The sequence below is a fragment of the Sarcophilus harrisii genome, chromosome 4 (genome assembly GCF_902635505.1).
Source record: "Sarcophilus harrisii chromosome 4, mSarHar1.11, whole genome shotgun sequence".
Classification (NCBI taxonomy): Eukaryota; Metazoa; Chordata; class Mammalia; order Dasyuromorphia; family Dasyuridae; genus Sarcophilus; species Sarcophilus harrisii.
Window position 1 is genome coordinate 219026800 of NC_045429.1, and position 72089 is coordinate 219098888.

Genomic DNA, 72089 nt, shown 5'->3' on the forward strand with positions numbered 1-72089 from the left:
GGCAGGTAATCCAATATATGTTAAACATCCTATTTTTTTTCTAAGTAATGTTACAGATTATAGGAAGCTTTTTAGTCCCAGCAATGTTATGCTCCATTCTGCCTTTCCCTAGAGTATATCTAAGTATATTGTTACACTATCCAGCCAGGTTAAACATTTCTATTTAACCTTGGGATACCCCCCCCCACACACACACACACACAATTTACATCACATGAATAGGCTTATACCCAATTAACTTTATCCATGAACAAATTGAATATAACTTCATTATATATAAAGAAAAATCTTTCTGTACATAAAAGGAAAAAGGAATCAGAGATTAATATACAAAACTTGGCTAAGATGTTTTTCCCCTTATTTTCCTCTAAAAATAGCATATATAGCTAAGATGTATTTGGTGAAAAGGAAGTACTGGGAAGAGAGCATGAAAGAATGACTCCATCTTAACTCTTATATAAATAACATAGCCTACTTTACTGACATTGAATCAAATAGTGAAACATACCCCATCCTTTGTTCTGGCTATTCCTTTTAGACTATAGGTTCATCTTTGCTTTTGGCTCACTACAGAGCCCAGAATTATGCAACTTGATTGGGAAGGATTATGTTCAATGGTTGTCTTTAGTTCAAGGTTCCCTATGTTCTCTGAACTCTTTTCAGTAACAAAAATGGGTTGTGAACCCATAGGATAATTTAATAGACTATTTATAATATTCTTTATAATTGTTTACTGCTTAAGGAACCATAAGATCACTTTTATTGTGCCCCCCACCTTTGGATCACTAAAAGGAAATGACGGTGCAACTTTCGAATTTGACAGAAGAGGATATCAAGAGTTAAAAATGAAGTGACTTGCCCAACATTACCCAAATCTACTGATTCTCAGTTCAGTACCCTTTTTTTCTATATCAAAGGGGTCAAACACAAAAGGCTATAGGTCTCTGTTGCAGCTCACATTATTCCCAAATGTGAATAATAGTATTAAATATAATTGGAAAATACTTAAAATAAATAAAAATACAATGGAACATAATGTTAATATGTGGTTTTCTAAGTCAATATATGTTTACTTAGAATAAGGGATCCTTATTTGTGGTTTAATGACCTCCTATTTCTATTGGAGTTTGACACCATTTTTCCATGACATGCTAAGGAACCAGGAAAGTATCTAATTGTATGTACACAGGCAGACAGAAAGAACAATATAAGTAAATACCTTGCAACTTTCTTTTAACATTATTTCTATATTCTTTACTTAACCCTTTAGGTTTTATTTCTATCAAGGAAAAAGACCCAAATGCCTAGTCTTTAACTAAAGATGTCCAGTAGTTGGAAAAGTTAGCTTCCAAAGATTTTTCTTTGCATTTTTTTCTTTTAAGCTAATGAAATATGATGCCAAAAGTCTTGTTATACAGTAGCCAAGTTCCATTTTCAACAAGAACCAGTAAAACTGTCAAAGACAAACTGTTTTCCATCATAAAAATGACTAGATCTCACATAAATACAACAGCAGAGAGCTTCAAGCCTAAATAACCATGTAAATGGGCTCAGCATTTCTTGAGACAGATGGTGGATAACATACTGATGGCTTATGTATTTCAAAAAGACTGTCCTCCAAAAAATAACGAAAAAAGCGACTGTAGAAGTATATTTAAAATATTGCTAACATTGAAACCAAAATAGAAAAATTGAATCAATAAAAAAATGAAAAAGATGGAATGCAAGAACATTTAGATTAAATTTTAATGACTTTGGGAAGAAAATCCTCTCTAAGGTACTATTAACAGAAAGACATTGGCAGGAATTTCAACAAAAGGAACAGTATTAGTTGTATCATTCCATTCAAGTCCAAGATTTTGGAAAACTGAAACCTATTGTGTCAATGGACTGTCAACTGTGAAGTAGCAAAGTTTTTGTAAGAGAAATAGTACTTGCTCTGGAATCAAAAGACTGAGGTTTAAATCATGGCTTTGCTACTTACTTGCTATGTGACCTTTGGCAAGTTACAGCATCTCTGAACTTCAATTTCCCCCATTTGTAAAATAAGTGGTGTCAAATTCAAATAGCAATGAGGGCCACTAAGTCATATATAAGTATCCCTGTAAGTCAAATATTGACTTAGAAATCCACATGCATGGTTTTGTTGAATTTTTATTTACTTTGTTCAATATTTCCCAATTAAATTTGAATCTGATTTGTGCCAAACTAAGGAATCTTGTGGGTTGCATGAAGTTTACTGTCCCACTTCTGACATCCCTGGTTTAGAAAGTAGTTTTCAGATCTATAGCCCCTAAATCTATGACTGCCATTTCTTTTTATGTCATCCAGACACCAGATTAGTTTTATAAGAATATGAGTCTATTTCCTACATCATTAGCACCACAGAGAAAAAAAAAAAAACTCAATAGGTGTATACATATACACATATGGAATTTTTAGTTTTAATTATATGTTTTTTACATTTCTACTTTATATGCATTAACAATTATCTTTGCTATATAAGAGAAACAATAAATATAATTCTTGTAATAGTTCAGTGACCTCATTTGAGAATATAGGCAACGTTTTACATCTGTAAAACTCCCAACTCTATTTTAAAAATTAACTGAAATATATTTTTCTACCCCACCCCATACCTTTCTTCCTTCCTTATTCCAATTCTTAACCACTGGATGTATCACACTTAAATAATTTCTCACATGGATTATCATTGATCACAAGGAAATCTAGGCAGAGCTGGAATTGTGTAGTATAAACCTATTTACACTACTAAGGGAAAGGTATTTTATAGTAAGATGGATCAAAAACTCAACATTTTCTCTTCCTATAATATCCTCTCCACTTCTTTCACCAAACTTAATTATGCTTATTCTTTAAAGGCCAGCTCTAGTTCAGTCTCCCTCCATGATGCGTTCTTGGATTATCTTCAGTCTACCATGTTTTCTTTCCTCTAAACTGTCACACAGGGGTCAATCTTAGTAACTGCAGGTGTGGGGATTCATATTTACTTATTTTATTCATTGATATTGATAATCAGAATAGTATGGGAGGGTCCTTAGAGATCATCTAGTCTGATTCACTAATTCTACAGATTAGTGGGGGGAAAAACAAAAGTCCATAAAGGTTATGATTAGAAAAGATGATGCAAGTTTTTAAGTACTGTAATATATATATATATATATATATATATATATATATATATATATATACACAATAATATATATATATATAATATAATATTGTTAATTACTTTTGTGAATGTGTGTGTCTGTGTATGCCCTAACTCCTAAAAGGAAGCCTAAGTATTTTAAATGCAAGGATGAAAGAACAGATGCTTTCAATTGACATAAAGTGCTCTAATTTTATTTTGAAGTAAAAATCTTTATCCTACTATATCTATTTTCTTATGGATTAAAAAATACTGCATCTGTGCAGTGTGGCCTTTCAAGGATATTCTTGAATTCCATTCCTTCTAAGTACAGTCTGCCAGGTGCACAAGTTGCATTTGTTGATGGGCTGAAATTTGTTGCTTCATTAGGAAGGAAAGAAGGATGGAAGAAAGGAAGGAAGAAAGAAAGGATGGAAGAAAGGAAAGGAAGGAAGGAAAGAAAGGATGGAAAGGTGGAAGGAGAAAGGAAAAGGAGAAATGACGGGGAAAGGATGGGGATGGGAAGAGGAAGGAAGTAAGAGGAAAAGGCAAGGAAGGGAAAGAAGAGGGAGGGAAGAAAGAGGGGAGGAAGGAAAGAAAGAGAGAGGAAGAAGGAAGGAAAAGGAAGGGAAGAAGGGGAAGAAGGAAGGAGGGAAAAGAAGGAGGGAAGAAGGAAGGAGGAAGGAAGGAAGAAGGAAGGAAGAAGGAAAGAAGGAAGGAAAGGAAAGGAAGAAAGAGAAGGGGAAGGAAAAAAGGGGGAAAGAAAAAAAGAAAAGAAGGAAAAAAAAGGTGGTGTACTTGCCCAGTCGGGCCAAACATTTTGTTCAGGGGCAAAAGGTATTTGGAATCTGAAGTTTGTTGTTTTTTGACTCTCAAGCCAATACTTTATTTCCTATATCATGTTGAAACTCCTATTCTGAAACTCATTATGTAGCATTTTAAACTTTGGAATTGCTGTGTCAGGTATTCAATTAAGCATATATTAACTTAAGTAATTTTAAAATTTTGTAATTTATTGAATTACTTTACTGTTTTGTCAAAATCTTATTACTTTTGCAGAATTGGATATCTATATTTTTACTACCTAAAAAAACATTAAAACCTTATCCATAGAAAAGGTAATCTTCATTATTGATCACAAAATAGAAAATGTTGATTACATCAAATTAAAAAAGCCTTTGTACAAACAAAACTAATGCAAACAAAATTAGAAGGGAAGCAACAAACTGGGAAAACATTTTTTACAGTTAAAGGTTCTGATAAAGTCATTTCCAAAATATATAGATAACTGACTCTAATTTATAAGAAATCAAGCCATTCTCCAATTGATAAATGGTCAAAGGATATGAACAATTTTCAGATGATAAAATTGAAACTATTTCCACTCATATGAAAGAGTGTTCCAAATCACTATTGATCAGAGAAATGCAAATTAAGACAACTCTGAGATACCACTACACATGTGTCAGATTGGCTAAGATGACAGGAAAAAATAATGATGAATGTTGGAAGGGATAAGGGAAAACTGGGACACTGATACATTGTTGGTGGAGTTGCGAATGAATCCAACCATTCTGGAGAGCAATCTGGAATTATGCCCAAAAAGTTATCAAACTATGCATACCTTTTAATCCAGCAGTGTTACTACTGGGCTTATATCCCAAAGAAATACTAAATAAAGGAAAGGGACCTGTATGTGCCAAAATGTTTGAGTGGCTAGAAACTGAAAAATTAATGAATGCCCATAAATTAGAGAATGGTTGGGTAAATTGTGGTATATGAATGTTACGGAATATTATTGTTCTGTAAGAAATGACCAGCAGGATGAATATAGAGAGGTTCGGAGAGATTTATACGAAATGATGCTAAGTGAAATGAGCATCCTGGTTCTCCTGGTTCTCCAGATCATTATATACTTCAACAACGATACTGTATGAGGATGTATTCTGATGGAAGTGGATTATCTTCGACAAAGAGAAGATCTAACTCAGTTCCAATTGATCAATGATGGACAGAAGCAGCTACACCCAGAGAAGGAACACTGGGAAATGAGTGTAAACTCTTTGCATTTTTATTTTTCTTCCCAGGTTATTTTTACCTTCTGAATCCAATTCTCACTGTGCAGCATGAGAACTGTTCGGTTCTGCACACATGTATTGTATCTAGGATATACCATAACATTTAACATATATAAGACTGCTTGCCATCTAGGGCAGGGGGTGGAGGGAGGGAGAGAAGGGAAAAGTCAGAACAGAAGTGAGTGCAAGGGATAATGTTGTAAAAAATTACCCAGACATATGTTCTGTCAATAAAAAGTTATAATTTAAAAAATAAAATAAAGTATTTTAAAAGAAAAAAGAAAAGGTTATCTTGTACTCATGAGTATCCCTCCCATTTAGAAAACATTGACAAAACAAATCCAACAGAGAGACGAAAAGAAATCCATTTGGGAATATGCTTCATGGGATTGTAGGTCAGTTGCTCATAGATATCTGTCATTATCACAGAATCATAGAATCTGAGAGCTAAAAAGGACCTAAAATCCATGGGCTCCAGTACACACCTAAAAAAGAATTGCTTCCATGGAATTTCCCCAAAATGATCATCCAAAGTCTTGAAGACCCTTTATCAGCAAGAATCTACTAGTTGAAGAATCAGCCTATTCCAATTTAGGATAGCTCTGCCCCTAAGACTTCTTATTCTACGTGAATCTTCCTCATATTTTCCCCTAAGTCTATCACAAGGGAACTACTCAACCAGATAGAGGACTTCCTTAACTTTTACTAATATTTCATCACTTGTCCTTACCATATGATCCCCTGTTTTCATACATATCTCTGACAGTTTTTGTTCCTGTTCATCTTTGAAGTTCTTCATTGACAATATCTACATATTGCTCCTGTTTCCATACATATTTAGATCACTTAGTTTCTTTGATGAACTTTATAATATTTTCTTCTCACCATAAACTACCCAAGTTACTCTCAAATATATAATAGTACTATACATAATATTTATTCTAACCAATTATCATAGCAATTATTCTAATTCATCAATGTCATCCCTAAAAGAAAAAAAAAATTACCTAATGTGAAACATTTAAATTTCTAATCCAGACCATTGTTAGCAGTGATGAAGTATGTTATAGAAATGCTATTGTTTACAATGTCTTCTCAGATGTGGAAATATTTTTGTAAATCCTTCATATTAGCAGATAAATTTCATAGAAATGACCATAGAGTTGCTTTAGATGAATTTGAATAGGAATACAGTATATAAAATTCCCCTGATGACAAATCTTGTTTTGTTTCTGTATTGTTTTCTTTTAACCTTGCCATATTGTTTTATCTGTGCAGAGGACTCCAGGTGTGAGAACTTACTCATATTATGTTGATAATTTATTTCTATGTTCTATTTTGTATTTAGCATCTTTCATCTTTCCACTAAAAGGTGAGAGATATACTTCATAATTGCATAGAAAGTTACCTGGAGAACAGAGAACCTCAGTGACTTGTTCATGATTACATAGCTAATATAGAGCAGAGGCATAATTTAAAACCACTTCTTAATCCAAGACCACTCCACTATTGACTTTCCCAAGTTTTCTTCCTGCTAATAAGAAAATTTAACTAACAAAATGACAAAAATCCATTCTTTCTGAAGATATGCTGACACTACTTTTTTTCACTGCTCACAAGCCATCTCTTAATATGCTATAAAATTTTCCCAGGATTTCTAGTTTGAAGAGCTTATCCCATTCACTGTAAGAAAAAAAGTCAGGATATTTTTTCATGTCCAAATTTATGTCTTCTCACCCATTCTCCTCAATTTTTTCTTTTTTTAATAAAATTTTTATTTTTAACTTGATGTCTAGTTCAAAGATTTTTCATATAAAAAAAGACAGAAAAGTAGGATTAAATATGAAACCATGAAGCTACCACGTATAGTTTATTTTGAGTATTCATCAAATTTAACATGTTAGTACCTACACTGTCAATCTTGTCTTTGACCCTTTTTGACTTTCCTTCTGTTCTCTTCTGTATATTGTATTAAATGTTTCATCAATCTTAGTTCATTTTTTATTCTTAATTTTATTATTATTTCTCCTGACCACAACTCCAAGCACATCCTTATTTTTTTTAAATCAACTATTAAGTAAATATAGTCTAGTAAAAAATAAATTTGTTTGTCACTGATTGTGTCTGGAAATGTTAAATTTCTTAAAGTTCATTATTTTTGTTCCAAAAGAAAATATTAATATATCACTTCATAGACGTTGTTTTCCAGGGTGAAGGCTGTGGACACCAACTTGGAAGAATTGCTATTGCAAAGAATCTTGGTTTCAAGACCCTAGGTTCAAACCCATGAGGGTTTGAAGATATATGGTGGCAAAAGTGGCAATAATGGTTTGACTTGCTTGGCACAGACTGCTTTACAATTATTCCTCAGGATTCCTTGCTATTTCAGTTAACCTATGCCATTTGGGGCAGTTAATTGGCATTTTCTATGGATGGCTGTTCCCTTCTCTACACTAGCTATCTCCTTGGATATACTTATGAGTGACAATGTGGAAAAAGAATTATTGGTATGTAGAACACAACTATCCCCAAGAATTTCAGGTTTAGGGTTATAAACTATATGAGTGAGTGTCTGAGTAGAGATATTGGCTAAGGCATGGGTGGTGCCTCCTTGAATGATAATTTCTAAAATTATTGTATCACTTCATGGGTATATTAATAACCTATCATTGTGATTATACTCCTGAGCCCCTCTAATAATTGCAATTTTCCCTTTTTATCACAACAATCTGATGAGTATAAAGTGGAATCTCAGAGTTATTATGATTTGTTTTTCTTTTATTAGTGAGTTGGAGACTGTTTTCATACAGTTGTTCATAACTTGCATTTTTTTCTTTTGATAACTTCCTCTGTTCTTTGGCTATAGATCTTTTAGAGACTGGGTTTTTGTTCTTATACATTTGTGTTTCATATATGTATGTATACATATTATATATATTGTGTTATTAATCACTCTTACTAGAAAATTTTGCTACAGTTAACCAATTTTTTCTAATTCTAAAGTTTATTGTGGTATATATTGAAATGGTGGTGTAAGCCTAATTTCTCTTAGACTGCTTTTTAATTGTCCTAGACACTTCCATCAAAGAGTAAGTCCTTATCTTTTAGTTTGTGAACTTGACTTTATTAAACATTATGCTGATTCTGGATCTTGTGTACGTAATCTATTCCATCGATCAATTTTTCTTTTCCAGAATTTCTGTTATGATTAATGCTAGCTCATAATTTAGATAGATATTATTGACCGTATCAGGGAGATGTTAATTTTTTGTTTACTTAATTCTATAATCAAGTTCAGGTTCTCACATATTCTTTTTTATACACGATCCTCTAAAGTGAAAGGTTTTTCTTATTTGACTATTCCATCTTCAATTCTACCATCCATCTTCAATTACCCCTTAACCTTTTCCTCTCTTTTATCTCCTTTCCTGAAAATTTTATGCATCTCTCCACCATCTCTTCTACCTAATTCTCATGCCTTTAATATTTTTTGAATATAAGAACACTACTTAAACTGTCCATCTGATGTACTCTACTCTTACTCCTTGATCATCCTTCTTCCTATTCTGGTCTCATACCTTCGATAATGTCTTCTGAAATTTATTGCAGCCTAGTTTCACCCAATGTGAACTTTTCCACTGCTCTTTGGCTTATATGTCATTTTCATTCTTTCAGAATCATGGTGTTTCATTACTTATCACCAAGTAGCCTTAATAGGAAAATATTTTCAAACAATGGGTTCTGAGAGCAGGAAAAAGCTTAGAATCATTGAAAAGCTTGCATAATTTCATAAATGCAGTCCAGCATGTTTTCCTCATACTAATTTTTATGCCCAGATCATTATCTGTATGTAGCACTAATTAAAGGAATATTTACAGTGATATTGTATTACAAATAATTTGAGTATTAATCTAGTATTACATAAAAGGAATTTATAAAATATAATCTTTCAGATTTCAGTTGGCAGATTGTTCTATTTCAAATAAAGAGAATCCAATAGCATGGTAGATAGTGCTCTGGACCCAGAGTCAAAAAGATGGAGGTTCAAATTCCAGTAGCTTTGTTACCATAGTCAATTTATTTATCTTCTTCTTCTAGCTTATTTTAGCTACTTCAACAACATACTTTTTCATTCATATTTTGGGTCCAAAGTAGTACCTTAGTATCTTGTGGTTACCTAATGTTTTTTGTACTAACAGACATTAGATAAAATGTATTTACTAAACAAATGTATTTACTAAGAGAGCAAACTAAATATAGTAACTATAAAATATGTTCTCTCTTTAGTTGAACAAGGAGCACAATCCCTCCTCCTCCCACCTCCCAAAAAACTACACACACATACACACACACACACACACACACACACACACACACCATCTGGGAAAAGAGAGTACAAACGTAGATTATAATGGCAGTAAGACATTTACAGAGAAAACATTTGTTGAGACAATTCTTAACTACAAAACTGTAGAGCAATGAAGTTTTCTATTTTTTTCACACAGTCATCTCTGTGGTCTAATTTTAAGTCGCCAGACCCAGCTTTTTCTTTAATCCATAGCTCTCTTCTCTGCTTCCAAAGGTCATGCTACCTGAAGTTGCTTTCTCTCTCATGCTAGTATTTCTTTGTGCTCACATCTTTTTAGAGTGTATCTTTTCTTGACCTCAACATCACAAATTCTCCATGTGCTTGATAAATGCCTCCTTCTGGAAGAGTAAAGCCATTGATTGACTCTATGGGACTGGGAAGAGAGGAGAAAACAATCACTTCCTCCCAGATCCCTGCAAGGAACTCATTACTTTTAACTGCCTTTTATCCTCTAAGGCTTAGTTATTTAACCCCCAATGGGTATGACTAATTTGTTGAAGCCAATTATGATCTTTTCTTCTGGATCAGAAGATGCTTATACTTTATGAAGGTGCTATAGGAAAAACTCCTTAATACCTCCTTTATTCTCCCTTCATTCCTTGTTATGAAGTTGTAAGAAAAGCCATAAAACTCCCTAAAGTAGTAATCTTAATCTCTGTGTTTCCAAAATTTCCAACTGTTTCTACCATGACATTATTCACTACAGTACAAAAATGGATATAACCAGTGATATTTGTAATGTTGCAGGTACTGAAAGTAAGAGATAAACTATATGACATTGTGAATAGTTACCTTTGGAGTCATGAAGATCTGATTGAAATCCTGCACTAATGATAATTATTTCAACACCTCTTTCTAGTACCTTCAGCTACTATTGCTATCCCACTAAAGTTACCTTGTATGTTTTATTTGTAATATATATATATATACATGTATATTGTGTACATATACATATGTACATATTTCTCAGCAATTAGGCTGTAAGTTGCTTTAGGGAAGGGATTTTTCTTTTGTGTGTGTGTGTGTATTTGTATCTTCTACCACATGTGCTTGACACATGATAGGCATCTGATCTTTGAATGACTATTAACTGTAAAATTATTAACAAGTAACTTTGACTGAGTCTTAGACTATAAGTAGAGGTAGCAACCTTTCTATGTGTAATGAGTTCCCACACTTACAAAATAGCATATCATTGACATAAAATTCAGAGTAGGAATGCCATATTGGTAAGATTTTGCTTTTTCAAAATAATTACTTGGTGTTTTCTGCACCATTAAGCCATTTGTGATTCTGTTATAGGGATAGTTAGGTAGTACTTGGTCTCAAATCAGGAAAAACTGAATTTATATCCAGCTTCACACACTTATTAGCTATGTGATCTTGTGCAATTCATTTCATTTCTTTACATCTCATTTTCCCAAATGTAAAATAAGGACAACAGCAGCACCTACTTTGAAGGCTTGTTGTAATGATCAAATGAGATAATATATGTAAAGTGCTTAGAAGACTGCCTGGTACATAGTAGGAACTGTGTTTATAAATACTTATTCCTTCAAATTCCCTTCCTCCTCCTTCTGTATAACAAATTGAACATAAGGGAATGAAGACATGGAAGAATTTAATTCACAGCCCTATCTCCTAGCTTTATTTTCAGTGGCAAATAAATACAGACCGTCTAACTAAATGTCATAATCTGGGCAATGGTATTAATAAGACAGCTTTACAATTAAATGCTAATCACCTCCCTGCCAAGTTGTACTAAAGAAAGCCAAGCATTACCTTCATGCTACAAGAAACCACTTTTCCAAACATGTAAATATTTTAGTATATATTTTATTTATATAATAATGCATTTTACATACTATACTGCTTTTTTGTTTCTAATAGCTTATATGTCACTCATTCCATTCACTTAAGCAATCTTCATCAGTCCCAACGGTATCGTTTGGCAATGGTTCCATAGAAGCTCCTTCTTTGAATCTTACTGAGCTCTCTTCAGAATGCATCTCTGAAAGAGAGCCTTTTGTTGCCCAGAATGTTTTTACAGTACCCCTAAAATTAAAAAAGGAAGGAATTAAATCTATGACTAAATAGTTTTGAATTTATACATTTTCTTATTTTCCATAAGTTCTTTCATTAATTATGTGTGTGGAGACATATATAGAAAAAGTGAACAAAAACATGTTCTAATTAAAGAGTAGAGCCCAATCAAAAGGAGTAGAGCAGAATAATATATCCTGAGAAGACATTCAATGAGCATATCCAAATCAGACGAATAAAGGTAGAGAGCATTTGAGTGATAATCAATATAGACAGAAAGAAAAGTGGGATTACAGGAGCAGTATAATGGATTTTCCAATCAGAGAGAAATTGTTGGTGAGTTCCAGAAACACAGCCCAAAATTATGATATTGTATGATAAGGAAACTTTAGCTTTTTCTGGGATTCTATTAGAAGCAGATGAACCAATAAAGTCTTGATTTTACTTACTGAATATCTCATCCTCCTAAAGTTGGAGCAAGAAATGAAGGAAAACTACTATTATGGACCTAATTCTGACCCATTAAAAAAATCATCTGCTAACATAGAAATTATATGAAGCTTGAGAAGAACAAACTACTCCACCTGATAGTCCTTGGTAAATAGAAACTGAGAGGTTGAGAACCATATGGTATGTAACCTAGCCTTATAGAGTGTGAATTTCAAAATTAAATATAATAAAAATAAAGGATGGTCATTATTTTAAATTCTATAGGTAAAGTAAGCTCAATAGAAATGGAATGTTATTGAGAATGAAATTCTGATAATAAACATAAGTTTCAGAGGAGGAGGAAAGACTAAAAATATCTAAAAGGACAGATGTGGTAGGATAGGGAACTCATCAATGAATTATATTAAAGAGAAAGAAAAGATTAGCATATTTTTTAATCTAAGCAAATAATTGAATATACATACAAATGAATGGATGGTCCCACAAAGGAGAATGTCAGAATTATAAAGCCCAGAACTAGCTAAAGCCAATTATGGACAACATCTAAAAGGTCTTTAGAGACTACATCCATGTGGGAGAAGTGTGGCATAGATATAGAGATTCTTACAAATATAGAGATAGAAGGGACCTCAGAGATCATCTACAATAAAACTTTCATTTTATGGATGAGGTAACTGAGGCTCATAAAAATTAAGTCACTGACTCTAAATCAGGGAAGTTTTGGGTTTGAGTTCTTCCTCTGAAATATATTAATAGTGACTCTAGGCAAGTCATCAGTGTCACATCATAAACAATTTCTTAGATATTTTGAACCAGATTGTACTACAGACATGTCTAATTCATGTTCAAAACAGAACTCACTTTCCTTCCAAAACCTTCTCTCTTCCAAATTTCCCTGTTACTAGTAGTTGAGAGTATCACCAACCTCCTAGTCACCCAGGATAACAATGTATACTGCCTCCATGTCTAATCTGTTGCTAAGTCTTGTACCTATTTTACATTTATTTCTTTCACAGGTGCCACCATTGTGCAGGCTCTCATGACCTCATACTTGGAATATTAAAATGGCCTTCTCATTGGTCTTCCAACTTCATCTGTCTCCAATCTAAACCATCTTTCACTTAGCTGTCAAAGTATTTTTCCCCAGAAATGCAGACCTGACCCTTACTCAGTAAACTCCAGTGGCTCCCTATAACTTCCAGAATCAAATGTAATTTTTTCTTTAGATTTTAAAACTCTTCAAAATCTAGCCTCTTCCTTCTTTCCAGTCTTTTTAGACTTTATTGTCCTTTATGTATTCAATCATCCAGAAGCACTGACCTCCTTGCTATTGATTACACAAGATGCTTCATGTCCTAATTGTGACTTTTCAGTGACCCTCACACTGGAATGGATTGTTCTCTTCCTCATGTCTGCCAGTGGCTTCCTTCAAGACTCAGCTTGAAGTATACCTTCTGTATGAAGCCTTTCCTGTTTCTATTACTTCTCCTCCCCCATCAACTCCAGTGCCTTCTTTCTAAAAAAATCATTTCTACTCACACCATAGAGATTTTGTGTGTGTGTACATATATGCATATAATTTTCTACATATTTTGTGTGCTTGAGAATATGAGTTTCTTGAGGGTAGGGACTGTAGTGTCTAGTATATTATAAGGGCTTAGTATATGTTTGTTCACTGACATAGTTAATGATCTAACTCTGCATTCACATATGAAATTATCTTACTGGAAGTTCCCAATACAAATGAAATCATTGATCTGGTGAAAAAAAAAAAGAAAAAGAAAAAAGAAATTTGGATTAAGTGTGACATCAAAGAAAGCATATGATTCCTGCTTAAGTTGGATTAGACAATGGTAATAGGTGAAGAAGAAAAGGCAGGTTTACTGATTTGATATTTGGTTTGTGTTTCTTCCAAATAGAATGATCTATGATCAGTGAGGAATCCAGTGAAAATAGTTAACAGGGAATTAAAACTGAAGATAAGTGAATAAAAGATATGTTAAAGTTTCTAGCTCCTCTTGATAAAGTTGAAAGATTCACATGAAATATATACCAGGCTGCAGAGAAACCTGAGGATGAAATAATCCTGTTCTCAGTGGTGAAAAACTATGGAAAACAGGAAAACAGTACTAGGGGAAGTTATATGTCTTCATTCCCAAAGGTAGAAAAGAAGAAAAAATATTCTAGCTCTCATTCAGTGAATTTTGTGATCACTTTAAAAAGGGAAGTAGATTATGAGAGCCAATGTGGGTTCATTAAAAGTAGGCTAGGCCGGGGTAAACTCATTTCTTTTTTCAACTGATTTCTAGGATAATAGAATAAATGAATACCATAGATATAGACTGGATGAAAGAACAACTAGGTGGGTTTAAGAACTGATTGAATGATTAAATCTAGAATAGTGATTAAGGTCAATTAATAACAGGTGACATGTATATTGTTATTTAATATTTGACACAGAACTTTTATGCATTATCTTACTTGAATGCTATAATGACTATACGAAATAAGTACCAAAAGCATCATAATACCCATTTTATAGTTGATGAAATTAAGGTTTAGTCACACATGTCACATGGATATAAATATCAGGAATAGGATTCTACTTATGTCGCCTTGTCCCCAAGTCTATAGTAGTCTTTATATCATTACTGGACCTGTGAGTTCATTAATATAGGAATCTGGGGAAAGGAACTTTCTCTACTAATGCAGATTAGTACCTGCTGTCTGTATATTATAGTCTGAAAGTTCCCTGGAACACTGAGAGACTGTCATCTGCCTAAGGCAATACAGACATCATATGTCAAATTATGAATCCAGGTCTTTTTGATTCCAAGGCTAGGTCTCTATGTACTCTAACATACTGCTTCTCTAATCACCATCATCATCTTCTTCTCAGAGAGAAGAAACTAGCATTAAGGAATAATCGAATTTCCAGAAAGATTTCTTTCTTGCCTATGGTTGTCTATGGCTGTTACTATTAAGAATCTTATATTTACAACGGGAAAGTTTTGATATAAATGATATAGACCAATTATTTAGTTTTATCACCTTGCTTTCAAGGTGGTCATCATTAAATATACAACACCCTGCAAACTATATATTTATATAGTATTTTAAAGTTTGCTAAGTACTAAGTAAATAAATTATCTAAGTTCATGCTTATAATAACCCAAAGAAGTAAGTTCTATTATTATCTCCATTTTCAGATGTGAAAAATGAAGCTCAGAAAAGCTAAATCACTTGTCCAGAATCACTTCCCCAGGACAAAAATCAGAGGCAGGATTCATATTCAGATCTTCCTGATTTCCAATCAAGTGTTGTATATACTATATACTATACCAAGAATCTGTTCATGGCCTTGTACTGTAACATATCAGATATACTAGATGTTAAGTGTGACACCTCTGATGCATTACAGTATAAAACCAATAAAATTAAAGTAAAAAAAAAAATAAAGAGCTTTGCTTATGTTTAGGAAAGCATCCTCATAAGTTCCAGACAAGAATAGCTCAGTGTTCTCACAATGAAAAAGACCTGGTGATCTTATGAACTATGAGAGATGTGTTCATACATATATACATACATATATCCATAGAGATATAGATACATCTGCACATGTATATAATAAATATTTGTAAATATATATGTGTTATATATGAGCATGTATATTATATATGTATATATAAATATGTATAAACACATAGGTATATATATATATAAACCATAAGATGTATGTTGTGTATATTTGTGTTTAGTCTGATATGATAGACAAAAACATTAATTGGATATTAATAACAATCGAAAAACTTCTTCAGCATAACTTTCCTAAGAAATAGCCATCTGATGTATGTTTTATTAGTTCCAATTACAGTGACTTGACTATTTTATTCTGTTTCAGAGGTAGTGTTGTATGGAGGACATAGAGCTGAACTCTGAGTGAGGGAGATCTGCACTCAAACCTTGCTTCTCCAAGAATTGCTAGTTGTGTGACCCCAGGGAAGTAACATCTCAGAGCTTACTTCCTCATCTGTTAAAAGAAGGTATATTTGACCTCTAACATCTCCTCCTCTAGCTCTAAATATATAACCTTATGGCTCAAAATTTTAAGGAGTTTCTTCTAATATTGAGCTTCCCTGAAGTTTCTATCCCCTGGAAGCTGGTTTTGTCATTTTAAGTTTCTATGCACACAGAGAGAGTAATCTAATCTTTGTTCTCCATGACAATTCCTCATCTATCTAAAGAGAACTCTTCTGACATCCTTTCCTAGAAATCTTCTCTTTTCCAGACTACATGTCCTTAAGTTTCTTTTACTTTTCCTCAAATGGCAAAATTTGAAACTTTCTTGTGAACATTCTTTGGATGCAATCTAATTTGTTGATGTCTCTCCCCAAATGTGGCCCCATAATTGAAAACAATGTGCCAAATGTGTTCTAACCAGCACAGACTAAAATGGGGCATTTGCCACCTTGGTTTTGGAGGTACCAATTCTATTAATGCAACCTTAGAGAGAATGTAGTAGCTTTTTTGGTTGTTATGTAGGATCATGGAGGACATAGGTCAATCACATCTATTAAGCTAAAGGAATAGTTTAACAGAATATAATATCTTGTTGGGCTTGGAGTGAAGACATGAATTCCAAGTCACATTTTGGATACTTTCAGTGTGAGTTGAGGCTAGTCACAACTACTCTAAGACTCAGTTTCTTCATCTGTACAATGGGAATGATCATAGCATCTAGTTCACAGGATTGTTGAGGTTTCACATGAAATAATATAAATAAAGCACTTTGCAAACCTTGTTTTGTTAATTATTTCAGTCTTATCTGATTCTCTGTTATCCCATTTGGAGTTGTCTTGGCAAAGATACCAGAGTAGTTTTCCATTTCTTTCTCCAGCTAATTTTATAGATGAGGAAACTGAGGTAACCAGAATGAAGTGACTTGTCCAGGATTAAACAATTAGGAAGTGTTTGAGTCCAGAACTGAATTCAAGTCTGCCTAATTTCAGGCTTAGTGCGCTCTCCATTGTTGCACCTAGCTGACTGTCCAAACTTTATAATTTTGTATAAACATAAATTATTATTATTAAGTCTACAGTCAACCTGCATTACTAAGTTGTTTTTTTTAACATACTTTCTAGACCTATCTACTGCATCGTATATGTATTTGGCTGCTTTAAAAAAAAAAAGCAAATGCAAAATTTTACATTTATTTGAAGTAAATCAACCCACTTTTCTAGCTTGCTCTTTGGGGAGCCAACTAATTTATAAGCTCCTCGAGAACAGAAAGAATATCTTATTTATCCTTTTATCTAACCAAGGGCCTCAAATAGCTCTTTGACTATCATAGGCACTAATAAAAGTTTTGTTGAATGAACATATACTTTCTCGGTGACTTACAAGCAATGGAGTTATTACAAATATTCTCATTTCAAGAAGTTGATTGACTATAATAATTATCTCCCAGTTGGAAATTAGAAGAATCATGATTAAAGAAAACAAAAACCCAGCTGTTCACCTACCAGTGAATAATTATGAAGACTAATGCAAAGATCACACCAATACAAACAATAACACCAGTGATCAGAACAAATACTAGTATTATATCAGTGTCTGGTCTGTTTAATCTTCTTGACTGTAGTTCTAAAAGGAAAAAACATATTCAATTATTGGTATTACTATTATCATAGAAAAATCATATTGAAATGTAAATAGAAAATAAATTCTTGGAAAATTTCATTTTAAAAGGCACAGGGATATGTCAGTAGACAATAAATTATATATGAACTTGCTTTACATTTGAACTACAAAAAAAGGCATCAGAAATCAGGATAGAATTACAAAGAGAAACATTCTCTCTTCTTTTATCTTTATTTTTTTTCAATTTTATCTTTATTTTTAATTCCAGAAAAATTCATTTATAGAAGAGATTGAGATGATTTCTACCTTAACTTGTCCTGAGAAATTTCTATTTTTTCACCACAATTTAGAAACCATGATGATCTGTTTTGTAAATTGTGTGGAACAAACACCCATAAATCCCTTTCTACACATTGGGTGTTATACTATGTGCTAGAAATAAGAAAATACAGAAATAAAGTCCCTTACCTCAAAGAGTTTACCATCTAATCCCCATTTAGGACCATAAACTCTAGGTGGACAAGAAATTCTATTATCATGAACCATTTTGTAAAAATATTTATATCATATGGGCATGGATGATTTAGGGCAAAGTCTATTCTTGTTAATAAGGGGAAAATATTTATAATCCCATGTGAAGGAAGGTTATTTGTATCGAGAGAAAGATGATAAATAGAAGTATGAATAGAATTATTTTACATATAGATACATATTTATGTTTACAGAGAGCTATCTCTAGGAAAGATGGGGAAGAGAGAAAGGGACAAAAGAAATTTAATAAAAAATTGTTATATATTTTAAAGGAATAGTAATTTGTACATATAGATTTGTAGTTTTAAATGTAATCATCTTTTTATTATTCTACTGTTATATAAATGCTTGTTTTGCTTCATAAATTAAAAAAAATCAATAAAATTAAAAAACAAACAATTCCATGTCTTACTAATGGTGGTTCAGTGGTCATTTTTATGTATTCAAGAGAAAACTTTAAAAGACAACAACTTTGAATTTAATATTTTTAAGCTGTCTAAAGGAAGTCTAGCAAAAAAAGAAAAACAACAAGAACAAGAAGGACAAAAAAAAAGAACAAGAAGGACAAGAACAAAAAGGAGAAGAAAAAGAAAAAAATGCAATTTTGTGCTTCCTACAAATTATCTAAGCAGCATCAACCTGGGTCTAGATGTATAAAAAGAGGTTTAGCACAGGGGATGAGGGGAAGGAAAAATAAAATTACAAGGACAATTTCATGACCACATTTGATTTTGCCTCCTCCGTTATTAAGATAATACAGTGAAAATAATATATTCTTGGAGCTTAAACATATTAGATAAGCAGGCAAATTGCCACATGAAAAATTAGTTCTTAAGCAAGCATAGGCTATTTCCCCAGTGTAAAGGCTTTTACTACTCAGATAAATATAACACTTTATATAGAGAGAGAGATACATATACATATATTTTATATTTTTTCAGGTTATGAAGAATAATATTTATTGAAAAAAGTTTCCATTTTTATAAAACAAACAACAAAAATTTGTAACAAGCAATCAAAATATTCTACATATACATAATAAATTACACTTTAAAGAAGGCATCATGACATAGTAGGAAAAGAATGGGAGTTAAAGTTAAGATACTTGGAGTTTTGTCTTGCTCTGGACAAATAATTTGGCGTCTTCTAGATCTCATTATGTTTCCCCATCCCCAAAATAAGGAAATGGAATTAGATTACAAAGTTCTTTCCTGCTCTGAAAGTCTACAATTGTTCTTACAGTAGGGAAAGAATAGTAGTTGGTTCTTTTTACAAGGTTATCTTTAGAGGTCACATATTTCTCCTTTGAATTTTCTCTTTATGAGAAGATATGCCCTAGATATGCCCCAAACTAAAGATCAGAGGTGCAATGGGTATAGTGCCAAACCTGGACTCTGGAAAACTCATCTTCCTCAGTTCAAATGTAGATTCAGTTACTTACTAGCTCTGTGACTGTGGGCAAGTTATTTAGCCCTGTTTGCCTCAGTTCCTAATTTGTAAAATGAACTAGAGGAGGAAATGGCAAACCATGCCAGTATCTTTGCCAAGAAAACCCCAAATGGAGTCACAAAGAGTTGGACATGACTGAAAAATTACTCAACTATTGAAATTCTTAAACCAAAACAAGAAGAAATCAAAGAAAAAAATTTAGAAAGCAATGTCTGCCTGCCCCTTGAGGAAGGATTATTTAATTTTATGTCCAGTGCCTGATACACAGTAGGCACTTAACAGATTCTTGTACATTGACTGATTGACCAATTATGTGCAAGTGATGTGTTTTTGTTATATTTTCTTTTTTATCACAAGATCATAAATTTCCTTTATTTTTTCCATCGCTTATTTCAGCATCTAACATCCTCATGATCAGGAAATGTTTCCTTACATATAATCTAAACTATTCTTGTCACAAATTAGGACTTTCCATCATATTGCATTAGGACTCTCCATCATATTGCATGACAGCTTTTCAAGTTCTTGAAGACATCTATCATACTTTCCCAACTCCAGTTCTCTTATTATTTAAGCTGAATAAATCCAATTACTTCTACTAATTCTCATTATGATAGGCACTCAAGATTCTTTCCCATCCTGGCTGTCTTCTGCATATTCTAACTTGTCATTGTCCTTAAACATGGCAAATTCACAATTGAATACAGTACTTTCAACATGGCCTGATCAGAACAAAATACAAGAAAACTATTCTTCAAAGAAATGATACTTTTAACGTAGCTCAAGATAACATTAATTTTTTGGCTACCATATGTCACTCATCAATATTGACTTTAGAGGCCAACCAAAAGCCTCAGATTTTTTTTTCAAACTTGGTATATCATAGAATCCTATATAGGATGTCCCAAAAATTTTAGTACAGTTTTAAGTTTTAATAGATTAAACTGCACTAAGACTTTTGGGAAACTTTGTTTTTAGAACTACAAAGTACCCTACAAATCACTGAGACAACCCATTCTGTTACAGAGAAGGAATCTAAGTACTCCATGGAGACATTAATATGAATAACATGGGTAGCATATGAATGTCTGAAATAATTTTAACTCAGATCTTCTGAACTCCAAGTTGAATTCTCCATCCACTACACGATACTGCCTCTAATTCTGTGTGTACATACATATGTATATGTATACATGTGTGTACATGTGTATATTCTTTCTCTTTTTCTACATGTGTGAGAAAGAAAATGAAAAGGTGATGAGTGTTATTTTTGATGATGGCATTGGATTCACCTTCTATATCAAGTTAGTTTGTTCTACTATATTTTATATATATATAAATATTACATATATATATATATATATATATATTTCAAGCTAAAACATCTGTTTGATAAGTAGACCATTAAAATAGTCACTTTGATAGTGTGGTCCAACTGTCATTTTTTTAAGTGAGCTAAATGGCACAGTCATTTTTTTCTGCTGGTTAAAATTGTTGAAAATATTTTGTCATAACAAGAATGAATTTTTTTATGTTATAGCTGACAAAAGTCATATAACCCATTGTCAAAATTAGTCCTTGAACCTGAGTCTTCTGGTTCAGCAACTATATAGCTGTTAATTTCACTTTATCATGTGGCTGTCAAGATTCTCTATGAGAACTAGTAAATAGCATGTTAAGGGAGGGAAGGAAGGAAGGAAGGAAGGAAGGAAGGAAGGAAGGAAGGAAGGAAGGAAGGAAGGAAGGAAGGAAGGAAGAAAGGAAGGAAGGAAAGGAAAGAGGAAGAGGAAGGATATAGGGAGAGAAGGAGGAGAGAGAGAGAGAGAGAGAGAGAGAGAGAGAGAGAGAGAGAGAGAGAGAGAAGGAGGGAAGGAGGATTTATTAAGCATTTATGTGCAAAACACTGTGCTAAATTTTGGGGGATGTAAAAAAGACACAATCTGTCCCTCCTCTCAAGCAGCTCATATTCTAATGGGGAAAACAAAACATGGAAGATTTGGAGTGCAAGTTAGATGGAAAAGACCCATGGTCCTTAGAATATGATGGCAAAGTAGATGTTAATGCTGCCTCTTTCATGTCATTTCCACTTATAGAATATCAGTTTCTGATATTGAATCATTTGGCAGTACCAACAACATTGATGTTAAGAACTTTTTTGGGAGGGATCTTTAGAAGATGTTGCTATAACCCCTGTAAAAACTAGTTAACAGGTTTTATCCCCACAGTGGTTTCTTTCGTAGAAATATGGCTACAGGCACTGTGCTGTAAATATGGGTATTCCTGAGATTCTTGCATTCAATATCCCATCAGAATATGAGGTGAAATGAAGATCCAGGTGATAGTGATGGTGGTTTGACTTGCCTGACACATGCTGCCTCTGTCTGTCTGTCTGTCTGTCTGCCTGTCTCAAGGTGCCTTGATGATTCAACTAAGCTGGCTTCCTACCCTATGTGTAGTAGTCAGTTGACAGCTGCCAAGAATGATGATTCTCAGGGCTGTACTGGAAAGCCAGACAGATGATCTTGAATATAATATATCATTCCCAGAATTCCTGTGCCTATCAATGAAATGGAAACTACTACTTCCCAAAGCAGTAGCAAACATTCTTTCAGAGAGAAAGAGAGGTGGGGTTGCTAAATAGTGCAGAGGATAGAGGACTTGAGTTCAAATGTGGCCTCTCAACACTTATTAACTAAGTGACCCTAGGACAACTTGCTTAACCCCAATTGCCTTAAAAAAGAAAAGAAAAAGAAAATTGTGAGGGTTTTTTTTCCTGTGAATTTTTAAAACATATATGTGATTTAAAGAGAGCTCAATGAGGAAATTTATTTTGCTAAACTATTTATGTTATAATGATTCTTTTCCTTCAGATTTAGGTTTTGTAACTTACTATAGGTTAGCTCACTAACTTCCCTTTTCTATATATATTACAATAGCTAAGACAAACTTATTAAATACATTGATAAAGATTGTGACTGAAGCAAAATGCAAATTCAGCTATATAATAGATCAAAGACATAGTTCTGAACTAAGGACAGGAAAAGCAGCCCACAATGGAGGCTAAACACATTTGGGAGAAATATACTTGAGCATATTGGTATGATAATTTTGCTCTGGTGTGTATACTATCTACATCTCTGTTGAAGTAGCCAAAATCTGGGCTTACTCATTTGCTTCTCAGTAGATTGAGATATATATATAGATATATAGATATGCGTGTGTGTGTGTGTGTGTATATATATATATATATATATATATATATATATATATATATATATATACTTGTCTCCCTGACCAATAAATTTGAAGATTTCATAAGGAATTCTTTCACCTGGCCCCTGATTTATCACACCCTTATCACTACTAGAGCTGGATTTCAACATTTTCCCATTGGTGTAGAGGGTTATTAGGGAAAGAAAGATAGATACTTGTTCATTCAAAAAATGAGTTTTAATTAAAAGATATTCTAAAAAATTTCAGGTCATCTTAGATGGAGAGAGAGAGAGATGAAAATAGAGAAACACAGACAGAGACAGATATACAGAGACAGGCTATTAGAAGAAAGCTGAAAATGTCAGCATCCTTTTAAAAATAATATATCAGATCATAGCTATTCCCACAGTGTAAAGGAATAGAATAAAATGAAAAAGAACTATAAATTATATATGGAAGATAATAATGATGCACTTTTTATAGTATTTGATGCCCTTAGAACATAATATTATAAAAGGCTTTTCAAAGTAAAATCAGAAAATAACAAAGACAAAGAAACAATCATTTGGAATATACACACACAATGTCAGTAAAATAAAAGCCAGGAGGACAAGAAAGTTAGTTACAAGAGAGCCTAAGAAAAATTTCTGATAGCTTTAGAGCTCTTGGCTGTGGTTTTTTCTTCTTTTTTCCTTCTAGATTAAGTCTAGAGGAAAAAGAACCAATTCTCCCCAAACAAAGTAAGTATCATAGTTTCTTATGAAATCTTCACATGGTAGGGAGAAGAAGAGTACATTTAAAATTATTTTAGTTTTTGGAGTATTGGAATTTTGTGCTCTGAATGGAAGTGTAAAGAAATGGGGGGAAATATGTACTTCACTTAAAGGAAATCCAGTATGTGAAGCCTTCCATCATTCCTCTGTCCCAACTCAGGTGTTAGTGCTCTCTCCAGTTCATCAAATTATCTTCTATTTTTCCATGTGCCTGTAGTATTCTTCCAGTAGAATTTAAGTTCCTGGAGGTCAAGAAATCCTCATTTGTCTTTGTATCTTCTTCAGTGTCAAGCACAGTTCCGTCAAAAAGTAGCACTTAATAAATAAGACTTCATCTGATGGTCTCTTAGTCCTCACTGTCCTTGATTTCTCTATAACACTGCCACTGTTGAGCTCTCTCTTCTCCTAAAAATTCTCTACTCCCTTAGTTTTCATTACAATACCTGTTCTTTATTACCTTCTTATTAGAAAGTTCCTACTGAGTCTCCTTTGGTAAATCATGTATCATTCTCTAAAAGAAAGAGTAGTCTGAGCCTACCTCTTATCTCTATTGTCTTTCTCTGTCCTTGATCAACTTCTATAGGTCTAATTATCATCTCTATTCAGGTGATTCCCAAATCTATATAGTCAGCACTAGTTTCCAAAAACAACAGCCTTTTTGGACATAACCAATTGATGTCCAGTAGGCATTATTATCAAGCTCAACATATCCAAAAATAACTGATTTCCCCCTAAACTCATTCAAGCTTCCAAATTTCTATTGAGAGACCATCCTTCTAGTCATTCAAGTTAAACATTTCAGACTCATACTTTAAATCTTTTCTTTTCTCATTTTCTATTTCTAACTTATTTACAAGTCTTGATTTCACCTCTAAATCTCCTATATTTGAGGCTTCCCTATTCACATAGATAGTACCCTAGCTTAAGACATCATCACCTCTCATTTAGATTATTGTCACAACATTCTAAGTATATGACTACTCTCCAGTCTCCCCCTCTGCAATCCATCCTCCAAAGACATGCCAAAGTGACCCTTCTAAAACATATAACTAATGATGTCATTTGTCTATTCAAGGACTTTCAATGTCCTTGTACAAAAGACTTCTCCTATTGTCCTTTAAAGCCTTTCAGTCTGGTTCCAGTCTACAAGTTTAATATATTATACCACCTTAAACACTGTGTTCCTACTAAAATCATGTACTTGCAATTCTGTGAACTCAGCACTCCATCTTCCACCTTAAAGTATTTGCACAGAAATATTCCACACATGGAATACATTGCTTCCTTGTCTCTACCTTTTAGAATACATTTTAAAATCCCTTGGTACCCTTTAAGGATTAGCTTATGTGTTAATTATTAGGGAAACCTTTCTTGAATCCTTTAATTAATTGCTTTTTCCTTCCTCAAATTATTTATCTATTTTATATTCTATCTCCTCCTTCAATAGAATCAAAGATCTTTAAGAATAGAAAATAATTTTTTTTGTTTGTTTGGCCTTTGTGTTCCCAGTGCCTAGACAGTGTTTTGCACATAGCAAGAGTGAACTGAGTCCTTGTTGGATATTATTTGTTAAATTATATTAAATATGCTGAAATCTACATTTAAATAGATACTGGATCATCAAAAATGTTTTCAGAAGAGTGTTTTTGACCCATAATATTTTAAAATTTTAAAAAGAGCATGCAGAATTATAGTGGGGAAAATACTGGATTTGGAAATAGGAGATCAGTGTTTAAGTCCTTCTCTGGCACTGACTACTTGTGTCACCTTGAGCAAGTCACTAAATTAACGCATTTTTGGTTTCTTTATCTATAAAAAGGTCCTGGACTACTCTGAATTCTTAATTCTATATCTATGATCCCATGGTGTCTAAGTTTGCCCTTAACATATTTTTTACTTAAAATGCTAAACCAAGCCACCAGGAGTTAAGCAGCTATATTAACAAATAAATAAATGTTTAAGTTATTAGGTGTGCATTCTAAAAATTTACTTTCTATATCTTAAAATCAAACCTGTACTCTGAGATACAGGGAGTTATAGAATATTAGTCTTAAAATCTATTAATATAGGGTTCTCTTCTCATTGGTAGAATTCCATGCCTTGCACCTGCATGAGGGGAAAAATGAAGTTGAGGAAAGGGAGAGGGAGGAAAATTCTCCAATCTCTGCCATCACTCCAGGCACTTCTGGCTCCAGCTTTGTGAGAAGGCTGATACTAATCCCACTTCAAGTTTCTGAAGCAAGAATAAGACCATAGAAGATCCTGGGAAGAAACCAACATTAGAGGAGCTAGCAGTCTTTATCATGTCACTATCTCCATCTTGCTATAGGGAAGACTTAGGAAAATTTCCTGTTGGTTAAGATCTGGAACTATCTTTTGGTTGAGCTGACTTATTTCACTCTTAATGTGAAAGCTCTTTCATTCTGTGTTGTTTGGAATATATTCTCCTATGTATACTTTCTCTGATTTCTAATTTGCTATTAAATAAGAATTTCTTTGCTACTGGCTATGTATAGTCTCTGTGGTACTGGTATTTGGTGGGAAGGAAGTCAAGTCTTGCAAATAAAGCATGGGTCTTCCTTTTTCCATTAATGAACAGCAATCAGAAGGTTAGTTTGAACCTGAACACTGAGTCTCCTAAACTAATAATATTTAAGGGAGAAAACAGATGTAATTCTAGCCTGGTACTCCCTTCTCTCTGAAGAAAGCAGAGTGACCAAGCTTCTCAGCCCAATGTCTTGTATATTCTCAAATGACAGGAATTGAAGTGTTTATTAGAGAGGGGTAAGGATAGAAGAGATTAAAGATATTTATTTTTCCTCCCTTGAAGACACATAATGCCATGTCCATGTTACGTATAGAGGGGCAGCCCCTAACCATAAATAAATTTGAAAGTCTAGGCAACAAACAAAATGCAAGTTTTTCCCCACATAAATTTATAACCACAAATGGGACACAATTTCTGAAAAAAATATTTTAATTTCTAGTATAAAATTTGTATTTGGTAATATTTAAAATATTAATGTTTCATTAAATACCAGTCATAATTTCTTTAAATGAGTAATTTTAATTTTTGATGTTTTCTGATATGTCATGAATATCCTATTTTATGTATCATGTTTAATCTATTGTGTTGAAAGTCTTCTTAATTTCCAGCACCCCTCCCATAGTAATATATTTCTAATTTTAAAATGGAAATCTAAGAGAATTTGTGATTCCGTTTACAGCATTCTGGTTTTCAGTAAAATTATGCTGCATGAGTATTTATAACTTCATTGCTAGCAAGAAAAAAATCAGTAAACAAGCATTTATTAAGTACTTACTATGTACCAGGCATTGTCATAAGTGCTAGGAATACAAAGACAGACCAAAAAAAACTCCACAAACAGCCTTCAGGGAGCTCACATTCTAGTGGAAAAGAAAACATGCAAACATTGTACATCCAAGAAATATACAGAGGAGATGAAAGGGAAATCTTAGAGATGGTAAGAAAAAGGGGTAAGGGTGGGGGGGGGAGGGGGATCCAGAAAAGTCTCTTGTAAAAGATTTGATATGATTCTTTAAAGAATCCTGGGAAACAAGGGGGGGAAATGAGAAGGGAGAGAATCCCAAGCATGGCAGACAGCCAATGAAAATGCACTAAGATAGAATGTTGTATGCTAAGAATAGTAAGAAAGACAGGTGTGGAGAATAGTAATGTGTAAGAATTCTGGAAAGGTAAGCAAGAGTCAGGTTGAGAAGAGTTTTGCATATCAAGATTTTATATTTGATCACAGAAGTAATAGTTAGTTAGCTACTGGACTTTACTGAGTGAGAATAAATAAGATCAGACCTGTGGTTTTAGAAAAATAGAGCTGAGTGGACTGGAATGGCAAGATATTTTAGGCAGAGAGATCAAGTAGAAGGTTATTAGAGCATTCCAGGTATGTAGTGATGAAAGTTTATACCAGGTGAGTTGCTGTGTGAATGGAAAGAGAAATACAGAAGGGGTGTTTCAGTGCTGAGAGGTAGGTGAACTGGCATGGTAAGGGATTTGAGGTAGAGACACCAACTAGAAGGTTATTAAAACATTCCAGGTGTGAGGTATGAAGGCTTATACCAGGTAAGCTGCTGTGTGAATGGAAGGGGAAGTATAGGAGAAATGATCTGAAGGGGGAAAAAAAGCAAGACTTGACAATATACTTGCATATTTATCATATACCTGCAAAGTTAAGTGTAAGGGAGGGATTGAAACTGGCATAAATTGTACAGGTGGTCACGAGAAAAAAGCAGGACCAAGTTCATCAACTTCACTATAACTTTCAGTCTTGCTATATATATTTGTATGAATCATATTTTGGAAGAAAATTCCTCACCCTACTCAAGAAATAGACTGAAATCAAGATGTGACAAATGAGGCAGAGGGAAAAAAAAATGAGAAAATAGCCCTGAAATAAAGCAGATCCCAACAGGTAGCAACAGAAATGTCCCAGGAGAGAAAAATTTAGAAGAGACAATGGCAAATGGCAGTACTATACATCAGAGAAATTAGAATAGCAGAGAACCTCAACAATTTGCAGCAGCTCACTGACATCACCAGACAAGCAGATGACATCAATAGTTCAATGGAAAAGCAAGCAGCAACATTTGCAGCAAGGAAGAATTTCAAAGGGTCTACAGATCCAGGAGTATGAATTGTGCTGGTTATATGTATCTCCTGGCCATGTATATGCCCTCTCCCACATGTGTCATACGTTACATGTATTTTTATATCTGTGTTGCCTCTTCTATCTGTAGTTTTAGATGAATCTTTGGTGTAATGCACTCTTATGCTTACTGGCAAAGGGAAAAAAGAATTTTGCCTTTTATTTTTACTATGCAGCTGAATTAAGTAGGGAATCTTGCTCTGGGGAATCTTCTGGCTCATCTGATAAAAGAAATATTGGTGAGAACTTGTGAGCTGTGATTTTGAATATATACTGACATGATGTGCACCTTGGAAATCGGATAGCTTTCAGAGAGTCCACAACTGAGAGGGCCTGGTTTACATAAGAAACATATCAATTTCATGAAGTGAGATTCATCAGAATCCATTTTAAAATATAGAAATTATTAAGAAAAATCCAAACAAAAGATGCAAATCAAAGAATGCTTAAAACTTACCATCCATGGTATATACAGTATACTTTACAGAAGCAATTATTTCGTTGTTTTCTGATGTATCACATTGGAATGCTACAGGATGAGTTTCCCGGTTTACTTCAAGGACAGCTGAGTCATTGGGAAGAATGAGGGCTTGCTATTTTAAAAAATAATAATAAAAGGCAGCAAAATAGAACATTTTTTGTATGCTTAGAAGAGAGAACAATTTTAGTCAACTAGAGAATGGCCATTTTCTTTGGTTATTCTACTCAAATAAGATTTAATAAGGTTTCTTTCTGAAATTAATACGTTTTGAAATGAAGCTATTATATTTTCATAATTACTAAGGGAATGAACTAGCACAAACTTTAGCCTATTCATCTATTATTTTTAAGTGACAATAAAGAAAAATTCTGATTATGATAATAAAATTATATTTGTTATTCCTTTTTAAAAAATAGCTTTTGTAGAGAAAGTTGATCAATAATCATTAGACTTGGGAACCAAATAAAATGTTATATTATAAAACACCAAATTATATGAATTGATTACTCACCTGGTCTGGAATGAGCATTTTCCATGTATACCTGAAACGGTTCTCTGGTGGTACATAAATACAAGCAAGCTCCACTGTAGAAAGGCTTTCTGAAATTGGTTTGCCCCCTAAGGGAAGAAAAATTTAGTTGGTACATAAAGTTTCTGTGAACATCATAAATTGCTATATAAAATATTTCAAAGCACTTTTGATAAACATACATACATGTGTATATGTATATGTAACTAAGATTATAGTTTAATAGAGGAGAGAAACACAGAGAGACACAGAGAAAGAGAGACAGAGACAGAGAGAGCGGGAGAGGGAGGAAGAGAAGAAGGAAGGGAAGAAAGGCAGAGAGAGGGAGTGGGAGAAGGATGGGAAGAGGAAGAAGGAATGAGAAAAAAGATGATGGATGGATGGATGAATGGATGGATAGATGGATGGATGGATAGGGTAAAACAAGGGTACCCAATCCTGCTGTGAGGAAAAGAATTCATTTCTCTAAAGTTCTGAGATCACTAGGGATCAGTGTCTAGAGATTCAATTGTCATATACCTGCAGGAAAAACTCTAAGCCTAGTGAAGAAAGGGCCTAATTGCTGATTGTACTCTGAGAATTCCAGCAAATTTTGGAAAGTAAGATATAATGACAGCAACTAGCTTAGTGCTACAAGATAAGACTTTAATGTACATCATTAGATCCCAGGCTGAGGCTCATTATTATACACAGAAATGGTGATATAGAACAATATGGTACAGAGCAGATTTAAGTCTAAGGTTGGAGTCATCAAAGACCTAATCTCTTCCTTACTGGAGTATGTAGACCTCATCATATTAAGGAAATCTGACCTATAAAGCCACTTAACAAGAAGGCTTCTTTCTGAAATATAATACTTTTTAAAATGAAGTTATTGCATTCTGATAATAGAATTGTTATGCCTGAGAATAGGGCTACGATAATGCATTTGATAATGCATTGTCATATTATTTAGAATATTTTCAATATTACAAGCACATGTAAGTTCCTGAAACAAGATAAGAAAACTAACATAATTTACAGAATAATCTTGGGTAGAATGACATTTAAATATTACTGTGATTCTCCTATTATAGTACTCATTTTTTTTTCAAATTTTCTTTTATATTATGAACTTAACAAACAGGAACATTGTATATTAAGTGAACAGAAATGGAATATATAGATATGTATATATTTTATATGTATAGATATATATGTATTTTATTCTATGCATATGTATATGTGTATGTATGGGTATGTATGTATTATTGTTCAGCCATTTTCAGACAAAGATACTGTAATGGTTTGATATTTTCTTCTCCAGTCCATTATACAGTTAAGAAAACTGAAGTAAACAGGTTATTGACTTACTTAAAGTCACACCACTTGTAGAATATTCCCATTCTGTTTTTCCAGAATAAATACTTCTACTGAGCCTTGCTCGAATACTGAATCCTACTTACATCCACAGTCTATTGGTCCTCTGCATTCTTCCACTTTAAAAACACACTTTGATTCCCCTCCAGGACATCCATTTGTTAATATAACTTCTCTGATTCCAATGCCTTTAGTAGGAGGAAAACAAACACGTAAATCACCATGAATTTTTAAAAATCACTAGAGAGTTTCCTTCTTTTTTCTATCAACTCTTTCCCAAGTGTAATTCTATGACCTTCTGATGTTTATATTTATTCTTAAAGTTTATAACTCTTGCTTCAGGCTCTCTATGTTGAATTATTCTATAAATACTTCCTTTCACATGTCACAAGTAATTTAATTTGCATAGAGGAAAGCATAATATCTCTGGAGATATAATGCATTACTTAAAAGTCATGTTTTGTCTGTCAAATATTTGCATTCTTTAACATTTTCCAAACTATTTAGTGTTCTTAAATCAACTCAATACTTTAAAAAGGTAGTAAGTACACAGGCTCATTAGCTTGGTTTCTCATTACTCAGAATGCAATATGCTGGTCGTCTACAATGTAGTCACAGGTTGAAAAAAAATTGTAATAAAAACCTTTCATTTCCCCATTTGACTTTTTAGTATCAAGAAGAGTCTTAATTTTTCAAAGCTAATATTGTGAAAGACAAGAAGAGAAATATTGAAGGTAACATTTAAAGGACTCCATTTGTACCCATGGAGGGATGAAAAAAGATCAATACTCTTGATGAGGATAAGTAGAAAGATATCACAGCAGCCTGATTGTATTTGAATTAATGAAATTATTTCCTGGACAGTACCAATTTAGGATAGAATTATTGTAAATTGATTTACATATAAATGTATATATTATTAATCTATATAATGTATAATTCACTATATATTATATATTATATTATATATAAATATATAAACTTATTATAAATATTACAAATGTTATTTTTCCCACATTGTATATAAAGTTTGCTGAGATTAGGTGAATGATCATTTGTAGTTGATGGAAGATTAAATGAGAATTGATTTTCTATGAGTTCAAATAGTACCAGCTGCACTGCTTTTGGAATAAAATTTCTCATCCTGTTCAAGGAGTAGACTGAAATTAAGAAATGGCAAATGACACAGAGAAAAAAAAATTGAAAAGATAGCCCAGAAATTAAGTAGATTCTCCCAGGTGACACCAGAAAAGACTCAGGAGAGAACAATTTAGTATAGACAACAGCAGATGGCAGTACTATACATCAGAGAAATTAGATCAGCAGAGAACCTCACCAGTTGGCAACAACTCATTGACATCACCACACCAGCAAATGACATCAGTAGTTCAATGGAGAAGCAAGAGTCCATAGACCTAGGAGTATGAGTTGTGCTGATTATGTGTATCCTCTAACCATGTATGCCCCAGGAAACTCTATTGGAAAATTTCATTACCCTGTAAGATTGAATTAGCTTTGGAGTCACATCTCATCAGTATTCTGCTTGGATGCTTTTTACTAGAGAACAGAACCATAAGCTCCAAAAGCTCCATTTAAGCACTGGCTTCTCCCCATTTTCCATCAGTTGGTTTGTCTTTGGACCTCTTTGGATTTCTCTATCATATCCCTACACAGGGTACCTTCTCCTCACTCCTAACTACCTTTACTCATCAGCTTCCTGTCTTCCCCATTAGAAAGAAAGCTCCTTGAGGACAGAGACAATCATTTTTAAAAATTTATATTTTTATCTCATTGTTTAGCACAGTGTCCAACTATATGTTGGACATATAGTAGGTGTTTAATAAATGTTTATTGGCTATTGGCTGACAGAAAAAGTCTACTTATTCCAAGGAAATGAGTATTCTTAATTAAAAGAAAAAATATCACTTAATATTGCTGCAAGGCCAATTAAGTGGAATTGATATGTAATTCCACTGTTATTTTCATGCAGTAGTCACTATACTTGCTGATCTTGATATCAGACACTATCAGAATCCCAGGGCCCCAAAATAAGTAGATTTTTCCTAAACCCTTAAAAAAGGAAATGATAATTACTATGAGAAAACATGGGTTCATGCTTTGTGCTGCCATGTGAACTCTCTGCAGTTTCGAAAGTAGAAAATACTTGAAGCAGTTGAGAGTTGATAATAGTTAAAGACCAGAGAGTATTGGTGAATGGGTGGGAATGCATTTTCAAAGTACATTCTTAGACTTATCAAAAAAGTGTGGAATACTTCTATCTTTTGCTAATTAACATAATAACAAATAAGATGGCAAATAACATGGGAACAGAGAAACCAGGAATAGATTAGCTAGGGATATTTTTAAGACATAGGTAAGAAATTGAAGAAGTTGCTTATTAAAGGCCAGAAATTTAAAAGAGAAAGGAAAATAACTGGCTACCCTAGACAATTATGGCAAGGGATGGGATTTGTGGCATAAGATATGGAGAACAGCTAAGTGGTACATCAGATAAGAGTATCAGGTCTGGAGTAAGGAAGACTCATCTTCCTGAGTTCAAATCTGGTCTTAGACACTTATTAACTATGTAATCCTATTTATTAATCTATCTAGATACATATAAACTTATTATATCTAATATAGAATTCATTATATATTATATATGTTAGATTATATATAAATTTATTATAAATATTATTTTCCCCATATTGTATATAAAGTTTGTTGAGATTAGGTTTATGATCATTTGTATATGATGGAAGATCAAATGAGAACTAATTTAACTTAATCCTGTTTGCCTCAGTTTCTTCATCTGCAAAATGAACTGGAGAAGAAAATAGCAAGTCACTGGAATCTTTGCCAAGAAAACTTCAAATAAATGAGTCAGACATGCCTGAAAATAAATGAACAACAACACAATTTGGTACTTGTTAAGGAATAAATTATATCGAATAAGAGCAAGTTAGAATGGATTTTCTCTTTAGACTGGCTTATCTGATTAAGAGGCCTTTAAGCTGAAAAGAGTGAGGGAGAATGAGTACGTAGATATAGCTACTAAACAATAAAGAATCAGGTATGACATTAAGAAAAACAGCACTAGAGATGTTCAGAAATTCATAGGACATAAGAATAATGAAGAGGAACAGAAATAATATTTTAGTCTCACATACCTATTACCTATGTCAAAATTGTGGGTAATAAATAAAATGTATTAGATATTTTAATGTTTTAACTGAAAGTAAAAATGGCCTAGTCCTATCACTGAAACTTGGCTGGAAAATATTCATGATTAAAATGTAGTAATTATAGTTCATTCAATACAATAAGAATTTATTAAATGTCTCCTTCAAAATACAGGTCAGTTGCTGAAAAGAAAATTAAATACTTTCCCTCAAAAATCTTACATTTTGGGGAATGGGATATGATATACCATGTACAATACACAAATAAGTAAATACAAAGAATATACAATATAATTTCAAAAGGAGAAACTATAGGGAAATCACTTAACCTCTATCTGTCTCAGTTTCTTCAGCTATAAAAATGGGAATAATAATAGCACCTACCTCTCAGGATTACTCTAAGGATAAAATGAGATAATTTTGTACAGCTACTTTGAAAATGTCCAGGCATTAAATAAATGTTAGTGTTTATTATTAACAACAATTGACATTATCAGAAACAGCCTGGTATAAGAAGTAGTATTTGAGCTGATTTCCAAAAGGAAACCAACAATTCCAATGGACAATGAGAAGGAGAAAGGAGAGCATTTTAGACATGGGCTATGCGATGATATAGAAGAAGGAGATTGCTATGAACAGGGAACAACCAGTGGGCTACTAATTTTGTTGGAATGGATACTTGTGAAAGATAATCATATAAAATAAAAACAAAAAAGTAGGTAGGAGCCAAGTGGTAAGGAATTTTAAAAACTAAGGTGAGCACTTTGTATTTATCCTAGAAGTAATACAGACATTAGCTTTTTAAATAAGTGAATGAGATGATCTCATCTGAATTTTAGAAATATCATTTTAGCAAAGGATGCCTTAGAGGAAAGATGCCAGAAATAAAGAAACCAAACATGAAGCTATTGCAATCATCTAGGCCAAAGGTGGTAATAATTAACCCAACCCAATCTCAGTCCCAATTTTGTCATCAGTAAATGTGAATGATAATAGCCCCTACTTTGTTATGGTTAGGAACAAATAATACATGTAAATTGTTTTCACAGGCTTTAAAGTGCTACAAAAAAATAATGAATAGATGATTGTGCATGAGATAATGTGAAGTTAGATCAATAATACTTGGTGACTGATTAAACATGGGGGAAGGATGAGGGATAACAAAGTCAATACTGATTCAGAAATTGGGAATCTGGACTACTGGAAGGATGTTGATATTCTCAGGAGAAACAAGGAAGTAAGGAGGATGGATGGTTCTGTTTGGGAAATGCTGAAGTTTACATGTCAATGGAATATCCAAGTATGGATGTTAAAGAGACAGTGATATTTCAGTCCTAGAGCTCAGGAACATGATTATAACTGAATATAAAGATTTGGGAATCAGCTGAATAAGGATCATAATTCAACTCATGGAAGGTGATAAGATCACCAATATAGAGGATATATATAGAGAGAAAAAGATCTAGGCTACATTTTTAGTGTATGTTTAGTAGACAAGAAATGATCTTGTCTACTAAAGGAGTCTAAATGATACTATCAAAAGGAAAACCAACATGGAACAAGATAATGGAATCTAAGAAAAAAGAACATATTCAAAAAGATAAGATGGCTGAAGATATCAAAAGCTAAAAATATTAAGAGTAAAGTAGTATAAGGTCTGAGAAAAGGCTATTGGGTATAGTAGTTAAGAGATTGTCAGTAATTTTGAAGAGAATAGTTTCTATCAAGTGGTAGGATTGGAAATTAGCTCTTCCTATTGAAAAGTGAATGGGAGATTAGGAAATGGGAATAATGAGCAAGAAATAGAATGACTGACAAGAAGGGGAGGTACAGAATAACATCTTAAGGAAATAGCAGGATCAATTTAAGATTTTCTTAAGAAGAGAGCAGATAATATGTCTGTGCAGTTGGGAGGATAGTGTGTGGAGGGAAGGAATTAGTAGATTAAAGGACATTGAATGAGAGAGGCAGAAAGAATGTGAGAGAGAGAAGGAAAGAAATAATCAAAATCAATGGGACAAGTTTTTGATGAAGACAGGAGGGAACAGGATCAAATGGACAAAGTCTTTTCAAAGAGAAATGCTATCACTTCATCGGAGGTTAAAACAAGGGGAGAAAGAATGAAAATATTAATGTATGAGTTATTAATAATAATAACTGAGCTCATAAAGAGTTCTCTATTTTTATGGCAAGGTCTCTCACTGAAGATACTTACACAGAATGCTAGATTTATCCTTTGGACATGGGTTGCTATAAATCACTTCTGTACTTCTATTACAACTCTCCTACTGAATTGGGAAGTCTGTTGTCTATGAAAAGGGAAGCAAATGCTTTTACTCATAGAATCACTAGTTCCCCAATATATGCATATTTGATATCTGTTCCCATTAAGTTGTGATAACACCAAAAGTCCCAACCTTACACTACATGTCTGAGGGCAAGGCATTATATTTGCACAGTACCTTAACTTGGATTTTGATAGAAGAGAACAGAGTTATGGGCATAGATAGAGCAACAGCTCTGTTGTGGATTCCCTTATCTGGAGCAAAGATGGAACCACCGCAATGGATGGTTGATTCAACCTGAATATAGGGCTTCTACATCTGCTAAAGACAAATGAGAGTGACCACATGAAGCAACAATTTGTCTGCTATAAAATTCTCAGTCTACAGTTTGGAAGGTACAGTTATAGTATCTGCAACAGCTTGGCAAATACAACTAATTTCTTGAGAGGGAACCAGTGAGGCTGGTTGGTTCCAATCCTTCATGATGCAAATATTGACAAATAAGAATGAAATAAGGCCCAACAGACCCTACATTTATTCAGTGGCTCAGAGGCATTGAAATGTTCAAGGTTTCATTATCAATTCCATGATGATTGATTCCTGTAACTTTTCTATATAAAGACTACCATTACTTCTGGTGTAAGCAGCAAGGAATCAACCTTTGATCCTATATTTTAGTTCACTTCAATGGATATCATTTTCTATAAATAACATACACAGAGAAAGGATAAAGCACAATAAAAGCCAAGCATTCCTATTGGGAGATCCAAATTCCAATGCTTACTACCTATGTGATCTTGGGCAAGTCACTCAAACTCCCTGATTATGTTTCCTCATCTGTAAATTGAAGGCATTAAACTAGATGACTTCTAAGGTCCATGACAACTCTAAATCTATGACCCTATGACCTATGATGAATCCTTGAGTTCAAACTCATTTTATAACCTATGGGAAATTATAGGATCATTTAGTTAGAGTTGAAGGAGACCTCAGAAGTCATCTAATTTAACTCTTTAATTCTGAAAATAAGAAAAATTACTTGTTTAAAGTCTGGGGTAGAGTAGCATCCAAAACCCAAAATCTAGCTCTTAGTCCAATAGTCTGGCACACTTAATGTTTCTGGTCAAAAAATTGCATATTTTTCATCATCAGAAGATACTTCTTTAGACATGACACCAATTCGCAATTTCTCCTAATGTTTATCTTAGCATATTTTCCAAACATAAATGAAATATAAAATCACATCTTTAATTCATCAACAATTCATTCAAGCAAAGTATTCAGGATGATAGGACTAAAACTCTTGGAATAGTTGAACAGACAACATGGAATCATGGAATGAAAGATGGATGGAGTGATATTTAAAATCATCTACTCCAACTCCTTCAGTTTTACATTTCATCAAAGTTAGTTCTATATATGTTTATAATTAACTGTAATTTGAAGTCATCTATCCAAATTTCCTCATTTTACATGTAAGGAAACTGAAGCTAGAGACATTAATAGGTGATAAACAATAAAGACAAGATTTAAACCCAGGTTCTCTGGATTAAAATCTAGTCTTCCTAACATTACACTACACAGTCTCATATATTGTGCTGTTTGATTTTATCTGCACATAAATTATACCTATCCTGGTTTCACCATTCACAGGGCCACCAACTTAGTTTGGGATTCCTCCCCTCTCACCCAGACCATTGTAATAGTCTTGCAATTGACCTTTCTTCCACCTGTTTCTTCCTTCCTACAATCTTATCTTCAATATAACTACCAAATTGATATTCTTAAAACACAGGTATGACCATTTCTTTCTCTTACTTAAGATTTTTTTTGCTTCTAAGATAAAATGTAAACTCCCTTGCCTGACACTTAAACCCTTTAAAATTTGGCTCCAATTGCCATTTCTTGACTTGACATTATTATCCTTCATTCGGTCTACAGCATATTACAACCATACTGTGCTATTATTTCCTGCTCAATATTCCATATCTAGCCTATATGCTTTTGTAGCACCTGCTGACTTCATGTTTCAAATATATTCCCTTTTTATCTCTGCCTCCTAGAATCCTATTTTCTTTCAAATGATAGTTCAGGTACTACCTCCTCCAAGCAGATTTTCTGATATCCCCAGTTGTTAGTCCTCATACCAGTAGAAATTATATTCATTTCATATCTATCTTGTATGTATTTATGTATGTACATGTTGTATCCCCTAATGGAATATAAGCTCGAGGACAGGAGTTGATTTGATTTTGTCTTTTTGTCCCCAGTTTCCTCATCTGTAAAATGAACTGGAAAAGGAAATGGCAAACCACACCAGTATCTTTGCCAAGAAAATCCCAAAGGGGATCACAGAGTCAGACATAAGTGAAATGATTCAATAACAACAACAAAGTAACCTCATGAGGATGGTGAGATTGGAGAAAAGATAAAATATCTAAGAGACTCACTCACAATGCCATAGATTTAGAACTATATGGACCTTAGAGATCATCTATAACTCTCACTTAATAGATTAGAAAAATGAGGTCAAGAAAGGTGATGTGACATTTCATAAAGTCACAAAGTCAGCAAAAGCCAGGAATTGAACATGGGACCTTTGACTTAAAATCCATTGCTATTTCCACTAGCTGCCATTGTTTTCAAATCTTTAAAAGCTGAGAGCAGGTGAGTGGCAGTTACAGGGCAGTAGATTTTGACTCCATATTAGGAACTCCTGTTCAACAACTAGAGCTGCCAAAAGAAATGGAGTAGAGCAGGCTTTCACAAGAGTACAAGATGAGGATAAATGACTGAAGGCATCTCATTAGATATACTGTACACAGGGAATTCCTAACCACAGTAGTGGCTGTAATTTCTGAGAGTCTTTTTATGGGTATCGCTCTATGGTTCTATGAACAAAGGATAAAATGAAGGAATTTAGTCCAGGAAAGAATATTTTTCATTGGAAGCATATATTCCTCTAAATATGCAGCATGAGAGCCAATGCAGCATAATGGAAAAAGAGCCAGCCTCTGCATCAGAAAAGCCTAAATTCAAGCCCTGGACTTTGATACATATAGGCTATGAAACTGTCTGCAAGTCACCTAATCTATCAGTGTCCCAGCCAATGGTTTTAGACTCAAAGTTAACAAAGAATTACTGATCTGTATTGTTAGGGGGTTTCCTGCCCAGGAATGAATAGTCCAATGAAATTATAGGTTTGGCCGCAAAATGGGTATTATATAATTTGAGAAGCTTTTATATATCTCAACGATAACTTACAATTTATCAAATGAGTTCTCAAGTGACAAACAGCAACCATTTGATGACAGTGTCAGAAATCAAAGATCTATCTCTACCTGCTGTGAATATCTTGTGAAGACTTGTAAATTGCAACTAGAAACTCATAGGTTTAATATGGAGGTGTCTCTTACTTAGTGATTCCTATCAAGAAGGGGGTAAAAAGATTGGATCTCAAAAAACTTTTGATTAAAGAATCTAGATATCTGAATAGCTAACTACATACACTAAAGGAAAGAAATCAATTGTTTTAATTGTCTTTTACTAAGCTTAGGAATTCTGATAAGCCTAAATATAGGACATAGAATTCTACCTTGATACCAGCTTAAGAGGAATTCTCCATCTCATGACATTGTTCAGTACTGGCCCTCCCCCTTTTCTCTCTCCTATCAGCTTTTTTCCATATCTTTTGTCTGTTGCCAAATCCACAGCAATTAACCTGCTCTCAGGAGGGCAGATTCTATTCAGAATACGGTTAATTTTATTTGTGAATATATAGTTCTATCAGGGCAATGTGGTCCATACCATCTGAAGCCTTATTTCTCCACCCAAGACAGAGTTTATCTCTACAAAGAGCCAACAGCTATTCATAGAGAGAGCAAATATTCAGAATTAGTCAAAGGTCTGAAACATTATCTTTCCCACAGTACATAACTCTTTTCTCCAATGTATGATACATGACCTACAGCTTGCAAAAATGAAATATGAAGGAGAGACTGCTATCAAGCTTATCAGGGAAAGGGGATCAATTTGCCAGCATTGGACATGGGGAAATATCCTTGCTCTGCATTGGAAGATTATTTTCTTAACACTTCCCTGATGCTCACAAATGAAGAAAACAGTTATTTAGGTGAAGGTAGGTCTTAAACCATTTAATAAAGAAATTTACATTAAAATTAAGCTTTTTTAAATGAAAAAGATATGCTCCTAACTTTTAAGGACAATAGGCTCAATTCTTTTTGTTAATTATAACCATAGGAAATTGAAATTAATGAAAGATGAAAAAAAGTATATGACTACCAATGCCAAATTGCTACAGTTAGCAATCCATCTCCCACACCATCCCCTAAAAAAGTGTCAGTACATTTTTATTTGCTGTACTACTTACCACATGTAACTGTGCACATTCCATATTCTACCTCCTTGGCTACTGTATTATTTATACCTAAACATAAAGCATAAAGGCACATTTTATAATCAAATTCTTCCCAGGTGGACCCCTATTAGTAAAGGAGAGATAAAAAGACTTATCTTATTAGTAGTAAATGTATTTCTTAATTGCGTTATGTATTTCTTAATTGTGAATACTCACAGAGGTGGTGATGATTGTTCTCGAAGAGGACCATCCATGACATCAGGAAGGTGATGCCATGACATACAAGTGAATTGGATTTAAGTGAGGGAGGTCTATGCAAGGTCGCCTGCCTCACTTTCCCCTTGAGAGCCATCTGGATACAGTGGCAAGCTATAGATCAAGATGACTGGAGATGGTCCTGGATGAAATGAGAGACTTACACCTTTTTAAGCTAAGATTTTCAATAAGTTCCATGTTGACTGAGGCTGCACCCATTCAGTGATTAAGGGTAGCGAGCAACTGAGGCAAAGAATCCACAGAAATAAATAATAAAAAGTGGCCTGTTGCTAATTATGAAGATAAAGCCCATGTACTTAAAGAAAACAACTATTCTTAATTGTGCAAGATGGTTTCAGAAAAATCTAAGATGACTTACATGAACTAATGCAAAGTGAGATGAGCAGAACCAGAACAATGTTGGATACAGTAACAATAATATTGTAAGGATGATCAACTGTGTAAGACTTAGCAACTTTGATCAAGACAGTGATAGAAATCAATTTCAAAAGACCCATCCATCATGAAAAATGCTATCCATTTTTCCAGAGAGAGAACAGATGAACTCTGAATACTAATCAAAATAGGTTTTTTTTTTTTCGCTTTCTTTATATTTCTAGCTTCTGTTATTTGTTTTTGCAACACGTAACATTTTGTAAACATTATATACTTTTTAAAAAATCCTAAATCAGCAAATATTAAATGGTCACCATTCTTCATTATGCTAGAAATATTGCTCATGTGACTATATCAACTCTGCCACTCCATCTTTTGAGTATGTATATGAGATTTTCCATTATGAATTCAAGGAAAATCTAGCTCCCAGACTACTTTTAAGGATGAGATTTGAATTAATAGGAACATTTCCACTTTCCAAATTTATTGCTTCAACATCATACAAGATCTTTTTTTTCCCTTTAACTTTAAGTAGCAAAGCAATAAGAAATTGGTGACCATGACTCACTTTAAAGGGCATTTGCAGATATTTGTTACTTACAATATTTTCAAATACATCCAAGTCAATATTTTAAAACAAGAAAGCTCAGTAAAGTAAATTTGTGACCCTTTTATCTGTACAGAATGCTTGGCTTATTTTACAACAAATAAATAAAATGCTTGTATTACATATATTTTGTGAGGGGAAATGTTTATATCCAAATTTTTCACATCATAAAAGAAAATGCTTTTAAATTTTTTCTGCAGTTCTAGTCAAAGAAATACTAGGATTCTCAAATTAAAGATATTCCAGGCTTGGGTTTGAAATGTCATCAATTCATATGCAGCTCATTATACATCATCTTCAAAAACAAGTTGTATAAATAATGGAAAGTAATGTGTAAAACATTTTTTTATGTCTCTGAGATGTTCATTAGAATCTTTGATCCTTGACCAATTTAATATTAAAATACAGTATATACACACACACACATATAGAAAGAGAGAGAGAAAGAGAGAGTCAGTCAGAATCTGAAAGGCATGAGACCACTAACTGACCTAAGAGGTAATGCCATGACTTGTCCTGGGCATAGGGAAAACACAGCTACAGGAAAGCTTTAAAAAAAATCAAAATCTGCACCTAAGCTTTTACTTGCAGTCATGTGAACAACTAATCAATATACGTAACATCTTGTCAAGGTCTCCTGTTTAATGAGCCAAAAGAATGTACCAAATTTATGTATGACGCAAGTACAATAGCATTAGCTCTTTTGGATTTATTTGAGGGTCACAAATTAAGTCTCTTGTCTAATGTTATCTATCACTCGGGTAAGAAATGACCTGAGACAGTTGTGTGGCTTACTGGAAGAATTAAGCAGGTACACATATGTGTCAATATAAACATACTATTTCAAATCAGTGCAATTTTACGCTTTATAGTTTAAAATTGTATTAAAACTTTTGGCATAGATACAGATCTATATGATATATATACAAATATAAAGTCATATTTATTTATCTGCATCTATCTATATCTATATATCTGCTATTCCAAAAGTTTTTTATGCAGTTTTAAGCTATTTATCCATAAAATTTCACTAAGACTTTAGAAATACTGTTAATATTCACATATATACATATAACAAACCAGAGATCCTTATGTTGTTCAGTGATGGTAAAAATCATACTTTATGTTGCAAACAACAACAATAATAATAACAACAACTATGTGATGGGGGAAGGGAAGGGAGAACTGTATTTCAGGGAAAAGTGGAAAGTGGTAGTGACAGGGAAGTGCTTTCTGGTAAAAGATGAGAAATCCTTAAAACTTGAGAATAAGAAAAATAGGTTGACAATAGAACCGAGGAAGTTGACTGAAAGTTTTCTTTGGTGAGCATCCTCAAAACAAAAACAACAAAACAAAACAAAAAGACAAACAAAGGAATTGTTGGGTGCTTAGGGAAGACACGAAAAAACTCTCAGATAAGAATTTGAGTGTTTCCATTACACACTCTACTTAGAAAAGATAGTGTCGCCATTGGTGAGGTGTTTTTTTTTTTTTTCTTTTCACTGTAAGACAAGAGAGGAAAAAAACTGGATCTTGCCCTTTCTTTCTGGAGTGGGCGGGGCCTGGCTGGCACGCCTGTAACGTCACAGTCAGAAAGTGGCTCCTTCAGGTCTCCTCACTTCGTAATGTCGGAGCCGGTATAGACACACTTAGCACATTCATATGCATCATCAACACGCTCACCTTTGTTTAGGGAGGTGCTATTGTTTCTTGAGGGGTGAAGAATGAGAGGCAACACGTCCTGAAAATTAGCTTCGCGGGGCAATCCTGGGGAGGGAAGGTAGCTCACACTTCCCTAGGCCCTCTCCTCAGGGCTGCCACCACCCCACCCCACCCCACCCCTCCTTCTTCCCAACATCATTCCCCCATCCCCGCCCCTCGAACAAAGTACATGAAGTTTAACTAAGGGGTCCCAGCCTTCCTCTGAGCAAGTTCCCTCCCTCCTTTCTCTCCAGCCTTAGCCCGTAGTCCCTGGCCTTCTACCTTCCCCATTCCAGTTCTCGCCTAAGCCCAACTGCAGCTTCTTATGGCCCTCCGAGTGTAAAACTGGACTCTTGAGCTTGGTGGCGTTATGTTTCGCCACCAGTTCTCTTCCCGCCAGAAGCAGGAGCAACGCCCCTAGTAGGAACTCCAGTCGCGCGGAGAAAATACAGCCAGAACCCATGGCCTCTACAGCCCACAAGCCCAGAGAGCAGCCTTCACCAGAGTGAGGTCGAACGGAACCTGCGGCACCCGGCTGGGCCCTGCAGGCTTCCAGTCCTCCCGGGCAACTATTGAAGCGTCACGGGACCGTCACTATTCTCCAGTCTTGGAACGCTCTTATGCAGATTGACAGTCCTTCTCCCCTCCACTGGGATGAATCTGGGGAGTAGGATCTCATGCACAGTAGGTCTAGATGGGCTGGGGTTGACAAGAAAAATGGAATTGACCTAATGGGAGGTTCTGTCCATGGTGCTTATAAACTTATCCAAGGTATAGGACAGTTGCATTTAAAATACTTTTCTCGGACATCTTTATCTTCTCATTACTGTTTGACGCTGTGGCACCTTCATCTCTGCTTAGCATTGTAGTTTGTATCACAGATCATAGACCTAGAACTGAAAGGAACCTTAAATCAAACTTCTTTAACAGAAGAAAAGACAGGCATACTGGAGTTGAATGACTTGTCCAAGATCACACAGGTAGTAAGTGGGAGGGCTATTACACTACTTGACCTAATATTTGTAAACAATATTTTAAAGGTTAGCACAATGAATAGCACAACATTCTTCAGGATTATGACAAGCAAGCGTGTGTCTACAAGAAAACAACCAGAATGGCAAGAGAAGTAGAGAAGTTGTCATGTAAAGATTGATTAAAACAATTGACAATGAATAAAAAAAGATGTAGAAGTGATATTAACTTAATAAATGCTTGTTCCCTATCATTTTTCTAGGAAAGCTGACACTTTCAATTCATTTTGGCACTACTCATGGTGGAAGCATAGCTATTCAATAATATTAAAATAAATCACAGAACTTTTGAGAGGACATTTGATATCTTTAATATTCCTTATTCCAATACTGAGGAAAACATATTACAAGTGAATGTATATTCTCTACATATGAAAGCTTAATATTTTTTGAAGATTTGAAAAGCCTAACAGTCTCCATGATGAAAAATTTCAGTAAGTTTCACTCAATAAATATTTTAAAAGGTGAGAGACAGCAAAATGATATTGGAATCAGAGATATTTGGACTGAAGTCCCATCTATGACCCATACTGAATGATCCTGGGCAGTCACTTAATTTTTTTTGTGTCCCTGACTTCTCTAAGTCTATAAACTGCAGAGGAAATCTGGATCTGTAAAGATATAGGGAATTCCTCAAGAAGAGTTTACTATACTAATAAAATTACAAGTCCAATTAAAAAAAAAAGTTCAAGGCACCATGCTGGAGAGCCACAACCTCAGGTAATAATACTTAATCATGGCTAACATTTTTATAGTTTACTCTTTGCCAGGTATTGTGCTAAGTACTTTACAATTTCTATCTCATTTGATTGCCATAACAATTCTCACAAAAAGAGATAGGTGCTACTCTGATTTCCATTTTATAAATGAGGAAATTAGGGCAAATAGCAGGAAGCATCTGAGACTAGACTTGAACTCAGGTTTTCCTGATTCTATATTTAGTGTTTGATATACTTGTACCACCTAACTCTCCCTATAAGACACAGTCCCTACATTCCAACAACAAATCAATAAAATTTATTAAATACTTACTATGTGTCAAGCACTATGCTAAAACACTGGAGACATAAAAAGGGGGCAAAAGACAGTCCTTTCCTTTCAAGGACTTATAATCTAATGAAGAGGACAACATGCAAACAAATATACATATTAAAAATGTATGCTTACATATATCATGTGTGTGTACAGACAAAGTAATCTATATATAGTATTAATTACTTTATTGTTATATATTATAAGTAATATTAATTACATTAACAGAGGAAGGCAATGGAATTAAGAGAGTTTGTCTAATATGGGCGATTAGGAATACACAAAGGTAAATATGATCCTAATGAAAATAAGTGCATAAGAGAAATTTTAAGTGGCCAAATAAACAAGCATTTTATTAATAATGTTTATTGACCACTATGTACCAGGTACTTTGCTAGCTATTGAGGGTCTAAAGGCACCAACAATACTACCCCTGCCCTGTCGGTCTACATAATCTTGGGAGATGGAAAAGAGTGGAGCAGCACTTGATCTGATATTAAATAGGAATATTCAACTTCATCATTGAAGTTGAAGTTTGAGGAAAGTGTTAGCATGCCTTACAGGGTCATTTAATTAATTCATTTTGACAATAATAGAAAGTTTGATGTGTTGCCATACTACAGACAAAAAACAGAAACCCTCAAAGTATCATCGTACAGGCTTGAAACCATAGTAGATGGATTGTTTAAACTTAGGTCATTAAATTACTTTCAAATATTAAAGATCAAGAAAGTAAGTGCCGATTTCTTAAATTTAGAGATATTCCCTTATTTCATGAACAAGTGAAGTCCTTTATACTAAGAACATGGATAATAATAGATTGGAAAATATTCATTCTTGTAGTTTTTAAAAAACATTTTCAAAGGGACAGCTAAAATGACAACATGCACTATCAAATGCGATATTCCAAATAAATAGCTATTATATTGTCATGGGTACAGCTGTTGAACTCAAATGTCAATTTAGAACACCTTCACATCTTGTTGAAGATATTGCCTTACTCTGGCAGAGAAACTTTAGTCACATAAACTCTAATATGTTTAATTTAGCTTAGAGAAACATTTTGACCTAATAAATTAACAAGATCTGGTGGGAATCAAAATGGAAATTAAGAATCTCAAAGACAGGCTACAAGATTTATATGTGAGATAAAATAAAGACATTTAGCAAAGGAGCATCAAAATCAGAGAAATAATTATTAGTGCCTATGTTCAAAGCAATCGGCAAACATTTACTCATGTGCCAGACACTGTGCTAAAATCATGGTCCCTGCCTTCGGAGAGCTCACAATCTAATGGGAGAAACTGAATGTGTGAGATATATGCAGTGTAAATGGGAGATAATTTCAGTTAGAAGGCAATAGGAAAGAGATTAGAAGAACCTACAGGAGGCAAGACTTGAACTGAATCTCAAAGGTAGATATGGAAGCCAAGAAATGAAGATGAGAAGAAAGAACACTCCGAATGTAAGAAAAGTGTGGCATATTCCCATCCTCACTTAAAATGCTATTATCCATGTAAGAGACAGATCTCTGAGACTTGGTCCTGGGAAAGAAGAAGGCTATTGTGCATTGGCTAGGAATAGTCTTTTTTCCATTGGCTGTGTAGACAAAATAGTCTGCATCTTTAAATCTACTTGACTAAACACAACAGTTCTCTTTTTCTGCTTTCAATGACTCAAATGACCTCATTTACTCACAGCATCATCACACTTAAATATTAAAGGAGGTAGAATCAAAGGACAACCCCCTCCCCCACCACTTCCCAGCTCACTCCCTTCACCCCAGGTCTTGTGGCCTTGACAAATACATTTTATGTCTTGTTTGTCTTTTCTAGACATAGAAAGTGGAGTTCTGGGTCCAAGATGCTGAATGATGGGAAATCGTTAAGCCTTTAATTCCAGGCCAGATGTTACAATCAGCCCAAAAGAAAAGCCCTGAGAAAAGAGGGCACTCAGATGTTTCTCCAAGTACAAGGGGGAGGGGAACTTAAATTTAGTGGAACTAATGCTATATAAAAATTAAATTAACATGTGAACCTAATGCTCTTTCCTTCCCCAGACACTAAGATAATATTAGGAGGATTATGCCCCCCAGGTGAGAGGAAAATGTTGAGGGCTTGTTTATGTTTGTTCTTGCTGTGTCTTTGAAGTAAGTTTTACTTTGAGTAACCTAATCTGATTGAAAGTAGTTAAATACAATTATAGTACTTGGACCTCTAAAATCTGGGGAACACAATGAATGAAAGTCAATAGCAAAAGGACAGAGACTCATACAATCCTACTCTACTATTATGGGCCAGAACTCTTGTACTTAAAACAAGGATTCTTACAAGGTGTTAAGTCAATGGAATTGATAAAGACAATGGTTATCTAGTTTAGCATGGTGCTTAAGAGATCTCTAGTTCAGTACATTTACTTAGTACTTAATATAGTTCTACAAGATTCACATCTATAGTAATGTAATTATAAGAGAGCATATAAACTGGGAGCCTCAGCCAGAGTCAGAGCCAGAGAAGACAAAGGACTGAATGAAGGTGGGCACTCAAGCTCTTGGAGCCAAGGAGAGAGATTCATTCCATCTTTGGTCAGGCTCCTGGTGGCTCTCCTGGGGGACTGAGAGATAGATTCATTCACTCCATCTCACACCACCTTGGTGACAAGCTCTCCTCCTTAGCTTCTCCACTGAAACCAAGGCCTTTAAGAAAGCTAGCCCAGACCCCAGGAAAGGAAACTAGATTGTGAAGGAGATAATAAAGGATTTGGACTTTAACACCTGGCTATTCTTGTGGTGATTATTAAACTGAAAAGAAGGCTGCTCCCAAGATCTCCAGAAAACCAAAGGAGAACACTCCACTCCACAGGTACTGGAGAGCTCTGGGGTTGGGATTAGGGTAGGATTAGGGAGTAATATAACAGATATAGCCCCAATTAAGGGGCCAATGAATCATTATTACACAGGGATGAGGGACAAACAGTTAAAAGTCATAGACTTAGGTGATGAAAAGTCTTGATCTGTAAGACTGGAATAAGTTCCAAACTGAAAATTTCATATTTGATTCTAAGTTAAGAGGGGACTACTGAAGTTATATTGAATGGGGTCATGACGTCATAAAATCTGCACTCTATAAAAATAAAACTAATTAATAGTAGTATTAAAGCTCAAATATGTATGTGTGTGTGTGTGTGTGTGTGTGTGTGAGAGAGAGAGAGAGAGAGAGAGAGAGAGAGAGAGAGAGAGAGAGAGAAACAGAAAGTTGAAGTTGAAGTTTAAGGAAAGTATTAGCATGCCTTAAAGGGTCATTTCATTATTTATTACAATAATAGAAAGTTTGTTTTGTTGCCATACTAGGCCTTGGTTTAAAAAACAGATAAAAGACAGAAACAGGAAAGAAGGGGGGAAAAAAGAAATTTACATTATAATTTTGCTGTATATTTGGAGGGAATAGCAAGTTGTATATGGTAGATTTGCAGTTTGATGTGCAATCATCTTTTTTATTGTACTGTTTTATGTAAATGTTTGCTTTGCTCCATGAATTGAGAATAAAATATTTATTTTAAGAATCTTTAGGGGGAACCTTTGAACCATCATCATGAATCCTTGACCACTGTCAGAGATATACTTATTCTCTCTAGTGTAAGGAAATCTTGAGAGTGATTTGGCCTTTGGTATTCAAAAAATTCATCATGTACCTTCAGTCCCAGTCTCCACCTCTACTCCTCTGCAGCCTAAATGTGCCCTCCATTGTAAAAGAGATTAGCAGCTTTCCACTACTGGGAACAAAGAGAGACCCAAAAGTATTAAAGTGAGATTAGCAGCAAAGAGAGCTTCTTTCCCTGATATAACCAGAGAAATGAAAAAAGCATTTTAAAAAGAAGAGATTTAGAGAACTGCCCTAATCATTTTTTTTTGTGTTGACAACAAATCCTATATTTTGAATAAGCTCATTTTTATTAGTATGGAACAGTTAGGGAGAAGTCCATTTCTAGAAATAATGAGGACAACTTTTTCAGTGGGATATGCATAAAATATATATGTTTTAAATATGTGTATGTTTATTGGTGTTTGTGTCTAATGATAGCCGTCTCTAGAGTGAGAGTGAAAAAAAAAGAAAATTACATGATAATTTTGTTGTATATTTGAAGGGAATAACAAGTTATGCATGATAGATTTGCAGTGCAGTCTTTTTTATTGTACAGTGTTATGAAAATGCTTTTTTGGTCCTGTGATTTGAAAATAAAACAATTTTTTTTAAAAAGAATAGTATATTTGTATATTTTATGAACCTTCCCAGCTGTGGCTACTCCCAAATTAACCACCTCCTTTTTCTCCTTCCTCCACCACCAGAAACAGTTACACGAACATTGTATATCCTAGCACCAGTAGTAGCGACAATATTTCTTGTGGGTGCCATAACACTAGGTGTTCTGCCACTGGAAAGGATAGTTAGGTATAAAAGTGAACAAAATTCCAGAACTTGCTGAGGAATATTATATTTGTACATTCAAGTCAGCTTGTTCATAAGTTTTCTGTTTCAAAATGCATTGTGCTATGGTGAATAGACTTCCCATCAGGAAGTTAGGAAAGCTTGGACTCCACATCCTACTTCACAGAATCACTAAATATGTGACCTTAGGCAAGTCTTTTACTCTTTTTGATACTCTCTGTCATTCCTGTTCCATTGTCAAAACTCTTAATCCCCTTAGTCACTGAGGAAGTAAAGTCATTGCTTTCTGGATCTCCCCTTCAAGTCCTAAGTCTTTTGACATTCTTCACAACTTCCAAAGTGTGATCTAGTAGAAAGAACACTTGGTTTAGTACCTAAAGACCTGGATTCAGATTTCAATTCTATCCTTTACCCTCTGTACCTACAGGATCAGGAGACATTCGATTGACTTCCCTGGTTCTCAGTTTCCTCCCCTATAAGATGAGGGAGTCAGGGTTTAATTGAGTCCATGTAGACTTCTGGCCCTAAATCTATGATGCAATAAACCCCAACTTAACCTGATTCTCTACATTCTGTTCACAAAATTTCTATAAAATAGACTTCCCCTTTTTGAGATACATAACTCCAGATCTATTTCAGGAATGTATCTTCCTATTTCTGAACCTACAGTTTTTAGAGTTTTGTATTACTCTTACTTGTATACTTTGTATACCTTCCCCAGTCTCAGCTTACTTAGGTGGAATAGAATTCATTTCTACATTTCCAGATGTCACAGTGAGGATATACAAGAGGGCCTAAGCGTCTATATATTGAAAATCCAGTTATGTTTTGACAACTCCAGTTTTGGTTATACTAAATTTTATATTCAATCCAAATATGTATTTGGGAGAAGAAGAGATCTGTAGTTTTACTGATTGATCTTTAGTTACATACTATCATTAAATCCTTACCAAATAAGCAAGACAATATCCTAAAGTAAAGTAATTTGAACTGTTTCAATGGCTTACAAACTATCATCAATTCATACCCTTAATGGTTCTCTTCTCCAGTTCTTCCAGATAAATAAACTCCTAACCAATAGGAAGCATCCTCTGAGTTGTAAATACCCTTCTATGCTTACCAGCCATGGCTACTCCCCAGATCAATAGCCTCTTTTTCCTCCTTTCTTCATCACCAAAAACAGTTACATATGAACATTATGCACCCCAGCATCAGTAACAGTGATAACATGCCTTGTGATAACATGATTTGTTGCCATTAGAAAGGGTGGTCAGACAAGTATAAAAGTGGACAACAATCTCCATTTTACATAAGGAAATTGAAATTAAATGGCTCGATAAGATCACACAGTTAATTAATATGTGAGGTTACATTTCTTGATTCCAAGCCCATGCTCTATCCATTGTACTACTGTACTCTTTGAACAGACATATGAAGAAACACTCTTATAAAAGCCATTGGTTTCTTGGTGAGAATAACAGAAGTCAACAGGCAGATGCCATTGTAGAATGTTGCATGGAAGGGAAGCACAGGCAAAATTTAGGAAGTGGGAAAAAAAGAAGAGGGAACTTATTGCTATCCTCTATGAAGTCAAGGAATCTATAATCTTTTTTTTCCTTCTTTTCCATTCAGACTTTTGATTTCACTGGTATGGAAAATTCCTTGTTTAAAAACTTCTCCCATTGATGCATCTTGACACTTATTATTTAACTTATGGTCTTAGAGAAGCATCTAAACAGAGAATTTAAGTGAGGTCCCACAATCACATAGCTAATATATGTCAAAGACTGGATTTGAACCCAGGTGTACCTGAACGTAAAACCAATCCCCTCTTCCCTATGGTGTCACCATAATTAACTAAAATAGTTTTTAAAAATAATGCTTATCTTTCTCTTTCATTTTCCTATTAATTCTATTCACTCCCTAGCAAATCTCTGTTCCCTTTACTCAGTCTTGTAATTTGGTGGTCATTTTGACTCTTTCTTCTTCCTCTCCATTTTCTTCCATATCCAGGGAGCTGAAAAATAGGTTTTTTCCCTTTTTCCTCAATATTGCATAATTGTTTTACCTCTACATTTCCAGAATAGCCAGTCTCATTCAAACACATATCTTCTTGTAATAACTTCTTCACTAGAGTACTTTCTTCTGTAAAGAATATTGCCTCTAGAAGACAATTCTCTCCTAGATTCAAAATTTTCCTTTGACACATATTACCTTTTTGATTTTGATCAAGTCATTCAATCTTTTAAGGATTCAGTTTTCTTATCTGTAAAATGAGGGATTTATATTAGAAGTCATTTGAGATCCTCAACATTTCTAAATTTAAGCCTTCTCCAAACCATTCTTTGGCTTTTTAAACATGCCACAGTACAACTCTTATAACACTACCCCTCCACACCCAAACCTTCAGTGATTTACTGTGAAAGTATTAACCCCTGGTCCAAGTATCCAAGGCCCCACTAACTTGTCTAGATATCCTTTTCCCCTAATAAGACAGGATTTTTTCCCATTCTCTACATTGTAACCACATAACACTATTCTTCATCTCTTGTTCTTTCCTTGGCATCTCCTGATCTGGAGGATTTGTTTGTACAATGATTCCTTATTCACTTTCCTTGGGGTGGAGGTAGGAGGGGTTGGCCCACTGAAACCAGACATCCTCACATCACTTCTGTTTTCCAGGTGCGATGTTAACTCCTTTATGGAAATGAACTCTGTCCCCTTTTATATCTTTTTTTCTGGTACAGTTGTGATTTTAAAAACATTTTTTAATGAATCATGTTGGGAGAAAAGAAATCTGAACAAAAGGGAAAGACCACAAGAAGAAAAAAAAATACAAGAAAAAGGAAAAAAGTGAACATAGCATGTGTTGATTTACAGTTGATCTCCACTCTTTTATTTCTTTTGAAGTCTCTTTCACACTTCCAGGACCTAAGGTAAAATGTTCTTCATAAAGTCTTCCTTGACTGCCTCATCCCCAGAGGTAAAATGATACTTCATTCTTCATAATTATCATAGCACATTTCATAGCACACTTTCCAGATATCTCATAGAATAACAAAACAGAGAGCTAGTGATGATTTCAGAGATTTTGTGCTTATTTCAATATTTCTTGAACTTATCTTGCTCTTCCACATATGATAGTTATTTGTACATTTTTAATCCTCCATTTCCTAGATCATAACATTGTATTTCAAGTGTCTTTCAAATAATTAGTTCCTTATTAAAATTTACTAATGAATAAATGAATGCCTAGTATCTGACAAAAGGCTAAATTCTATGATTTTGGACTGAGACTAGAGGCTTGTCTGATTCAAATCTATTATAAAAAACAGACAGAAGTCTATTTGGAGTTTTGACACAGGTCTTAGATCTTTCCTGAGCAAAATATTTCCTTTAAATGTGAGAAATTTTTGGAGAACCAAATAATTTACAGACTTGGATTAGTACTGGGAATACCCCTTTGGTTTGCTTTAGAGAGGAAATAAACCTCAAGAGTAGCCTGAGAACTAAACTATTCTCCCAGGGACCATTAACATCAGAGGTGAGTCAACTCCCCAATGATTTCTCCTTTCAAAACTCATTTCTAGGGCCTGACCACAACCAGATTATATATGGAACCAATTCTAGTAGTTTCATTTCACAATACTTATTTCTTAAGGGACTTTCCTTTCATCAATTCCTAAAACCATTTTTTCCCAGGGAGAAAAACTACACACATGTTTACCAAATAAATAAAGGTACATTTTTCTTTTTTTTTTATTAAAGCTTTTTAATGATACCTTTTTCTAAAGATGGAAAATTAAAAGAAGAATTATGGCATAGGGAATAGAGGACCATATCTAACTCTATCCTCCACTCAACTGCCAAAGGAATTCTCCAAAAACTTAGATGTCTCATGCTTTGCCCTTTCCCCATCTTTCCCTGAATCAATAAACTTCCGTGATTTCTTATAATGTCCATGATCAAAGAGAAAAACCTCTGCTTGGCTTTTCAAACCTTCACAATCTGGACCCTTCCTATAGCTACACTCTTCTAACACTTTACTGCCTTCTACAATCTAGCAACACTGGCCTTTTTGCATTTTCTTGAACATGAGCCTCCTCCTCCAAGACTCTTTGTTCTTTTTCACTGGCTTTCTCCCATGCCTTGAATGCTCTTTCATCTTACCTTTGCCCTGGAATTGCTTGAAGATCCAGAAATTACCTAGTTCAGCCTGTTTATTTTATAAATGAGGACATTAAGACCTCAGCTAGAATAAATTTGCCTAAAATCACACAAATCTATCTGGAATTTGAACCCATATCCACCACTTCCCAAATCAGAGCATCACACTGTTTCCCATAAAGAGCAGATAATTAAGTTTTTTCTCAATAAATTTTAAAATAGCAAAGATCTATTGTCGGAGACAAAATCTCCCTTTCTTTATCATTCCTTTTCCCTTCTCCCACACTCCTTTAATCAGCCCCCCAGAGAAACATTTGTTTCCACTATAAAGGAAATACATTTCCAGTGAAGTATGCCAATCAACCACCTACTAACTATTGAGGAACACCCCTTCCTGTGCAATAACACACAGGTGCCCATGGGAGAAGCTGTTTTAATTTTTTCAACTTAACTATTACGTCAAAGAGAACCAATGACAGTATGGGAAATACATAAAATTCTCCCAGAAACACACATGGGGACTTTGTACTTTTAGTAATCATCAAAGGCAAGGTCATATACTACACTTTGTCTGGTCTGGTCCTTTCATGCAGCACAAAAGGAACTTTAAACATATTTTTAGATAGTCCCCCTTTAACTAAAAAGAAAGAGGCTCTAGCCTCTAAAATACCAATAAAATTGGGCCAAAACCTTCATAATGGCACTATAACTTTGTCTATACTAGCAACAGGTAGTGGAGAATAGAACTAATTGACAAGGTAATTCCAAGCCTCCTTTATCTTATCCTCCCATAGACACTTTTGTCTAGAACTTACAATTAAGCCAGCTTTTTTCCCCCTGACTTGTATAAGTGCTTCATTTCTTTAATATTTTACTAATCTAGATCTAAAATGAAGACCCACATTTAAATGTCACGGTCAAGTTGACTCAGCACTTTCTTCTCAAAAGGCATATGGGAAAATGGTGCAATTATGTCTATCCTCAATTTAGAAGTAGGACAATCAAGACTCAGAGAAAGTTCATTAGTTCATAGCTGGAAAGGACCTTGAAGGTAATCTAGTCCAATGTTCATTTTACAAAATTGAAACTTGAGGCCCCAAATGTTTAAATCGCTTGCTCACAGTCATACACAGGGAAAATAACAGGGCAGGAAAGTAAGTCTAGGACCTCTGATTTCAAATACAGCATTCTATCAATTGCACCATCTTGCAATGAGCCATTTAAATAACTTATGCATGGCTACATAGCAAGTAAGTGTCAGATACAGAACAGTAGGTAACTCAATTCTAGATGGATGAGAATCACAGAACGTTATAGTCTGTAGCGAACTGAAAATGAATATCACTCAGAAAGAATGGAGAAGTATACGTGGAGTTTGAGCAGGCTATAGCACATGATGAATGAGGAACTAAAATGAAGAAACATAGAAAAGGAAATTATGAAGGAAACATAAGAACAAAGAAGCAGTGAGTTGGTGTAATGACTAGAGAGCTGCTTCAGTTCTTTACTAGTTGTAACTCTAAATAAATAAACTATCTACCTCTGTTTCCTCATCTGTAAAATGGGGATAGCAACAGCATCTATTCCACAAGGTTGTTGTAAAGGTCAAATGAGAGCATATTTGTAAAAGCACTTTACTATTTATTATTATTGTTATCACCCTACAAAAAAGATTGATTAGTCATGTTAGAAGTGCTAGGGATAACCACTGGACAACCTGAGTTCTCTACTGGTATCTTCTCGCTGTCACAAAAAAAAAAAAAAAAAATGTAATGATGGCCCCCAGCAGATCAGAGGATTCCTAAAAGAATTTATGAGAGGACATAGAAGAGTGAGTGTAATATGGATGGTCAAGAATAAGCCTGATCAACCTGATTGGGGGACATTACCCACTAGAGTACAGGAAAGTTTGGTAGCATGGAAAATACTTAATATCTACAACTATTATTATGCAATGGAACCTCTGCAAACATTTGCAGATTTCTGCCTGAAAATATTATCTTGGTTCATAGTTTTCCAATGACCTTCTAATTGGAAGAAAGAATTCATCTTGTTGGAAAGTCTTAAATCATTGAGATGTTGGGATTTGTTTTTCTTTTTGTTTGTTTTTATGGCATAGTACTCAAGTTGAGGATGTTTTTCAGGAGTCAATAAGCATATCACAACAAAATTTGTTTTTCTGAAAGTTCTCCAAGTTAGAACTGCTAGGGTAAGGTTGGGACACATCTGGAGAGTGGGAAAAGGTAGCATTAAAAAGACTTTTTTTTCACTTCTCTTCTTTGCATAGATAATGCCTGATTTCCCCTCTACTGAACAAGCATTGTTGCCATGGTGATGGTTTAAGCATTCTCCTAGATCAATATTGGAACAATAGAAGGTATCTCAGGTATTTCATCCAGTCTGTGAACCTACAGCCAAGCCCTCACTCAGCTGTGGAATAAAAGATTTCAACAGTGCATCCCCCATGCTAGACTGGAAAGATTTATGATATGAAAAATCAATCAATCAATATTTATGGAATGAATGCTATGCATTCAGAACCATCCTTTCTAAGGAATAAAGGGGAGGGGAACTGTGAGGGAAAGCTCCACTTCACAATCTGGATGGCCCTGCCAGCTTGGAGAAAACTAACAAACATGTTGACTGGTACTCTCTAAAAATGTCACCTGCTCTATATTTGTGAAAGTGCATTTTTTTCTCAATAGATTTTAAAGTTACCCTACCAAAAATTCATATTCTTCATCTTCCTTTTAGTTATCCTCTCATAATCTTTGGCCACATTATTATAAGTCCTTGTCTAGCTACACCAAAATTATTATTTTTTTATTTTTATTTTTTTGCTGAGGCAATTGGAATTAAGTGACTTGCTCAGATCACACAGCTAGGAAATGTTAAGTGTCTGAGACCAGATTTGAATTCAGGTCCTCCTGACTTCAGGGCTGGTGCTCTATCCTAGCTGTCCCCACAAAAATTATTAAAATTGTGAAAACTACCAAAAATAAAAAAGTACACAAAGTGGCTGCTCATATTTCAAATTGTCTGGTTGTGTACTTGGAGTTTAGAACTGAGACCTGAGGGGAAGAGCAAAAAAAGAAAGATATTATGTGCCTGAATTCTTCCTTTCAACCTCATAGATGTAAGGTACATGTACAGAAGCAGTATCAAAGTATCAAGATGTATACCTTTATTCAGAAAGAGAACAGTATCTTCAAATAGGATGCCATGGGAATCTTCAAAATAAAGCAATCTACTCAAATAATGAGTTCAGATCTCCTACTGAGTTCAAGGAACAGTGCTAAACACCAAGAAAGATACATGGACCAAATATACAGAATAAGATACATTTTTGGACAGGGCCAATATGGAATTTTTTTTTGCTTGATTTATATATATATATATATATATATATATATATATATATAGAGAGAGAGAGAGAGAGAGAGAGAGAGAGAGAGAGATAAAGAGAGAGAGAGAGATTTCTTAGGATGATTTTGTTTTCTTTTTTTCCAAGTGAAAATCCAGGGGATTTTGGAGAAAATATTGAAAACAAAAAATTGAAAGGACATGATATAGTCCCTGAAACATAATAAAGTGGATTGGGAGAAGGTCCAAGAATTAAGAAGATTCAAGTCACTACTGTTGAGCCATTAGCTATCCTGGTTAAATCACTTAACTTCAATGAGCTAGGCACCTCTCTTAAGAGTGTAAATTCCAGGAAGGTGCCAACCTGCAATGATAAAGGGAATTTCCTCATTTGAGAGTTCCATATATCAATAAAATCCCAATCCATTCCCTTTACTTTCCCTCAAGGAAAGTACAATTTAGTAAGGTGTAAAAAAAAGAAGATAATATGGTATAGTGAATGTTGGAAAGATGGCCTCAGAATATAGTAGATCTTGAATCGAGTCCTTTCCTTTCTTTGATGCTGTGTGGCAATTCATAGTGCCCAATCTAGACAAGTGACTTGTCTAGTTCATCAAGGTAGGTTTAATTTACCTCAATAAAGATTATTTCTTTAATGCACATGTTTAATATATATTGGATTATTTGCTGTCTGAAGTGGGAGTGGGGGAAGAGAGAGAGAAAAATTTGGAACACAAGGTTTTGCAAGGGTAAATGTTTAAAAACTATCTTTGCATATACTTTGAAAATTAAAAGCTATTATTAAAAAACAAAAAGTTTTTTCTTATCAAGAATTTCTATACTAGTGAGATCACAAGTCTGATCTCTGTCGGCTCCCCACCACCACTACCACTAAAACAAAATGGGAACATATAACAGCAATGGTATAAGCTAGTATGTGTTAAATGTCATGTCTGTACTATAGGACTTAGAGTAGGAAACCACTCCTAGGTAAGTGATGGCTGAACTTCAGTAGATAGAAATGAGTGGATGGCATTCCACATAAAGGGAACAGCTAGAGCAAAAGCACAGTCCATATCATCTCTGTAAACCTTAATCTGCTTATATGTAAAATCAGATGATAATTGTAGTATCTATGTCACAAGATGGTCATTAGGCTAAGAAAAAAATAATTAATATAATGAGTTTTGTAAATCTTAAAGGGCAGTGACTATGGGCAAAAGACTGAATCTTGTTTATCCTTGCATCCCTCTCAATGTCTAGCATAAGGCTTTGTCCAAAATAAGTATTAAAAAGTTATGTTGAATGAATTAATGAAAATATGAGACTTGAAAGTTGAATAGGAGATTAAAGGCTTTAAGACAATGGGGGCTTTAATTTTTGTATACCCTGAGCTGACTAGGCTGATACTCAAATGCTTGTTGAATTAAACTGAAGAAGGCAGAAGAGGATGCCATGTAAGCCTGTGATTTCATTGGTGTGCTTAAGATCCACTCTGACTGGACAAGATTCACAGAGAGTAGTGGAAACCAGAGATCTGACATTTGAGACATGGTTTTCATAGGTACTAACTAGGAGCTAGATGACTCACCTTGTCTTCCTTTATCAGTCCATAGGTGCCATTTTTATGATATTAGCAGAATTTTCCTCTGGCACTTTTTTAAGGCATGAGATTTCATGGAATCAGAGAGTCACAGACTCCCAAAGTTGAAAGGAATCCCATAAACCATTCATTCCAACTTGTTCCAAAACATGAATCCCCTTTACACAACCCCAATAAATGGTTGTCCTGCTATTAGTTGAAGATCTTCAGCAAGTGGAGGTCCACACCTTTCTTATATAGTTGTTTCATATGAAAGTGGTTGGCACTTGGTCCATCGTGGAATGTCCTGATTGCTATTTCAAGTGCTAACAAACTATTTATAAGCTTTGTGGACGCCAGGCAAGTCATTTCCTCTCTGTAGGCTTCTGTCTGTTTCTTCATCTATAAAATGATGATTTGGGATTAGATTGTTTCTAAAGCTCCTTCTCATTCTAAACTGCTATACTCTAAACAAGGGAGAACAGAATCACAGGATGTTACAACTGGGAGGTACCTTAGTGATTAACTAGGTCATTGTTGTTTAGACATTTTAGTGGTGTTATTTCCTTCTCCAGCTAATTTTATAAATGAGGAAATTGAAGTAAACAGGCTTAAATTATTTTCCCATGAAGCAAGCAGGGTTAAGTGATTTCTCCAGGGTCACACAGCTAGTGTCTGAGCCCAATTTGAACTCAGTTCTTCCTGACTCCAGACCTCATATGCTATTTAACTGCCCTACTACATCAACCCATCTTATTTTACAGATAATGAAACTGGTTCCTAGAGAAATAAAAAGTCTTGTCCTGAAGACATATAGCTAGTAAGAAGCAAAATCAGAACTAAGACCCAAATTTTCTAATGCCAAACTCAGTGCTCTTTTCATAACATAATGAAATACATAAACAGTGGCTAAAATAGCTAAGGGAAAACAAATGCACACAAAGAATAATTGTTCTGAGATTGGTAGTTTAATACTATCACTGGCTGGGATAACTATCCATACCAACCTCTCAAGAGTTCTGAAGCAGACAAAAAAAAGAAGCATCAATACATAAATTTAACTGAATCTGCTACTAAAAACTGAGGTGGCTATTATCTCTAAGATAAAATATTAAGCCCTCAACTTCTTTTTTAAAGTCCTTTACATTCTACGTCTTATCAGGAGAGATGAAAAAAGAGATCTTCTTAATTCTTTCTTGATCTTTCAATTAATTTGTATGTTCACTGTCTATTGTATATTCATTGTCCATAGTATCTATTGTCAGAGAGAATTAGTAAATAGATCTGGTAGATTTAAGAAAATAAATTTCACTTCATAGTTCACGTATGATCTTAGATCTGGAATCCAATGCTAGAAGGACTTATAGAGCCTATGGAGCCGAGTTCTCTCTTGTTAGATGGGATGCAGGCTCTTGTAGATATCTTCCAAAGGTGTCTTGGGTTGCTGTCATGTTTGGGAAGTTCTTCTCTCATGATTTCAGTTCAAGGCACATGCAGTTTGGGTGAATTGGGTTTCTTTACCTTCTGAATGAAGCAGGAAGGAGAGGACAAAAAGAATGTCTGAAAAGAGCAACTGGCTCAGTCTGTTCATTTTTCTAGACTAAGCCTGTTCCAGCTATGCAGAAAATCAAAGGAGATTTCAGCTGTTCATGTGTTAGGAAATGCAGAGGACTCCATATTAGGTCTTCTAAAAATGTTCCAAAGACCTCTCAGGAAACTTTAGAACATTAAAGAAAATTGTCTGATTTCCAACATTCAAAGGCTTATAGATCTAAAACTAGAATGGAGTTCAGATCATTTGTTCAATTTCCTCCCTTTTTAGATGAGGAAACAAATTCAGAGATATTAAGTAAATTTTCCAAGGTTACTCTCATATTAAGTAGCAGAATCCGATTCATATTAAAGTACTGTGACTCCAAATCAAGTGCAGACTTGGTAGCACAGTGGATAGAGAGGTGTGCCTGAAGAAGAACTGAGTTCAAATCTGGCTTCAGACACAGTGGCTATATGACCCTGGGACAAGTCATTTAACTCTGTTTACCTCAGTTCATCATCTATAATGTGAATTGAAGAAGGAAATGACAAACCACTCTAATATCTGCCAACAAAAATGCACAAGTGGGGCTAGAAAGGGTTGAACACAACTAAAATAATAGCAAGAAAACTCCAAGTCCAACATCCTTTCTTCTGAATCACGTTATTTCTATTTTTCGTTGTTTAACTCCATAGACAATTTTTGTCATTTGAAAAAAATGCTCCCCCCTCCAAAAAAGTGCTTTTTACCACCAAATAATGGTCATGGTTTGGGATGTGATTTTCTTAATTTGTCTTAATTTCCTAAGGATATATATGTTTATAGAATTAGAATCTTCATTGCCTCCCTCATCACTGGCCTCAATCCAACATTCTTATATTATTCCACTAGAGTGAATTTGATTGAGATTGTACATGGCTACCTCACTAAGGTACAGAATAAGAATGTGCCTTTAAAAATATACAAAGACTCCATATAAACCAGTTTTCAGATGGTTCATTGCCATAGTTCTTTCACTAACATTATGGAAAAAAAGCCCTAAATGATACATTCCCATTGAAACATTATTTGACATGTAACTTTCAATGCAATACAATCAACTCCTCATTAGCTAAACATTGTGGTAGTCTTGTGCCACAGGCAGAGATCACTGGAAAATCACTACACTTTTGATGCACCCAAATTCCACAGCACATATTCAAGTTGACAGAGCAATGTAATGAATTGGGAAAGAGCACCTATTTCACAAGCAGGAAGAATATCTTTGTTCATTTATTATCATTTATTAGTCATATAACTCTGAGTAAGCCATATAATTTCTCTGAACTTGCTTTTCTTCATCCGTAAAAGAAAGATAATAAAATTTGCTCTAGCTGTCTTATAAAGTAATGGGGAGAAAAGTTCTCAAAGAATTTCTAAAACTGAAGCAGTTCATAAATTGAGTTTTTGCTTTTGTTTTTTTGTTTGTTTGTTTAATTTGGAATTTCCCACACAAATACTTTTTGAGTTACAGAGGTTTTCCTCTACACCTTTTGTTACATGTAATTACCCTCTACAATCTAGAAAAAGGATTGATATAATGGCATGAACTTAGGAAAAGAAGTCAAAAGATCTGGTTAAAGGCCCTCAAAAAGTTGCCTAGTCAATCTGACATTTAGTTAACTCATCTATAAAATGGGAATAATAATGCCTGTTCATCCTATCTTGCAGGATAAGCTATGAGGATAAAAATAAGATAATGGATGTAAATGTGCCTTGAAAATTTCAGTGTTCTGCATATTCTATGACATTCAAGTCAACAAGTTTTTATTAAATGTTATGTTATATGCCAGATCTATACGAGGTCCTAGAAAAACAAAAATAAAATCTAATCTCAGCTCTCAAGGGCCTTAATTCAACTATAATGATACAATGTAGCAAATAAGTAAATACAAGAAAATGTGAAGACAAATAAAGTGCTATCAATTAGGGGGCTAGAAAAGGCTTTCTCACTTGAGCTATGATGGAACCTTAGCGTTTTAATATAGAGTAAGAAGATGTACATTTTGAGCATAAGGACCAGCCAATGTAAAAGATTCACAACAGAGAAATTGAACACTGAGTTTGGGACCCTCTTAATGTTCCCAGACAAGGACTTTAGTCCAAGGCTTCTTGTTTTATTGGTGTCCTAATTGCATTCCTCAATCAACTAATGTTGGTGTACCTACACAACTAACACACCTAAGAGGAACTTCTTGAATACTTCACAAATGGAAAAAATACTAACAAGGAGTTGTGAGTTATCCCCATGCCAGAATTTGTGCAATCCATTACAAAAATCAGCTAAAGTATTCTTTTAAAAATTTTTATTTTATTTTTAATTTATGAAATAAAACAAGCATTTCTATAACAGTAGAATTTTTAAAAAAAGATAATTGAGCATGAAACTGAAAATCTATTATGTACAATTTGCTATTCCTTTTAAATAAAATAAAGTTTTTCTTGAAACATGTGATTATATAGTGCGAATATCAAAATATAGATCAAACTTTAAAATAAAAAATAACAGCTAGGTGGCATAGTAGATGGAATGCCAAGTCTGGAGTCAGAAAGACTCTTCTTGTAGAATTCAAATCCAGCCTCAAACACTTACTATCTGTATGACCCTAGGGAAGTCATCTAACACTATTTGCCTCAATTTCCTCATCCGTAAAATGAGTTGGAGAAGGAAATGGCAAAGCAGTCCAATACTTTTGTCAGGAAAATCCCAAATGAGGTCACAAAAAATCAGTGACAATTGAAAATGACTTAAACAATAACAGCAAATATCCCAGAACTACAGGTAATCATCCTGTAGTACTATTCAAGCACTGAAATGATATTTCAACTACTGTAATTATCTAAATTGCATGCAGGACATAGAATTTACAGATTCTTAAAATACATACACTTCTACAATACACAAAAAAAATAATAAAAAACATCAACAATAAAAATCTAGCTTACAAGCAAGCAAGCAAACATATTTTTTAAATATTCACTATGAGTCAGGTATTATGCTAATGGCTTTATAATTATTATGTTCTTTCATCTTCACAACAACCTGATAGAGTAGGTTGCTATTATCTTTATTTTGCAATTGAGAAAACTGAGAGATATACAGATTAAGTGATATGCCTAGTGTCATACAATTTATAAGTACCTGAGACTGGATTTGAACTCAGGTCTTCCTAACTTCAGGTGTAGCATTTTATCCACAGCATCAACTAGTTGCCTCTTATAAAATCTATTGATATAATTATTTCAATTAATCTATAAAGAAAAAAGTATATTACATAATGCATATGCAGAAAAACAATAAATAAAACTGTATAAATAACAGATGTTCATATACTTCAAGGGTAATATAATCACATAAGGGAATAAACATATAAACAAAATGATAAAAAGTATGCCCTGGATAGTAATAATTAACATACACATGAATAAATGGATGCAATTACATTCAAGGTAATTTTACATAGGAAATATCTAATATCATCACCTGGATATATATGTAATGACTTCTGCTTTACTTATAACATCATACATTAGTCTTATCACAAGTCAAATGAGCCTGATTCTTTGTGACCTGCTGACTTCTCCTCCTTTTATGTAAATTGGTTGATGATACGGGTATTCACTAATCCACCACCACCACCATTGTCATAGTCATTCCTGTCATCTTCATTATCATCATCATCATTCTCTTAGGTCTATTTCCCTGAACCTGAATTTGGTGAGGAGTCAGGAAGGCTATCTATTTCTGTATTCGGGGAGTTGTCTCTGTATACTGGGGAATATCTAGAGCTGAAATTATTTTTTTTTAAAAAGTTGCCTCTGATCTCAATTGTCTCACCCTATTTGAATAGGGGTTTTCTTTCAGTTCAAAGCAAAATTGTGGGTGGTAAGATCCATTGTCCCCTTCACATGAAATGTTACTTTCAGAGACTATATTAGGTTCAAATAGTCTTTGTAGAAATGGTATGACGTCTTTGGCCTAGAGTTTGCTAAGATAAATAGCCATCACTTCTCTTTACCTGCTTAATAGGAAATCTAACCCACCCTCCTATGGGTAGTAAATAGTTGTGGTGATTTATCATTGGAGGTCCTCCTCCACTTTCAATAAAAAAGCAAAGTGCCCAAGCTCTAAGTAACTATATGTGTGTGTGTGTGTATGCTTAATATATATGTGCTAGCTTCCCATGAAAGCTGTTAACCTGTGTGTCCTTTGAATACCAAGATTTCTCTACAAAAACTATTGAATACTTCATTGCCCTGTTATAGGTCTTGACAATGCACTCAGGCATCATGCTGTCATTTGTTTCTATCAGACTTGGACAGAAGCCATGGGAATGGATAAGCTCCCTCTCAGTGGAAAGATGTATTGTTTGCATTTGTGTCACTTCCATCTTCTGAAATTCCAAAGAACAAGTCAATAGGAAGGTATGGCTCTTACCCAAATATAATCAAAATGGTGTAAAGTCTGTGACATTTTCCCAGGTGGAGTTTTACACATGAGCTAGCAATACCATCTGTTCACTCCACTGAGATGTTTGTTCTGGTCCAGAGTTGCTAACATGTTTAACAACATGTAATTGAAATGCTTGGTCTGTGGATTTTTTGTGGATGGTTAAGTGTAATTCTGGCCCTCTCAATAGGTTCTCAAACAAACATTTGCTTAAATAAGTAGCTTGCTTTCAAAGTTAATGCATTGGTCAGAATTGATCGTAATGGATAGATAATCTATATTCTAAGAAAAGCTATTTCCATAATAATTTAGTGACTGTGAATGTTTTTGTAACCACTTAAATATATGCAATATAGGTCATAGGCATGGCACCTGATCTCTTTATTTTGTTCTCTCTAAGGTGGAGTTTATTTACTTATCCAATCAGAATTTTGGCCAGCAGTTTCTCAGAAAAGTAGCCATGTTGCTACAATATACTCTCAAGATCTTAAGGATTTGTCAGACTGGCTAGAATGACAGGGGAAAATAATGCAGAATGTTGGAGGGGATGTGGGACACTAATACACTGTTGGTGGAATTGTGAATACATCCAGCCATTCTGGAGAGCAATTGGAACTATGCTCAAAAAGTTATCAAACTGTGCATACCGTTTGATCCAGCAGTGTTACTACTGGGCTTACACCCCAAATAAGTCTTAAAGAAGGGAAAGGGACCTGTATGTGCAAGAATGTGGCAGCCCTTCTTGCAGTGGTTAGAAACTGGAAACTGAGTGGATGCCCATCAATTGGAGAAGGGCTAAATAAATTGTGGTATGTGAATGTTATGGAATATTATTGTTCGGTAAGAAATGACCAACAGGATGATTTCAGAAAGGCCTGGAGAGACTTACACGAACTGATGCTGAGTGAAATGAGCAGGATCATTATATACTTCAACAACAATACTATATGATAATCAATTCTGATGGACCTGGCCATCTTCAGCAATGAGATGAAGCAAATCAGTTCCAATGGAGCAGTAATGAACTGAACCAGCTACACTCAGAGAAAGAACTCTGGGAGATGACTAAGAACCATTACATCGAATTCCCAATCCCTATATTTTTGCCCACCTGTATTTTGATTTCCTTCACAGGCTAACTGTACAATATTTCAGAGTCCGATTTTTTTTGTACAGCAAAATAATGGTTTGGACATGTATACTTATTTTGTATTTAATTTATACTCTAATATATTTAACATGTATTGGTTATCCTGCCATCTAGGGGAGGGGGTGGGGAGGAGGGGAAAAATTGGAACAAAAGGTTTGGCAATTGTCAATGCTGTAAAATTACCCATGCATATAAATTGTAAATAAAAAGCTATTAAATTTTTAAAAAATAATAATAATAAAGATCTTAGGGATATATCTGGTGGGATGTGGAATGGGAAATCTACTTCTACCAATCATAACTATAGCTTCTCAGCCCCCACTGTATTCTTTCCATTTAACAAATCAACTAATGTGATATCATCAATTCTTAACAAGAATCATTTAAACAGAAAACAAATTAAGAATAATTAAAACATAAGATTCCATCCATTTACCTGGAACATATTATTCCCCCAATTCATACAGTTTCTCCTGTAGAATAGTGGATATAAACTTACAAAACCATATCATGGCACCACAGTTCTTGGCTGTGTATCAAGATGCACATGTCCTGTATGTCCTGTACAGGGATAATGTCCACCAAAAATAATTGAGAAGCAGAGCTTCTCCTCTTCTAGGCTTTTTTATTATCCTGGATATGCCTCCTTCTATGTGAGCTACTATAATTGGGCAACTCCACTTCAAGATTACCAAACTCTTTCAGTTAGAATAGAAATATTAAGCCTAGAAACTGCAAAACTTTTACAGGAACATTCCATTGGTTAGACTCTGAGAAATTCTTACCATTTAGGAAGTAGTTAGTCATTCAGGGAAAATGGAAGATAGACAAGATAGACTTTTCTTCTTCAATTAATTCTTCCAAATAGCAAAGCTTTTCCTCATATCTCACTTTCTAAGTGAAAAAATGTTTTCTCCATTCAGCTCTTTCAAATAGCAGGTAGAATCTGAGATCTTTTGTGACCCAGCAATGAGGAATCTCCACAAACCCACTTAAAAGTTTGCTCTTGCCCCATAGAGGTATGATCTCGACCAACCTATTCTTTAGAACAGGATCTTATGTGAAATAGCTAATTTCTGTGTTATGATGAGAAGCCAAAATCCACATTTCTGTCAGCCAAGTCATAAACAGCCAATAATTTTCATTAACTATAACTAAGATTAATTAATAGCAAATAATTATTCATAAAATAATAATAATTAATTCAAATGAATAACTTTTGTCATCATCAAGTAGTTCTAGTTTTCAATATCTTCCAGTTTTTAATTTTAAATTCTCCATCAGTCATATGTAAATTAGATGCTGGGATAGAGGATACCTCAGTTCTCTTGAGTATCTTCTCTGCAGGGTTGCTTTTTTGTGTGTTTCTAATAAAAGTTTTGTTTCTATCACTTTCAATCATTAAAAGTATCTTATCACCACCTTTTGCATCACTTATGTTTTTATTATCTCCTATAAATGAGTAAATATTGTCAAGTTCCAAATGTTTTCTAATGTTTATATTTGTCTAATATAAAAAATAATTTGCCAGTGGTTTGATAATATTTGTTGGAGTTTTTTGCACATATTAAGTGTACATTTTACACTTCTTGGTGACATCAAGTACTATCTTGGATTAATAAATCTGGAGAGAGACATTGAGAGAGAGAGATTCTATAAGATAGATATTATAATAATAATATATAATAATAATATAATAAATAATAATAATCAATATAAATATATATGTACATATATATATATATATATATATATATACTATTATGTCATCTCATGAAAGTCCCAGGCTCTGAGCTACATATTCAGTTTTGTCACATTCAGTTTTCCCATCTTCTTTGACCATAGCTTTAGTGCTATGTGGTCTTCTGAACATAACTGCCTTTAGTCTTTCCTGATCTAAAGTAAATGACAAAATAAGTTGGCTACTGTTGCTACACAACTCTAGCATGCAACATCCTACTTGGTACTGATCAAGTTGGTATTCAATGGAAGGTTATCAGTTATGGATAGAATTTTGCTACCTACATATAGTATTTGAACTTTTCAATGAAATTCTCTACAAAGGAAAAAAAAAAACTTCTAGTCTGTGAGTTGGAGTATTATTAAAGTTACCACCCAGAGCACTAAAAGGTTCAATGATTTATCCAGAATCACATATTCAATATGAGCAGCAATGAGCAGCAAAGTGGTACCGTGGATAGAGTGCTAGACTTGGAAACAAGAAGACTTGAGTCCAAATCTGACCTCAGATACTTACCAGCTATGTGACCTCAGGGTAAGTCATATAACCCATTTTCCTCAGTTTTCTCATCTATAAAATGATTATTATAATAGTATCTACCTCCTAAACCTATTAGCTTTAGCAAGCACTTAGCATAATTCCTGGCACATAGAAACACCATATAAATGTTAGTTGTATAATAGTAATAGTAGTAGCAGCAGCAACAATAACAGTAGGAGCAGAAGCAGCAGCAGCAGCAGCAGTACTAGTAGTAACAATAGTAGAAGTAGCAGTATTATTAGTAGTAGCAGTAGTAACAGTAGTAGTAGTAGTAGCAACAGCAGTAGTAGTAGTAATAGTGGTAGCAGTAGCAGCAGCAGCAACAGCAACAGCAGTAGGAACAGAAGCAGGAGCAGAAGCAGCAGTAATACTACTACTACTAATATTAGTAATAGTAGTAGTAGTAGTAATAGTAATAGAAGCAGGAGGAGCAGCAGTAGTACTACTACTCTTAGTAGTAGTATTACTAGTAATAGTAGTAATAGTGAAGTAGCAATAGTAATAGTAATAGTACTAGTACTAGTAGTAATAGTGGTAGCAGTAGCAACAGCAGCAGCAACAATAGCAGTAGGAATAGAAGCAGGAGCAGCAGCAGTAGTAATACTAGTAGTAGTAATAGTAGTAGTAGTAGTAGTAATAGCAATAGTAATAGTAGAAGTAGCAGTAGGGGTAGTGATAGTAGTAGTAGCAGTAGTAGTAGTAGTAGTAGTAGTAGTAGTAGTAGTAGTAGTAGTAACAGTAGTAGTAGGAGTAGTAGTGGTAATAGTAGTAGTAGTAGTAGTAGTAATAGAAGGAGGAGGAGAAGGAAAAAAGAACAAGGAGGAAAAGTAGTAGTAGTCATAGTAGTAGTAATAGTGATAGCAATAGCAGCAGCAGCAACAACAGCAGCAGTAGGAACAGAAGCAGGAGCAGCAGCAGCAGTAATACTACTAGTAGTAATAGTAGTAGTAGTAATAATAGTAATAGTAGAAGTACAGTAGCAGTAGTGATAGTAGTAATAGTAGTAGTAGTAGTAGTAACAGTAGTAGTAGTAATAGGAGTGGTAATAGGAGGAGGAGGTGGAGGAGAAGGAAAAACAGGAGGATAAGGAGGAGAATTAGTAGTAGTAGTAGTAGTAGTAGTAGTAGTAGTAGTAGTAGTAGTAGTAGTCAGAAGTAGGACTTGAATCCAGCTTTTTCTGTTTTCAAGACTGGCTTTTTATGCATTTGGCCATTCTGCTTCTTCTGAGCTATCTTAGCTATTTGGCAGAGTAGAATTTGAAGTCAGAAATATGAGTTCAAATCTGGTCTTAGAAACTTACCAATTCTGAGATCTGCAGCAAGTCAAGTAACTAATTTTTGTCTGCCTTAGTTTCTTCTTCTACAAAGAGTGATAGCAATAGCACCTACTTCCCAGGTCTGTTGTGAAAATAAAATGAGATATTTATGAACTACTTTGCAAACCACAAAGTATTATATAAATACTAGCTATTTAGTGGAGGAAGGGAAGGAGGAGTATATGCTTCATGTGGAGTCTCACTAATGCTATATTGGATCTCTTTCTCTCTCTCTCTCTCTCTCTCTCTCTCTCTCTCTCTCTCTCTCTCTCTCGCTCTCTCTTGCTCTCTCTCACTCTCTCTCTCTTTCTCTCTCTCAAGATCTCTAATTTGGGTTAGAAAAAGGAAGTCTGCCCTTACCATTAACTACTAATGAAATGTTATTTCCAAACTTAAATGTGATTTTCAATTTGTTTTGGAAAATATTTTCTTTTCTCAAAAGAATTCCTGATTTTTTGAATGGATGCCCATCAATTGGAGAATGGTTGGGTAAATTGTGGTATATGAATGTTATGGAATATTATTGTTCTGTAAGAAATGACCAGCAGGATGAATAAAGAGAGGCTTGGAGAGAATTACATGAACTGATGCTAAGTGAAATGAGCAGAACCAAGAGATCATTATATATGTCAACAACGATACAGTATGAAGATGTAATCTGATGGAAGTGGATTTCTTTGACAAAGAGACCTAATTCAGTTTCAATTGATCACCCAAAGGAAAAAAAAAAAACACTAGGAAATGAATGTAAACTGTTTGCATTTTTGTTTTTCTTCCCAGGTTATTTTTACCTTCTGAATCCAATTCTCCCTGTGCAACAAGAAAACTGTTTGGATCTGAACCCATACATTGTATCTAGGATATACTACGACATATTCAACATATATAGGACTGCTTGCCATCTAGGGGAAGGGGTGGAGGGTGGGAGGGAAAAATCGGAACAGAAGTGAGTGCAAGGGATAATGTTGTAAAAAAAAATTACCCTGGCATGGGTTCTGTCAATAACCTGACCTAGTAGTGGTATTGCTAGATCAGAAGGAATACATGGTTTGGTTGTTTTTTGGGCATAGTTCCAAATTGCTCTTCAGAAGGGTTAGATCAGTTCACAACTTTACAATAGCGTATTAATGACCCAATTTTCCCATATCTTCTCCAACATTTATCACTTTCCTTATTTGTCATATTGTTGTATGCTATGACATGGTATCTCAGAGTTGTTTTAATTTGAGAACTACTATTCTAAAGAAATTGCTCATTTTTTTATTAATTAATAAAGCCAGCAATCCTACTTGAATCAGTAAATATTCATAGTCATACTACACTATCATATAAACAAATGAGACCATATGCAATCAATACAAGAAGGTATAATCCATAAGCAAAGATGAAAACAGCAGTACAAACTGAACTTAAAATGAAAAATACTAACAATAACTTTTCCCATGTCCCAATATACAGCACAGAGCAACCAGAAGAATCAAGTCCAACACTTATCTACATTCAGTCACATAAACCTGATGACTTGCAAACATGGAGTAACAAACAATAGTATCAAGACACTTTACCTAATTGTATTGTTTTTTTTTTTGTTATCTCTGGACAATTTATGGGAAAACTAATTGTCCCTAAGAGGCTAAACTTTTCTTCTTTTTTTTCCATCCTGAAATTTTGAAATAAAAGCAGAACTTTACTGAAATAAAAATCATAAAAAATTAAAGTGAATAAACAGAAATTGATCAAATATATAAATATATATACCTCCAAAAATGGACAATGTATTTGAAAAGAATTGGTAGCCACATGGATCAGTGTCCATTCTTTCATTTCTGCAGCTCAACAATAATTTCCCTAGGGTCACACAGATAGTAAATATAGGAGGTGACTTTTAACTCCCAAGTTTATTTCTCTAGTACTATACCTGCAGTATAATAATAGGGGCCCTGCAAAACTCCAACCTGAATCTAAAGAGTACCTGAAAAGTTAAACCCGAAGAGTACAACATAAAACATTAAAATATAACTGGGAAATGTTTAAGTAATTAAATAAAAATACAATGCAACACAGAAATGTTACTTTGTGGTTTTCAAAGTAATATACAATTTATAGAAACAGATTTCTATTTGAATTTGACACCACTGCACTATA

General features: G+C 34.2%; 1 protein-coding gene across 2 annotated transcripts; it reads right to left on the reverse strand.

The window, feature by feature from the left end:
- Positions 1-11431: 11431 nt before the first annotated feature.
- SPACA1 (sperm acrosome associated 1) lies at positions 11432-44131 on the reverse strand. 2 transcript variants are annotated; one of them, XM_003769271.2, is made up of 8 exons: positions 43838-44130; positions 43538-43621; positions 40609-40665; positions 30838-30939; positions 29375-29481; positions 28840-28975; positions 17614-17734; positions 11432-11653 (listed from the first exon to the last, which is right to left on the reverse strand). In XM_003769271.2, the coding sequence occupies exons 1-8, from the start codon at positions 44016-44018 to the stop codon at positions 11497-11499; spliced, it is 945 nt and encodes a 314-aa protein (XP_003769319.1). In that variant the 5' UTR covers positions 44019-44130; the 3' UTR covers positions 11432-11496. The 2 variants fall into 2 exon arrangements, with proteins under 2 accessions (XP_003769319.1, XP_031820403.1); XM_031964543.1 differs by lacking the exon at positions 43538-43621 and having other exon boundaries at positions 43838-44131.
- Positions 44132-72089: the final 27958 nt, after the last annotated feature.

Bases quoted from the DNA above. Each gene is read 5' to 3' on its own strand.
- SPACA1 (XM_003769271.2), bottom strand. From the start codon at position 44,018: ATGGGTTCTGGCTGTATTTTCTCCGCGCGACTGGAGTTCCTACTAGGG. The intron at 40,666-43,537 runs GTGAGCGTGTTG...CTTTATGTTTAG, and splicing joins TAGCACCTCCCTAAACAAAG to GTATAAATAATACAGTAGCC. The intron at 29,482-30,837 runs GTAAGTAGGATT...TTCTTCCCTTAG, and splicing joins AGGACCAATAGACTGTGGAT to GGGGCAAACCAATTTCAGAA.